The sequence below is a fragment of the Acinonyx jubatus genome, chromosome D1, assembly GCF_027475565.1.
Source record: "Acinonyx jubatus isolate Ajub_Pintada_27869175 chromosome D1, VMU_Ajub_asm_v1.0, whole genome shotgun sequence".
NCBI classification, from domain to species: domain Eukaryota; kingdom Metazoa; phylum Chordata; class Mammalia; order Carnivora; family Felidae; genus Acinonyx; species Acinonyx jubatus.
The window spans coordinates 13,637,707-13,709,795 of record NC_069390.1 but is presented as its reverse complement, the minus strand read 5'-3'; the positions used below and the strand labels follow the sequence as shown (position 1 = coordinate 13,709,795).

The following is a 72,089-nucleotide window of genomic DNA, read 5'->3' as shown; positions in this document are numbered from 1 at the left end:
GTATTTACATCTATATGTATTTTAAATGATGTGAACAAATAAGAAATAAACAGAAGTATTTCATCTAATTATACAATGAAGATAACATCATGCATTTGTGAGATAATAAAGGATTGCTTAAAAATATTAAGATGAAATGGGTTAACATCTCTATGTGCCAAAAAGATACTTGTTTTAGACCTAAAGACATCTGCAGATTGAAAGTGATGGGAAAGAGAAACATTTATCATGGAAATGGACATCAAATAAAGCCAAAGTAGCAACACTTGTATCAGACAAACTAGATTTTAAACCAAAAATGTAACAAGAGATGACGGGTTCTATATTATAAGATTATTATAATATTGTTGTAATATTATTATAATATTATTGTAATATTATAATAAAGGGGACTGTCAAACAAGAAGTTCTAACATTTGTAGATACTTATGCCCCCAGATATATAAAACAATTAGTAACAAACATAACGGAACTCATTAATAATAAAGCAATAACAGCAGGGGATTTTAACACCACACTTACATCAGTGGATAGATTAAGCAGAAAAATCAACAAGGGAGCCATGGCTTTAAATGACACACTGGACCAGATGAACTTAACAGATACATTAAGAACACTTCATCTTAAAGCAGCAGAATAAACATTCTTTTCTTTCTTTTTTTAAATATTTTAAAAATATTTTTAATGTTTATTTAGAGAAAGAGATAGCAGGAGCAAGAGAGGGGCAGAGAGAGAGGAAGACACGAAATCCGAAGCCGGCTCCAGGCTCTGAGCTGTCAGCACAGAGCCCGACGCAAGGCTTGAGCTCACCAGTGGTGAGGTAGTGACCTGAGCCAAAGCTGGATGCTCAAATGACTGAGCCACCCAGGCGCCCCAGAATAAACATTGTTTTCAAGTACACATGAGATATTCTACAACATAGATCACAGATTAGGTCACAAATAGGTCAGGCCTCAGCAAAGACAAAAAGATTGTGATCATACCATGTACATTTTCTGACCCCAACACCATGAACCTTGAAGTCAACCACAAGAAAAAAATCTGGAAGGACCACGAATACATTGAGATTAGACAACATACTACTAATGAATCAATGGGTCAACCAGGAAATTAAAAAAAAAAAACATTAAAAAAAAACATGGAAACTAATAAAACTAAAGACATGACAGTCCAAAATCAGGGGGTGCAGCAAAAGCTGTCATAAGAGGGAAGTATGTAGCATTACAGGCCTATCAAGGAAGGAAAAACATCTCAAATAAACAACCTAGCCTTACACCTAAAGGAGCTAGAAAAATAAAAACAAATAAAGCCTACAGTCAGAAGAAGAAGCTCAATAAAGTTTAAAGCAGAAATAAATGACATATAGGAACTAACAAACAAACAGAAAACAATAGAACAGATCAATGAAGCCAGGGGCTTTCTTTGAAAAAATTAATAAAATTGATAAACCCCCTAGCCAGACCTATAAAAAAGAAAAAAGAAAGGACCCAAATAAATAAAATCACAAATAAGAGAGGAGAAATAGCAACCAACAACCAACACCACAGAAATACAAGCAATTATAAGAGTATATTATGAAAAATTATATGCCAACAAATTGGGCAATCTGGAAGAAATGGATAAATTCCTAGAAAACTACAAACAACTAAAACTGAAACAGGGAGAAATACAAACTGGAACAGACAAATCACAAGCAAAGAAATTGAATCAGTAATCAAAAATCTCCCAACAAACAAAAGTCCAGTGCCAGATGGCCTCTGAGGGGAATTCTACCAAACATTTAAAGCAGTGTTAAATATTATTCTTCTCAAATGATTCCAAAAATAAAAATGGAAGGAAAACTTCCAAACTCATTCCACAAGGCCAGCATTATCCCAATTCCAAAACCAGACAAAAACTCCACGGAAAAGGAGAACTACAGGCCAGTATCCCTGATGAACATGGATGCATATCATAAATATATATATATATATGCAAGATACAAGCAAATCAAATCCAACAGTACATTAAAAGAATCATTCACCACAGTCAAGTGGGATTTATGCCTGAGCTGCAGGGTGGTTCAACATTCACAAATCAATCAGTGTGATAAACCACATTAATAAAAAAAAAAAGGATAAGAACCATATAATCCTATAAATAGATGCAGAAAAAGCATTTGACAAAATACACCATCCATTCATGATAAAATCCCTCAACAAAGTAGGGATGGAGAGAGCATACATCAACATCATCAAGGCCATATTTGAAAAACCCACAGCTGATATCATCCTCAATAGGAAAAAAATAAGAGCTTTTTCACTAAGGTCAGGAACAAGACAGGGATGTCCCCCCTCACCACTGTTATTTAGCATATTACTGGTAGTTCTAGTCTACCAACCAGACCACAAAAAGAAATAAAAGCATACAAATCAGCAAGGAAGAAGTCAAACTTTCACTCTTTGAAGATTGGCATGATACTCTATATAGAAATCTAAAAAGATTCCAGCAAAAATTTTCTAAAACTGATACATGAATTCAGTAAAGTTGCAAGACATAAAATCAATGTACAGATATCTATTGCATTTCTATACACCAATAATGAAGCAGCAGAGAGAGAAATCAATCCGTCCCACTTACAATTGCACCCAAAACAATTAGATACCTAGGAATAAACCTAACCAAAGAGGTAAAATGTCTGTACTCTGAAAACTATAAAACAGTGATGAAAGAAACTGAGGTGATACAAAAATGGGAAAAAATATTCCAGGCTCATAGATTGAAATAACCAATATTGTTCAAATGTCTATTCTACCAAAGGTAATCTACACATTGAATGCAATGTCGGTGAAAACATAACCAGCATTATGCACAAAGCTAGAACAAATTATCTTAAAATTTGTGTGAAACCCCAAAAGATACGCAATAGCCAAAACAATCTTGAAAAAGAAAAGCAAACCTGCAGGGATCACAATCCTAGACTTCAAGTTATATTACAAAACTGTAGTGATGAAAAATAGACACATGGATCAATGGAATAGAACAGAAAAACCAGAAATGAACCCACAACTACATTGGCCAACAATCTTCAACAAAACAGGAAGGAGTATCCAATGGAAAAAAGACAGTCTCTTCAACAAATGATGTTGGGAAAATTGGACAGCAACATAAAGAATGAACCTGGACCACTTTCTTACACCATACACAAAAATAAATTCAAAATGGATGAAAGACCTAAGTGTGAGACAGGAAACCATCAAAATCCTAGCAAGAACACAGGCAGCAACTTCTTTAACCTTGGCCACCGCAACTTGTTACTAGGTATGTCTCCTGAGGCAAAGGAAACGGAAGGAAAAATGAACTATTGGGACTTCATCAAATTAAAAAGCTTCTGCACAGCAAAGGAAACAATCAATGAAACTAAAAGGCAACCTACAGAATGTGAGAAGATATTTGCAAAGGACATATTTCATAAAGGGTTAGTATCCAAAATATCTAAAAACTTATAAAGCCCAGTACCCAAAAACAAATAATCCAGTTAAGAACTAGGAAGAAGACATGAATAGATACTTGTCCAAAGAAGACATCCAGATGGCTAACAGACACATAAGATGCTCCACATCACTCATCATCAGAGAAATACAAGTCCAAAACCACAACGAGATACCACCTCACACCTGTCAGAATGGCTAAAATTAACACCCCAAGAAACAACAGATGTTGGAGAGGATGCAGAGAAAGAGAAACCCTCTTGTACTGTTGGTGGGAATGCAAAGTGGTGCAGGGACTCTGGAAACCAGTATGAAGTAGCCTCAAAAAGTTAAAAATAGAACTACCCTATGATCCAGAAATTGTGCTACCAGGTATTCATTCAAAGAATACAAATACTGATCTGGAAAGATATATGCACCCCAATGTTTGTGGCAGCCTTACCAACATAGCCAAACTATGGAAAGAACCCGAATGCCCATCAACTAATAAATAGATAAAGAAGTTAGTGTGTGTGTGTGTGTGTGCGTGTGTGTGTGTATAATGGCATATTCCTCAGCCATAAAAAGGAATGAAATCTTGCCATTTGCACTGACATGGATGGGATTAGAGAGTATTATGCAAAATGAGATAAGTCAGTTAAAGACAAATACCATATGATTTCACTCATATGTGGAACTTAAGAAATAAACAGATAAACATAGGGGAAAAGAAGAAACAGAAGCAAACCAGAAAACAGGCTATTAATTATGCACAACAAACTGAGGGTTACGGGAGGGGAGGTATGTGGGGAATGGTTTCAATGAAGCATGGGTATTAAGGAGAGTACTTGTGATGAGCACTAGGAGTCGTATGTAAGGGAAGGATCACTAGATTCAACACCTGAAACAAATGTTACACGGTATCTTAACTCAAAGGAATTTTTTAATTAAAAAAAAAAGAGGAAACAGGTTAAAATATGAAGGGAAAGGTTATATAATACCACAGTGTGCAATAAAATTTTATTTAGAAAAATTCAACACATTCCTACAAAATATGGCCAGGAAAAATTAATAACATACAGAGATGCTTGCTTATTTAATTTTAGGTGGCAGAGAGGCCACAAAACAAAATTTAAAAAAATTTTCCCATAAAAATGTAAATATTCTTCATATGAGGAATCATCAGAAATAACATGAACAGCAATCATCAAACTGATGTATGTCTTTTATTACTTAAAAGCATGTTTCAATTATTCTTCTGTTCCAATTAAAACATAGTCCTTTCGTAAGAGTGCAGTTGAGACAACAAAGAAGACAAACAATCTTAAATGATATGCCCTCATATTAATAAAGGCACAGTCAACTGGTTACGCTCAAGCATAACTAGTCATAAGTGCTTATGACTAAGTTGATGACTCCCAGAGAAAAATTTACCCACAGAAAAAAATTAACAAAAAGTTTAAAAAGTAGCAAAAGCCATATTCAGAGCATTAAATGCAGCAATTCCCCATCCTGCAAAAACGATCAAGCATGTTCATGGAGATATGAGTTCATCCTTGCAGTAATAGGATACAATATGACAGAAGCTTGCAAGACAAACTGTATGCAAAGAAGGTGCACCAAATTCATTGTAATAAGAGATTACAAGTACGTTTTGCTTTTTTTTTTTCAAAATTTAATTTGAATTTTGTTCCAAAATTGAAAAACCCTTTAGTATTTTCCAATTTACTTTTCTACAATTCATATGCAATATTCTTGTAACTAATCTCAAGTATGGTCGAATTTTCTGTATAATACTTTAAAAGGGATGTTCACTAAAAATTTTTAGTCTGTATGAAAATACAAACATTATACTATCAAGTGAAAACTTAGTATTCAAACTTGTATAGGGCAAATGATTCCAATTGTGTCTCAGGAATTATAAGAATATGTATGCATATCAAATCATTGAGAAAAATATAATAAAATACAAACAGAAGGGGCGCCTGGGTGGCTCAGTCAGTTAAGCAGCCGACTTTGGCTCAGGTCACGATCTCACGGTTCGTGGGTTCAAGCCCCGCATCAGGCTCTGTGTGGACAGCTCAGAGCCTGGAGGCTGTTTCAGATTCTGGCCCTCCCCCACTCGTGCTCTGTCTCCCTCTGTCCCAAAAATAAATAAACATTAAAGAAAAATTTATAAATAAATAAATAAATAAATAAATAAATAAATAATAAATAAATAGATAAAAAATACAAACAGAAGTTGCCCACTGGAGTAGGAAATGTCACCAATAGATGTCATTGCCTCACATCAGTTTATTTTTTTAATTTATATATGGCAAACATTGTTGAAAGAATCAGCCTCATTCAATCAACTGAGACCTAAGAATGGAGCCTAACTTACTAAAACTGCAAGTCATTTAGCATTGCTCTGGAAAAGCATTTGAATACATTACTGTGAATACAGGAATTGATTTTACATAAGCATTTACTACTGCCATCTTAGTTAATATCCGAGCACACAATATTAGAACACCGACATTTAAGATAATTTTTAGAAAATTTAACTTACATTTCAATACGCAGCCATCAGCTTGACTAATAACATGTAGGTTCATGTGCTAACGTGTTGAATTATGCACCTCTTCATATAACTTCTTTACTATTACTTTTCACGATAGAAATTTTGGAAAATACTGCAACAGCCTTATTCACCAAATAATGAGTCACAGACACTTTTATGAGCCAAAGTAAACATCAGGTATTCTCCTCAGAAAGATAAAGACACACCGCTCATTTGTAGAATGTTTCAGGGCATTCTTAGGTCTACAGAGCCAATTGATAGACTCTATTTATTAAGTCTGAATAAATTGGATCTAAGTCAGAAGTACTAAATGAAATATATATCTAGATTTCTATTATACTATGATTGAACTGGATCCATGATTCTGAAAACTTATAAGCAGGTGTTGAGAGTATTTTTTTCAACATTGAGGAGCATAAACAATATTTATAATAAGACAAAACTTTTTCAGGATATCTGTAATATTGGTTGGGAAAAAATATGGAAAGCTTAAACTTATAGGGGATCCATATATTTAAAATTCCCCCGGGGCGCCTGGGTGGCTCAGTCGGTTGGGCGGCCAACTTCGGCTCAGGTCATGATCTCATGGTCCGTGAGTTCAAGACCCGCGTCGGGCTCTGTGCTGACAGCTCAGAGCCTGGAGCCTGTTTTGGATTCTGTGTCTCCCTCTCCCTGACCCTCCCCCATACATGCTCTGTCTCTCTCTGTCTCAGAAATAAATAAACGTTTAAAAAAAATAATAAAAATAAAATAAAATTCCCCCAATGTAATATAGTGATTACTCAGGCACAAGACCATTGATCTATATCACTCATTGAAGAATAAATTATTTCATAATTCTCTTTTAAAATGTTTAAAACTAACCACTCTATTTTGAACCTCATTATGGCTCTCTAGACCATATAATTCAGAGGAGATGAATCTCCCATGTTCCAATCAAACTGAATTAATTCTAATATTTATCCCCAAGAAAATAAAGACGTTAAAGTGTTTTCGGGAATTATTGGATACTACACAATTTACATTCTGAGATTTTTTTGGTAAGGAAAATACTGTTTCAACATTACAATTTTTATTAAAGCTATTACTTTGTGGAGAAATTTGCTAATGTCATTGAGAGTTTATGTGATATTCTATCATGACTATAGAGTAGTAGGTATGCCCTGTGAAGGGACCCACTATGTTATTACACATCTTGAGCCAAAGCTAGCCCAAACACCCACAAACCCAACTAACACTAGAAAATAAAACAAAACATTTAGTTACTTAAAAAAGTATAGGAGATAGAAATTTAACTTGGCGCTATAGAGAGAGTACCGCAAGGGAAAGATGAAAGATAAAATTAAAAGCACCACAACACTCAGTAATTACAATGAACAGATGCTACATTGCAGTTTTATAAAAGAGATTTCCCTGAATGATTTGCTGCATAGCATGGATCACATGCTTGTTTCTTAAACTGTAGATCACTGGGTTCAACATTGGGCTCAAGAAAGTATAAAAGACTGCAATTATTTTGGACTCCTCCACAGACTTCTCAGATGGGGTCCTTAAGTACATGCAGAAGAGGGTTCCATAAAATAGGGTGACTGTTGTCAAGTGGGAACCACAAGTAGAAAAGGCCTTGTGCCTGCCTTCAGCAGAACGGATCCTCAAGATGGCTGCAATAATGAGAAGGTAGGAAAGGACAATGATGAAGAGAGAGCTTGACAGAGTCAAGCCAGCGACTACCAACATCGCCATCTTTTTGACATAAGTGTCAGAGCACGCCAACATTAACAGAGGAGGATCTGCACAGTAGAAATGATTGATTTCAAGGGAGCCACAGAAGGACAAGTGAAAAGTCAGCAGTGTCTGGGAGAGTCCATTAAGGAAGCCATAAATATAGGGGACCATGACTAGAGAGATACAAACGTTCTTAGACATCCTGGTATTGTAACGTAAAGGGCTACAAATGGCTACATAGCGATCCAATGCCATTGAGGCCAGCATGTAAAGCTCAGTGATCACCAGGGCAATGAAGAGAAGACACTGTGTGAAGCATCCAGCATAGGAGATGGTCTTCTGGTCGGAGAGGAAGTTGTGCAGCATATTTGGAGTGATATTGCAGGAATAGCAAATGTCCACGAAGGAGAGGTGGCTAAGGAAGAAGTACATGGGTGTTTGGAGGTGAGAATTGGTCCTGATCAGCATAATCATGCAGAGATTTCCTGCCAGTGTGATCAGGTAGATCACCAGAAACACCCCAAACAGGATCTTCTCCAGGACAGGGTCGTCTGTGAGTCCCAAGAGAATGAATTCTGTCACTGTAGTGTGGTTTAGGGAAGACATTCTCTTATCCCTTTTAAACTGAGAGTGACAGAGAAAGTGAGAAATTCCATCTGATCCAGAGTCTCCATTTATTCCATCCATTTCATCATTTATTCATTGATATATGCATCTACCAGAAAATTTCTCTTCTAACAATACATCAGAACGTCTACACAAATATTTAGTACATGTCACTGTACTGTCTTTTTCTCCTATATCTCAAATGCCAAACATACACACACTTTCTCTGTCTCCTGTGTATATATATTCATATATGCACATTTCATATTAATTATTATCTACTAATGTATAATATTACGTATTTTATGTATATACATGTTCATGCATTTATGCCTTTCTTCCCAGGGAACTCCATATTTGAATTTGGTCACACTTTGAGAAAAAGAAAACCCGTGGGATGAAATTCAGCAATGAAAAGGTGCAAGAAAGGTTGCCTGGGTGGCTCAATCAGTTAAGCTTCCAACTTTGGCTCAGGTCATGATCTCACAGTTCACAGGTTCAAGCCCACATCAGGCTCTGTGCTGACAGTTTGGAGCCTGGAGCCTGCTTTGAATTCTGTGTCTCCCTCTCTGTCTGCCCTTCCCCCACTTGTGCTCTGTCTCTCTCTCTCAAAAAATAAATAAATAAACTTTAAAAAATTAAAAAGAAAAAAAAGATTAACTCAATTTGGGGGACTTGGCTGGCTCAGTCGGTTAAGCATCTGACTTCGGTTCAGGTCACGATCTCACAGTTCGTGGGTTCAAACCCTGTGTCAGGCTCTGTGCTTACAGCCCAAAGCCTGGAGCCTGCTTTGGATTCTATTTCCCCGCCTGTCTCTGCCCCTCCTGTGCTTGTGCTCTGTCTCTCATCTCTAAAATAAATAGATAGATAGATAGATAGATAGATAGATAGATAGATAGATAAAATAGATTTTTTTTTTAAATAAGAAAAGGTGCAGGTAATTAGCATCATTCAAATGGACAAAAATGAGCTTGCATTTCTAATGTCCCATGAACAATGATACGTTATTGTTTCAGATATAACATGGGAGATAAATCTTTAGTACCATATTTTCTCCTTAAATCTACAGCCGTCTGGCTTGATTTCATTCAGAAACATTTATTTATGAGATTCATCTCTTGCTACTTGGCTAACAGTTTACAGAATAAAGAATTATTTCTGCTCTGTAAATTGACACATTCATTTATTCATTTACACTGTAAAGTCTGATTTGTTTTTTCCGTCCTAGGTTCTGTGGTTATCACAGTGAACAAACACCCCAACCTCATGCTGCATATATTGTAGGAAAATGAACAGATATTAGACACATAGACAAAGAGATATATCATTATGTTAGTTAAAAGCAAGGGTTATGAAGAAAAATAAAGAAATAAAGACGGAATGCATTTAGGTGCATTTTTTCCTCTTTATTGGGATACAAATCTCCACACAAAGAACATAACATATTTTTAGTAAACAATGTAGAACGTGACCTACCTGGAAAAAGCTGATTTACCATGTTTTGTAAAATCAAGGTGGGAAGATTTATAATGTATTTCTTAAGTATATTCCGTAGAGTATTAAAAAATAATTCTAAAAAAGTAATTAAAAGAGTCTTTGTTCCTCACAGGTATAACCTTAAATTGATGCTCTGAGAACTGAATTCTCCTTTGAGGCCAATATCCCTATCTAACATATATATACACTGCTTAGTTCTGTGCATGAGATCTTTAGCACAATTAGCAAAATTAGCCCTCCGTTTTAATACTATTGGAAGAAGGAAGACAAGGGTAGATAGGTTTTGCTTTTTTTAATATGGTAGAGTGGGAATTCCAATTAGAAAGTCTGTTTTTCCCTGTGAACACTAAGGTGACTTCAGCTAGTGAGACTGCAGACTAAGAACGTACTATAGGTGAGTGATTTGAGGAGCACCAAGACCAGGAAAACTGCAGACTAGAAAAAATACTCACCTCAAGTAATTCTGACAAAGGATCTATGTCCAGAATAAGTGCATATCCTCCATAACTAAGGGATGAAAATATAACCAGCCCAGTAAAAAAGAATCTGAAGTGAACAGGCTCTTCATAAAAGATATCTGAACAGCCAATAACTGCAGGGAAAAAAAATGTCGACCACTATAATTGTCAAGAAAAGCAAATTATAACTACATCCGGATGCTTCTTCACACCGATCTCAAGAGCAAGAATTAAAACAGATTGAGAATAAACAGACAAAAATGACAATGCGAAATAACGTAACTCTCCTAATACATCCCTTGAGGGAATATAAAGTCAGTCAGTGACTTTGGAAAATGGGTCTACCTCCTAAAATTTCTCATAGACTTACAGTTTCTTACTAACCTGTGACGAAACAAGTATTAAGTATTTATTCAAGAAAATAGATGACACTTATCCACAAAGAAACTCAAACATATATTAGCAGACACATAGACAAACAATTTGTGGTATGTCCAGATGTGGACACAAAATGAACAAAACTTTTTAAAAATTTGGAAGAGAAAGGAAAAGAGTTTTATTTGAGCTCAAGGTGGGACAGATGCCCAAGATACACAGTCTTCAGAAAGAAGAGAGTGCTCGGGGGGGGGGAACACCATATATATATATATATATATATATATATATATATATATATATATATTACATAAGGAGTTACAAATTACCATGATGAAGGACATTCCAGAAAGTTACAAACCTAATCTTATGTTTTTAGTATGTGCATGGCTGCATGACTTTAATCTTAGGGGAATCAGGAAGGTTTTGCTTTTTGTTTTGTTTTGTTTTGTTTCTTTATGTTTGGGATGCTTCCTCTTGGTGATTTCTTTATTTTTATTTTTTTAATGAAGCAGATAGATGTGTGCTCAGGGGAGAAACAACCCATGCTTTGAGCCTTTGCGGACTCACTTGGACCTTGGTAAATTTTAACTTTTGGTGTTTATTTATTTTTGAGACAGAGAGAGACAGAGTGTGAGTGGGGGAGGAGCAGAGAGAGAGGGAGCCACAAAATCTGAAAAAGGCTCCAGGCTCTGAGCTGTCAGCACAGAGCCCAATGCGGGGCTCGATCTCACTAACCATGAGACCATGACCTGAGCTGAAGTAGGATGCTTACCGACTAAGCCACCCAGGCACCACTGGACCTTGGTAAATTTTAAATAATAACTTTCCTGGTAGCCCAGGAGCAGGGCCCCCAATGTTATTGAAAATCTCCTTTTTTACATATAATGGAAATTTAAAAAAACCTGACTAACGCAACTTAAATAAATCCCAAAAACATACTACAGAAAACGACCAACTTCCTAAAAGCAGGGGAATGGCCTCTCCCAAACCTGTTTGTCTGTAAAATCAATGAGAACACTGGCAGAGTGGTCAAATCAACTTCTTCAGACTTTTGGAAAGTAACCAAAGCCTTGCAATAAACCTAGGATTGCTTATTCAAATAAAAATGGCAGAATCTGGTAAGAAGGTTGACCTCTGTGGTGCTTTTATGTGCCCCGTTCCCATTCCCCATCCTCAGCAGCTTTGAAAACATGCAATTGTGATTGTATGGCTGCACGCACTGCCAAAATACAATCAAAATTTCTATCTTTCATTGTGAGTATATGTACCTCCATAAATTTGATTTAAAGGTCACTTTTATTTCCACAGGGTCAAGCAGATGAAGTTATTCACTAGATGCTTAATACTGACAAAATATTTGTTACTAATAAAGTGTAACAGCAAAGGTATGATGTGATCAGGGCTCTTTCCAGCCTTAAACTAATGCAGTTCAAGAGCAACCATTTCCTTCCCCTCAAAAAATTTTTAAGAAACACTTCAAGGATGGAATCCAGAAAGCTATGTGGATAATCTTTTTTCCCTTCTCTTTTCTTGGTTCCCAGTTCCAGAGACCTTGGTTTTAAAAACATGAGAAGATGAAAGACAAGCAGCTAAGGAGAAGTAGTTAGATGAAGAATTTTAAGTAGGAAATGGGAGTGGTCAAAGGAAATATACGAGAGTTCTCTCCACGAACCTTCATCAGCCTATGCAGTATTGCGTGCTGGGCACCATGGCCTCTGACAGGTACATGGCCATCTGCCATCCCCTACACTACAACAGCAGAATGTCCAGGCCCCTTTGCATCTGCCTTGTCACTGCCCCCTACCTCTGGGTACTATGGTGGGCACAATGCAGGTACTATTGACGTCCTGCTTATCCTTTTATGGACAAAACATCACCAACCATTTCTACTGTGCTGCCCCACCCCTCCTGATGCTGACAGGATCAGACCCTTACAGAAAGCAGACTGCTCTGTTTGTGTGTGGGGATTAACCTCATCATCCCATCCTTATATCCTACTCATCATCCTTATCTCCTACATTTTCGTTTTCACCACCATCATGAGGATCCCTTCCAGCAAAGGCCAATGCAAAGCCTTCTCCACCCGTGGCTCCCACCTGATCGCTGTCGCCATGTTTTTGGGGTCCCTATTCTGCATGTATCTGAGACCAGCCCCTGAGCAGTCTGTTGAACAAGGGAAAATTGTGGCAGTGGTTTGTATCTTTGTGAGTCTCATGCTGAATCTATTTATCTACAGCCTGAGGAACAAATATGTGAAGCAGGCTTTGAGAACAGGGTTTCGGAGGAAATTTGGCACAATGGAGAAAAGGTGTATTTTGACAGTCTCCCAATGAAAAAAACAAAAACGTGCCAAAACAATGAAAAAGCAACCCCTGTTGGTTGTACCTGAATGCAATTCTCTGGAGTAACACTAACATGGATTATATATGCACAGCTTCTGACCAGGTGAGAATCCTAATGGCAGCCATGAAAAGGACAGTTGTTTGGAGATGATGACAGGTGGGAAACACAGCAGCGAAAGTCAGCTGCTTATAATTAAGCAGGGTCCCCTGTTTAGTCTCACTCAAGAACTCCCTTCCCCTTGATCAGTCTGCAGAGAAGTCCTTCCTTTCAGCTCATAGGTCCACAATATTGACCACCACTGAGCTATTCTTATTAGCAAAGTGCAGGGCTTTGCAGTATGTTTCCTGAATATGCAAATATTTACATTCACTTGATATACTACATAGTTTCCTTTAATGAAAGCTGATTATCTTCTCAAAAACGGCTGAAAACTCTAATTCTGCATATTTGTTTCAATACGTTCGTTTTTGGTACATTCTTATGTCTACTTATCCAGAGTAGAAAACCATCTGTGCTTTATTATTTTCACAAAGAATCTGATAGTTGACGTCTTAATTAACCAACACATTTGTTTCAATAGTTTTCCTTAATCAAAGCAGATACCTATAGGAATAGGCGAAACCCATTCTGGATATAGAAATTTCATGGCCTCCATTAAAGGCTTTTATGATTCTGTTCCTACCTTATTGACAATTACTTGCTCTGTGATTCTGCATATTACCTTGCTGTTCCGTTCATGTCCACCCATAAACTATTTTTAAAATAGCAGCTATTCTAAGCGTGGAAATTTGGGTTTAGTATTTTGCAACTAACTTGTAGCACAGCCATATTCCTGATTGCTTGATACTTTTTGAACTTGGGCTTTACTTAAGTGAATTAATATAGCTTACCATTGATATGACACATTTAGTACATCTTTTCCTTTTAATATTTCAGCAGTTTTTATTTTTCTCTCTTTAGGAAAATCTTTCTCCACGTAAGTTTCAGCTTCTGATCGGTTATTACATGAAGATAAGTTTCTACAGTTTTAATCTTACTTCTTTCTTTCTTTCCTTTTGGACGTAGCGACGTGTATCGTCGCCACCACCAAATGGGTGCTCAAGTTTTCCTTTCTCCTCAAAAGCGTTGTGAGTGCTATTTCACTGTGTGTATGTGTGAATACAGTAGATATAAAATCATCACAGAGGACATTGGTGCATCAGATACAATTTATTGGAACCGAAATTTGTTTTACTTCATCTCCATGACACAGTACTTCTAGCTGTTGTGATGATGATGTTACAGCACAAGAAGAATTCTTCATTTGGTGGAACTTTCTTTGGGTTGATAGACTTTTGAGCATCAAAGAAAAAATTGTTTTCCTGATTAAAACTATGCAGACAAAGATACTGATATTTACTTTCCCCAAACCTCACCCCTACAATGTACATAAGCATAGTCTGTTTCCTCAAATTAATTGGAAGCACAGTGTATTTTTTTATTTAGGTACAGTAGGTATTCAATGTTACATTCGTGTCAGGTGTACAACATAGTGATTCGCCATCTGTATATGTCATGTTGTGCTGACCATCGAGGTAGCTACCATCTGTCACCATGCTATGCTAGTACAATATCACTGACGATACTCCCTGTGTTGTGCCTTTTATTCCAAAGACTTATTCATTCCATAACTCAAAGCCTCTATATCCCAGTCCCCTTCATCCATTTTTCCATCTCCCCACCAACAGCTCCTCAGACAACCATGACTGTGTTCTTTCTGTCTACAGGTCTTTTGTTCGTTTGTTTATTCATTTGTTTTATTTTTGAGATGCCACATAAATCTTTCTCAGTCTAAATGACTTCACTTAGCATAATGCCTTCTACCTCATCGATGTTGTCACTAAGAACATGAGCTTTTCCCACTTTATGGCTGCATAGCATTCCATTATGTGTGTGTGTGTGTGTGTGTGTGTGTGTGTGTATACCATATCTTCCTTATCTGTTTGTCTATTGATGGACACTTAGATTTCTGAAACACAGTATTTTTAAGGGGAAAAATAAGAAGAACTTGGATTGAAAGGAATCTGCATTACCATCAACTTCCATTACTATTAGGGAACTGTTTGGAGCCCTTGTTTTTCCCACTTTCCTATTTGAAATCTAACAGTAATAAAGATCTTTCAGTTTATATCTTAAGATCAGGACTGTACTGGTAACATACCTTTTTTTTGCCTTTTTTTTGTACATATACAAGAAATTGTTTCTTTTCAAAAATTAGTATATGCATATAAACAACAAATTTTACTTTTCCTTAATCTTAGCGTTTAACAAAGTTATATTGTAAACATCATTTTACCCTATTTCCTTCTAAAATTCTCTGTAAAATCTTGTGGCCTTTCTTTAATTGGGTCCTTTTGTCATTTTAACGTCTAGAATCTGCCCATGCCTAAGGGTTACAAAAGGCAGGCAATCCTCACCTGGCACAGTGCTGAGGTGACTGTGACTGTTAGGAAGCAGGACACATTTGCATTCTGCATAAGTTTCAGTGAACAGGGTAACCTGCAATGTGAGGGTGGCCTGTATTTCATAAGCCTTTGTTGCCTTTTTCTCAATTCCAAAGCAAACATTCTTATGAAAACACTCCCCTATGTCTTATTATGCCTTCAGCATATTCTTAAATTGGAAGAGTTGAATAACAGTGGACATTTTTCTAAGTTTATTTATTTATTTTGAAAGAGAGAGAGAAAGACGGAGACAGAGAGCATCAGTGGGGGAGGGCTAGCGAGTGGGGGAGAAAGAGAATCCCAAGCATTCTCTGCACCTTCAGAGCAGAGCCCAACGTAGAGCTGGATCTCATGAAGCATGAGATCATGACTGGAGCCAAAATTAAATGTCGGATGTTTAACCAACAGGGGCACCCGGGTGCCCCAAAGTGGACCAACATTTTCTAAGACTCTTAAAAACTTAATGGTAAATTGATTTACAGAAAAAGTGTATATTATTATTTTCCTTGACTCAACAATATGTGAACGTACCAGTCCTTTCGAACTCTTTTCAATATACATACAGAAAAGGGTGTCTTATTTCATGGTTTTATTACCAAGCTTGTCACTCATCCATTTTTAGCATTTTAAATTTTTAGCAAATTTATATTCACAACTTGCAACATTTCTTTACATGTTGGGGATCAGTGCTCCAACTGATTTCTAGGAACTTATCAGACCTTAATGCTTTTGCCACTTTATTGTGTTTGTGGCAAAATCGTTGCTCAATTGTTGAGTGCTGCTTATTTTAAATATTTTATCATCAAAATAGAGTAACTTTTTATCTTGAATTTCTTACACTGCTACTAATCTCAGAGATATTGTCTTCTGCTTGTTGAATTGTCAATATTTATTATAATTGTAATCAACAAGAATTTTTTTCAGTGAATGGCTCACCGTTGAGGAGTAGGTGTGGGCATGTCAGTCGTTGGGGGAACAGTTGTTGGCAAAAGGAAAATTCATCTAAGGATAAGGTTCTGTGTTTATGGATCTGTTGAAAAATATGCAGCATTTTGGACACCGGTACAGTACAAAAATTAAGGTTCATGTAAAAGTGTTAGTTAATGGGGATACCTGGGTAGCTCAGTTGGTTAAATATCTGACTTCAGCTCAGGTCACGATTTCATGGTTGTGGATTCTCGCGCCTCATGGGGCTCTGTGCTGACAGCTGGGAGCCTAGAGCCTGCTTCAGATACTGGGTGGTTCTCTCTCTCTGCTCCCCACCCCTCATGCTCTCTCTTTCTCTCTGTCTCTCTCTCTGTCTTTCAAAAATAAATAAACATTTAAAAGTCATATTAATTAACGCACAGTGTTTATATATAAAACCACATTCTCGCTCCTCATTTATAGGCCACCAGCACCTCTCTGCCTTTCTGGCAAAAAAAACTTAACTCACCTTTTTACACCTCAGCAGACCTCTCTATGCTATAATTCCCTACATCTTCCGATCAGACACGGGGATCAGACTTTAACAAGGCTACTCACACCAACGTGTTTCCACATTATTCAAACAATTTAAAAGGGATATGTATTTATGTATAGCCACATTTGATTTTTATTTATATGTTCTCATATATTTCATAAATTAAACCAGCATATGCATAAATGCTAGGTTAAAAATATTGGCTATCTAGGGGCACCTGGGTGGCTCAGTCGGTTAAGCGCCCAGCTCTTGATTTTGGCTCATGTCATGGTCTCAGAGTTCATGGGATCCAGCACCACATCGGCTCTGCACTGACAGCACTGAGCCTGCTTAGGATGCTCTCTCTCTCTCTCTCTCTCTCTTTGCCCTTCCCTTGCTCGCACTCTATATCTCAAATAAATAAATTATCTTTTAAAATATATATATTGGATAACTAGAAGCATCTGATTTTCATTTCCTGTAATAATTTTTGAAGGGAAAAATAATGAAGATGGAATTTTATTTTATCAGGAATTAAAACATTTTAAACCTACATTAATTGTAAGAAGTTAAAATACATATACAGGTATGTCAAAGAAGAAATAGAAACAGACGCGTCTAATTATATAAGGAAGATAAAATCACAGATTTCCTGGAAAATGAAAGGTTTCTTGGGGCGCCTGGGTGGCTCAGTCGGTTAAGCAACCGACTTCAGCTCAGGTCATGATCTCGCGGTCCATGAGTTCGAGCCCCGCGTCGGGCTCTGTGCTGACCGCTCAGAGCCTGGAGCCTGTTTCAGATTCTGTGTCTCCTTCTCTCTCTGACCCTCCCCCGTTCATGCTCTGTCTCTCTCTGTCTCAAAAAAATAAATAAACGTTAAAAAATAAAAAAAAATTAAAAAAAATGAAGGGTTTCTTATAAGTCTTAAGAGGAAATGGGTTAAAATATGAAGGAAAAGGTTATACAATAGTACAGCATGCAACAAAATTGTATTTAGAATAATTTAAGATATTCCTATAACAAAGGGCCGTGAAATACTATTAATAACACACAAGAGATGCTAACATTTAATATTAGGATGCAAAAAGCCACAAAGCAAAATAAAATTCAAAACTTTTTCTAAATAAAAGGGTCAATGATCTTCATTGAAGGAATCATCAGAAATAACACCCACAGCAATCATTTCCTTTATCATTAGTTAAATGTGTATTTCAATTCTTCTTCTGTTCCAATTAAAACAGATCCTTTCCTAAGAGTTTCAGTTGCAACAATGAAGGAGCGAGGAATTTAAATGATATACTCTAGGATTGTTTGGTGCGTTTCATGCGGCAATTCTCCATTCTAAGAAAAAGTCAGGTATGTTCGTAGAGATATGAGTCAGTCTTAACAATAATAGGATACAACAATATGATGGAATAATGGCTTGCAAAGAAAGCTATACACAGATAAAGTGCACCAAATACATTTTTCGTAAGAGTTTATAAGTAAATTTTGCTTTTATTTCAAAATTGAAGTTGAATTTTATTCCAAAATGGAAAAATCCTTTCGTAGTCTTCAACTTTCTTTTCTACAATTGGTATGTAATGTTTTTGTAACGAAGTTCAAGTATGATAGAATTTCATGATTTATACTGCTTTAAAAGTGATGTTCATTGAGAATCTTCAGTGTATATGAAAACACAAACGTTATACTAGCAAGTGAAAATCAGTGTTCAAACTTGTATGTGGAATTATAAGAACATGTATGAATATCAATTCATTGAGAAAAATATAACAAAATACAAACAGATGTCACCCATTGGCTTAGGACATCTCACCAATAAACGTTGCTCCCTAATAATCTGTCTATATTGTTTTTTATGTACAGCAACCATGTTTGATAATACCAGCCTTATTCACTCCAATGAGATGGAAGAAATGTAGTCTAACTTACTAAAACTGCAGGTCATTTAAATATGGTTCTGGAAAACCATTTGAGTACATTACCGTAAATACAGCAATTGTTTTATATAAATGTTTAGTGCGGTGGTCTTAGTTAAAACGAGAGTGCACAATATTAGAATACCAAACATTTAAGACAATTAATAACGCATACGTTCATGTGTTAATCTGGATGAATTAGGTACCTCTTCATATAATCTCCTTTACTATTAATTTCACAAGAGAAATTTTGAGAACCAGTGTAAAGAGCCTTCTCTGCCAAATAATCGGTCACAGACACTTTTACGAAGCAAAGTAAACATCAAGTGTTTTCCTCCAGAAATATATAGACATGCCACTCATCTTTAGACTGTTCCAAGGCATTCTCAGGTCTATAAAAGCCAATTGATAGATTCTATTAGCTCTGAATAAATTATACCTAAGTCAGAATTACTACATGAAAAAATATACCTACATTGCTATTATACTATGATAGATTTGGATCCATAATTATGGAAACTTACAGGCAAGTATTCACAGTTTATTTTCAAGATTAAGGAGCATAAACAGTATTTACAATAAGACAAAAAGTTTATCAGGATGTCTACAAAATTGGTTAGGAAAAATACATAGAAAGCATAATACAATGAAGGATCCATATATTTAAAATTTCCCCAAGGTCAGTCCAGTGATTCCTCAGGCCTCAGAACCATTGCTCTATATCACTCATTGAAGAATAGATTATTTCACATTTTTTATTTTATTATTTATTTATTTATTTAAGAGAGAGCTAGAACAAGAGTAGTGGAGGGACAGGGGAGAGAGGGAGAGAGAGAATCTTAAGCAGGTTCCACACCCAGCACAGAGCTAGATGCAGGTCTCAGCCTCACAACCATGAGATCATGACCTGGCCCAAATTCAAGAGTCAGACATTTAACGGACTGAGCCACCCAGACACCTCTCATATTCTTTTTAAGTATAAACCTAAACACTCCAGTTTGAACCTTACTATGCCTCTGTAGACCATATGATCAAAGAAGATGGATTTCCAGTGTTCCTATCAGACTGAATTAATTCTAATACTTACCCTAAAATAAGTAAAGACATTGAAATATTTTATGTAATTATTGGAATAACACCAAATTATATTCTGATATTTTTTGCTAAGGAAAATGGTGTTTAATTTCAACATTACAGTTTCTATGAAAACAATTTGTCCTGAAGCTATTAATTTTGAGGAGAAATTTGCTAATGCGTTTGAGAGTTTATGAAGCTACATTATGACTGTAGAGTAGTAGGTTTGTCCTGTGAAGGGACCACTATGTTATTATAGACACTCAGTAATTATAATGAAGAGATGCTACATTGCAGTTTTATGAAAGAGATTTCCCTGAATGATTTGCTGCATAGCATGAATCACATCCTTGTTCCGTAGACTATAAATCAATGGGTTCAACATTGGGCTCAAGAAAGTATAAAAGACTGCAATTATTTTGGACTCCTCCACAGACTTCTCAGATGGGGTCCTTAAGTACATACAGAAGAGGGTTCCATAAAATAGGGTGACTGTTGTCAAGTGGGAACCACAAGTAGAAAAAGCCTTGTACCTGCCTTCAGCAGAACGGATCCTCAAGATGGCTGCAATAATGAGAAGGTAGGAAAGGACAATGATGAAGAGAGAGCTTGACAGAGTCAAGCCAGCGACTACCAACATCGCCATCTTTTTGACATAAGTGTCAGAGCACGCCAACATTAACAGAGGAGGATCTGCACAGTAGAAATGATTGATTTCAAGGGAGCCACAGAAGGACAAGTGAAAAGTCAGCAGTGTCTGGGAGAGTCCATTAAGGAAACCACAAGTATAAGACACCATGACTAGAGAGATACAAACGTTCTTAGACATTCTGGTACTGTAATGTAGAGGGCTACAAATGGCTACATAGCGATCCAATGCCATCGAGGCAAGCATGTAAAGCTCAGTGATCACCAGGGCAATGAAGAGAAGACACTGTGTGAAGCATCCAGCATAGGAGATGGTCTTCTGGTCGGAGAGGAAGTTGTGCAGCATATTTGGAGTGATGTTGGAGGAATAGCCAATGTCTACAAAGGAGAGGTGGCTAAGGAAGAAGTACATGGGTGTTTGGAGGTGAGAATTGGTCCTGATCAGCATAATCATGCAGAGATTGCCTGCCAGCGTGATCAGGTAGATCACCAGAAACACCCCAAACAGGATCTTCTCCAGGACAGGGTCGTCTGTGAGTCCCAAGAGAATGAATTCTGTCACTGTAGTGTGGTTTAGGGAAGACATTTTCTTCTCCCTTGAAAACTGATAGTCTTAGAGAAAGTGAGGAGTTCCATCTGATCCAGATTCTGCATTTATTCCACCCATTTTATCATTTAGGCATTGGTATATTCATCTGCTTGGAATTTTCCCTATTTAAAAAATACATTACATTATCTACATAAATATTTTTATTCTGTGTCTCTTGTTATCTCTTTGTCTTTGTAACTCAAACACACATGTACACACACACACTGTCACCTTTGTTTGTGTGTGTGTGTATATGTATATTCATATTTTATACTAATTAATACATAATAATTTAATAATATTACATATTTTATTTATATACATATTCATAAATTTATACCCGTTTTCTTGAGGAACTGCATATTTGATTTTTACAAACTAAGAAAAAAACCCAAAGGAATGAAATTCAGATGTGAAAAGCCACAGGCAATTGACATCATTCTAATGGACAAAAAGGGAATTTGGATATGTAGAGTTCCCACCAACTCTCATACACTATTGTTTCAGATATATTCTAGAAGATAAATCTTTAGTACAGCACTTTACTTGAAAGTCGTTGCTATCTAGCTTAATTCCATTCAGAAAATTTATTGAGTGAAATAAATATTGTGTATTGATATTTAGCTAAGAGTTGGCAGAATAAAGAATGCTTCTTGCTGCTTTGAAAATTCACACATTCATTTATTCATTTACACTGTAAAAACTGTTTTTTTTTCTTTCTGTTCTAGGTTCTGGGATTATAGCAGTGACCAAACATCCCAACCTCATGGAGCATATATAGTAAGAGAATGGAAAGATTTAAATACATAGACAAAGATATCTATCATTATGTTAGTTACAACCAAATGCTATGAAGAAAAATGAATATGGAATGTGTGTAGATGCAATTTTTTCCATATTGTTGGGATACTAGTATCCATACAAAAGGACATAACATATTTTTAGTAAACAATGTATAAAACGATTTACCTGTAACAAGCTGATTTGCCACGTTTTGTAAAACAAGGTGGGAAGATTTATAATATATTTCTTAAGTATATTCTGTAGAGTATTTAAAAAATAATTCCAAAAAGCCAATTAAAAGAGTCTTTGTTCCTCATGGGCATAACCTTAATTTAATGCTCTGGGAACTGAATTCTCCTTTGGGGTTAATATCCCTACATAACATATACATACACTGCTTAGTTCTGTGCATGAGATCTTTAGCACAATTAGAAAAATTAGCTACCTGTTTTAATACTATGGAAGGTATAAAATAAGGGTAGGTTAGTTTTGCTTTTTTAATATAGTAAAGTGAGAATTCCTATTAGAAAGCCTGTTTTCCCCTGTAAACACTGAGGTGTTACACATGAGGCATCATCTAACGAGAGTGAGGAAGAGGACGTTACGATATATGAGAGATTTGAGGAGCACAAAGACCAGGGAAACCACAGACTAGGAAAAATGTTCACATCGAGTAATCCTGACAAATGACCTACATTCAGAACACATACACATCCTCTACAACTCAGGGAGAAAATATAACCGGCCCCATTTTCAAAAAAATCCTGAAGTGAATAGGCACATCATGGAAGATACATGAATGGCCAATAATGACAGAAAAAGAATGTCAACATCTATAATTGTCAAGACAATGCAAGTTAATACTATAGCTGGATACCACTTCCCAGCCACCTCAATGGCAGGAATTAAAAAGATGACAGTGACTCTCTGGAAAGACAGTGCATAGTAGGGTCCTAGGCTCTCCTCAACCCATGATACACCTAGATTATAGCCTCATCAGTGAAATAACCCAGAAAATGACCCAAAGACTGGCAGAATAAACTCTCCACAGCCAAATGTAGAGAAGAAGCCACATCAGAGAGGATAGGAAGGGTGGAAAATACAGTCCAGAGTCAAATGGACCAGTGGGACTGTCCACAGGATGGAGGGATGTGGCAGAAAGGGAGAGGTGAGAGGAACAGACCCCCCACACCAGACCCCTCAGACATGGGAAATCCACATGAGGAAGATGAATCCCCATAATATTTGGCTTTGAAAATCTAAAGGGCCTCACTTAGTGAGTTCTTATAATCAGGGGTGCTTAACATCTACAACTTTAAAAATCAGGGGACTCAGCTCTGGGGGGGCGGTTGGAGGGAAGGAAAAAACTGAGTTTCTGCCTTTAAAAAGATATCATAACACACATCCTTACTGAGAGACAGCATAGAAGCCGCAATCTGAAAAATGCATGGGGTATAAGGGAAGATTTATCTACTGATCTCAGCATGTGTTGGAGGAACAGCGATATTTGGGAGACTGCTCCAAAAACATAAGAGCTGGTGGAGATCACTGCCCTCCCCCCTCCCCCAACCCGAGTCTAGATACATGGGCACCTGTGGGAACCAGTACAGCAGGAACACTCGCCACCCAGCTTGCTAACAGTGTTCCACCCCCATGCTCTGCCACAGATGAGCACCTCCATTCTGGCCTGGGAAGAAGTTTTCCCAGATGGCTTCAGGTCCCCTCCTGCAGTGGACTGGCTCAGATGTTGCTGGCTCCGGGCACCCTGCTCCCATGAACCTGCCCATTTCCAAAAAAAAATTTTTAATGCTTTATTTTTGAGATAGAGACAGAGCATGAGCAGGGGAGGGGCAGAGAGAGAGCGAGACACAGAATCCGAAGCAGGCTCCAGGCTCTGAGCTGTCAGCACAGAGCCCGACGCAGGCTCAAACTCACAAACAGTGAGATCACGACCTGAGCAGAAGAAGGGGGCTTAACCGACTGAGCCACCCAGGAGCCCCTGAAGTGCCCACTTCAGTATGCTCTTGGCCACAGTCCATCCAAAGCAGTGCCACAAGTCTAATAGTGTGCACGCAGCCTGATGGGAACCAGCCCCACACCAAAGTGACTCCTCCCCTGGGGAGAGGTCAAGATAAGCACACAGACCAGTCTTACTGCAGCCCCAGCAGTGAGCTGGGGGGCAGATACTGGGTCTAACCATAGGCCCTGCCTACCAGCCAAAGCTTTTCAGGGAACAACATAGAAAAAGTGCTGAGCAATTCGGTGCTACCCAAATACATAAAGCAGCTAATAACAAACATAAAGAAAGTATCAATAGTAATACAATAATAGCAGAGGACCTTAACACCCCACTTACGTCAATGGATAGATCATCCAAAGAGAAAATCAGCAGGGAAATGGCTTTGAATGACAGATGGATTTAACAGGTACACTCAGAACATTCCACCCCAGAACAGCAGAATACACATTCTTTCCAAGTGCACATGGAAAATTCTCCAGAATAGACCACATGTTAGGCCACAAAAGAAGCTTCAATTCAAAATTCAAAAATATTGAAGTTATACCACGCATATTTTCTGGTCACAACTCTATGAAGCTAGACATCAATCACAAGAAAAAATCTAGAGAAAACACAAACACGTGAAGATTAAATAACATGCTACTAAACAGTGAACGGACCAACCAAGAAATAGGAGAGGAAATAAAAATGACAATAAATAAATAAATAAATAAATAGATAAATAAATAAATAAATAAAACAAATCACAGTGAGAACACGACAGTCCAGGGGTGCCTGAGTAGCTCAGTCAGTTGAACATCCAACTCTTGGTTTTGGCTCAGGTCATGATCTCACAGTCCGTGAGTTCGAGCCCTGCGTTGGCCTCTGTGCTGACAGTGTGGAGTCTGCTTAGAATTCTTTCTCTCCCTCTCTCTCTCTCTGCCCCTCCCGCATTCACTCTCTCTGTCAAAATAACTAAATAAACTTAAAAAAAAAAAAAACCACAACAGTCCAAAATCTCTGAGATGCGACAAATGTTGTTCTAAGGGAATTTTACAGTGATACAGGCATATTGCAAGAAGCAAGAAAAATCTCAAATAAACAACCTAACCTTACACTTAAAGAAGCTAGAAAAAGAAGAACAAACAAAACCCAAAAACAGAGTTAGGAAGGAAATAATAAGGATTAAAGCAAAAATAAATGAAATAGAACCTAAAACAACAACAAAACAATAGAACAGATCACAATGAAACCAGGAGCTGATTCTTTGAAAAGATCAACAAAATTGAAAAACCTTTATTCAAACTCATCAAAAAAAAAAAAAAAAGCAGGAGGAATTTCAAATAAACAAAATCATAAATGAAAGAGGAAAATAACAACTAATACTACAGAAATACAAAGGATTTTTAGAGAATATTATGAAAAACTATATGCCAGTAAATTGGACATCTAGAAGAAATGGCTAAATTCCTAGAAACATGTAATCTCCCAAAACTGAATCAGGAGATAGAAAATTTGAAAAGATCAATTACTAGCAATGATTTTGAGTTGATAATCAGAAACTCCCAACAAACAAAAGTCCAGGACAAGATGGTTTCACAGATGAGTTCTACTAAACAATTAAAGAAGAGTTTATACCTATTCTTTACAAACTATTCCAAAACATAGAAGAGGAAGGAAAGCTTCCAAATTCATTCTATGAAGTTAGCATTACTTTGATACCAAAACCTGATAAAGACACTGCAAAAAAAGACAGAACTACAGAATATCTCTGATAAACATAGATGCAAAAATACAACAATACGTTAAAAAATTATTCACAGTGGTCATGTGGGATTTATTTCTGGATGCAAAGATTGTTCAATATTTGCAAATCAACCAATGTAATATATCACATCAGCAAGAGAAAGGATAAAAACCATATAATCATGTCAATACATGCAGAAAAAGCATTTAACAAAGTACAACATCCATTCATAATAAAAATCCTGAACAAAAAGGTTTAGAGGGAATACACATCAACATAATAAAGGCCATATATGAAAAACGCATAGCTAATATCATATTTAATGCTGAAAAATTGAGAGCTTTCCCCCTGAGATCAGGAATAAGACAAGGATGTCCACTCTCAGCACTGTTATTCAACATAATATTGGAAGTCTTAACCACAGCAATCAGACATGCAAAAGAAATAAAAGACATCCAAATTGGTAAGGAAGAACTGTCACCATTTGACAATGACATGATAGTGTATGTAGAAAACCCTAACGACTCCACCAAAAACTATTGGAACTGACAAATGAATTCAGTAAGGTCACAAGATACAAAATCAATATGCAGAAATCCATTGCATTTCTATGTACTAAGAATAAAGTAGCAGAAAGGGACTAAGTGAGTTCTAACGGAAACAACACCCATTTCCTGATTTAGAATTTTTATTGCTTACATAAGACACTTTTATCATTTTGTCCCTTCATTATTGACAGCAATTTGTTCTATAATTCTACATATTACCTTTCGGCTCTTGTCTACCCACAAACTACTGTAAAATAACAGCTACCCTAATAAGCATGGTTTTAGTATTTTACAACTAAATTGTAGCATAGGATTATTCCAGATTGATACTCTGAAATTGGTCTTTACTGAAGTGCATAATGTAGCTTGATACTAGTGTGACACATTTAATATCTCTTCCTTTTAATATTTTGGCAGTTTGTATTCTTCCTCTTACAGAAAGTTATTAGGGTAGAATTTCAGTTTTATTCCGACTTTTTTTTCCTTTTCTTTTAGATGTCTTGATGTGTACGGTAACTCTCAGCAAATGGGTACCCAAGTTTTCCTTCATCCCCAATAGCATTGGGAGTGTTCATTTCATTGTCTGTGTGTAAAAATATAGTAGGTATAAAAACATCAGAAAACACTGATCCATCAGTTACAATTTATTGGAACAGAAATGTGTTTCACTTAATCTCAATGTCACAGTATGTTATGATGATAACGTTACAGCTCAAGAAGAAAAAAAAATCCTTTATTTCAAGAAATAGTCTTTTAAGAAGTAAACTTCAGAATTAAACACAAACTTTGTTTTGTTTCCACATTAAAACACTGTAGACAGAGATTGATATTGACTTGCTTGCACCCCACTCCTAACAAATCAGCCTGGTTCTATTTACCCCTGAAGAATCTCAATATATTCAAAAGCACAATATTTTTAAGGAGAAAAATAATAAAATTTGAATTAAAAAGAACCTAGATGAACTTCCAATTCAATAAGTGATAGAACAGTCCGACTTTTCTTACTTTTCCAGTACTTTTCCTTTTATTTCCAAATTCTGACACTAATAAATACAGGTCTTTTAATCTTATAAACTGAGATCTGAATCATACTGGAAATATGTAGTTTTTTTTGTTTGCTTGTTTTCTTATAAAAAAGATAGTTGTTCATCAAGGAAAACTGGTACATAGATACAAGGAACAAGATTTACTTTTCCTTAATTCTATGATAAAAAAGTCATCATAATGTATATATTATGCACCCTTCTTTTTTCATAAAAAGCTGTAAAAATCATTTTCCCGGTCCTTAACTAGTAATTTCTTTATTTTAATGTCTGTAGAACATTATAATTTAAAAATCAGTCACATGATATTCAAATTCTCCTTTATGATATAGCCAACACTCATGGAGGCCCTGGTTACTTACAGACAGTTTTCTCTCTGGCAACTGCTTATGCCTAACTGTTACAAAATGCAGGGCAGCTGTGATAACAGATTTTTTGAGAACTGTGCAAAGCAGGTCGCATTTGAATTCAGCACAAGTTTTAGTTCACACAGTGCCACACAAAGTGAGGGCTGCCTGTATTTAATAAGCCATTCATTTCTTTTTCCTCAATTATAAAACAAACATTACAATCAAATTCTCCACCCAAGTGTTTTAGTATGCTTTTTGCACATTCCTAAAATTGGAATCGCTGAGTAAATTTATACATTTTTAAGACTCCTGAAAACATAATGTTCAATTGATTTTCAGAAAAACTGTATTATTGTTTTCTTGACACCCATAATGTAGAACGTGCCAGTCGTTTTTGAAATCAAAGATAAATCCACAAAAGTATCTTATTTCAATTATTTTGTTTGAAATTATCATCATTTCTTTATTGATGATTGATTAGTGCCTTAGGTTTATCTATAGACACAGTTAGGACCATGATCCCTTAAGCTACAAACTACATAAGATTAATCTGATAAATACTGAAAGCATAACCATTGGTATAATGATAAGGTGGGGGGTGGGGAGTCCTGATCGGTGGCATTAGCCAATTTTTTCATTGTTGTAAATACTCCCACTCCCCTGCCAATTTCAAGAGGATCCATTTAACAACTGGCTTTCAAATCTGAATATTTAAGAATTGGCTCTCTGGGGTCAGCTCCAACTCATCTGTAAAGAAAACCCCGTCTAAACTAAACTGATAAGTTCTCCAGTTCTGACATGTGATTTGAATGGGGGTGTGGGAGTTCCCACCAACGAAGGTGAACCCCAGTTCCAATATCTTAACATATTATTGTATTTTGGGTTTGAAGTTGGCAAACTGGCACTGGAGCATTTGTTTCATATTTTTAGTTACTAGTATTTTTACTCATTAATTTTTTAGCCTTTTTTTATTTTTATCTCTTTTCTGCATATAGCCTTCAACATTTATTTATATGATGGTGTTTTAGTACTTTGGATCATGTGTTAATACCTTTATTACCACTTTATCTTATTTCGGGCAAATACTTCCCGAAATATAATATGCCTCTTGATTTTAGATAGTTCTACGGTCTTCCATTGTGAATTTCTCCCCTGCAATTTACCTCAGAAATGTTTTCTTCTGATTATTTAAAAGCTTAATGTTTATTTTTTTAAGGTTATTTATTTTAAGAGAGAGAGCAGGCGGGGAGGGGCAGAGAGAAAGGGAGAGAGGATTCTAAGCAGGTTCCATGCTGTCAGCACAGAGCTCAAGGCAGAGCTTGAACTCATACTGTGAGATCATGACCTGACCTGAAGCTTGATGCTTCACTGACTGAGCCACCCAGGTTTCCCTAATACTTTAATTCAAATCAACGTAGGCTTTTTTTTTCCGCCGTGTTTGAAATGATGCACTGTTGAGAAGTATGTGTGGGCACATCAGTCTTTCAGGGGACAGTTACTGACAAAGGACAACCTAATTGTGAATAAGATTCTGTGTTTAGATATCTTTAGTGAAAAATAATGTTGTATTATGGACACTGGTATGGTACAAAAATAAACGTTTGTGTAAAAATGTTAACAAATACACAATATTAATATGCCAAAGTTAAATGTTTTGCTTTTCATTTATAATCTCTTTGCTTTTCTGGCAAAAACAAAACAAAACAAAACAAAACAACAATCTTAACCCATCAGTAACCTTTCATCCCAAAGTAGACCTCTCTACTGCTGAGATTCCAGACATTTCCCCATCAGATGTGGGGACCAAACTATAACAATACTATGAAGACTAAAATATTTTTCCATGTTTTCCAATAATTTACAAGGAATATGTGTTGCATATATCACTATATTTGAAATCATGTGTGTGGGTGCACCTGCTATCCAGATTGAGCCATCATATGCATAATTTCTTGGTTACAAAATGTTAGATAGGTAGAAGCATTTGATTTGCACTATACTACCATGAATTCAAAAGACATGCATATAATGAAGATGAAATTTGTCTACCAGAAATTAACACTTAACTTAAATCTACATTAATTATATGAATTTAGTTCAAAATGTATGTACCAATTGATCAAAGGAATAGAATAGGCCAGAAACAGATTCACTTAGTGTGCAATAAAGGTGGTGTCACAAATCAATGGAAAAACAAAGGCTGCTTAATAGCTAGTAGGAGGAAATGGTTTTAAAATGTGAGGAAAAGAGGTACATGTGATATTACAACATACAACAGAATTGTATCAAGAATAATTCAATATAGTCCTATAAAATATGGCAACGAAAAATATAATAGAGATATAACCTTATTTAAATTTAGGGTGGAGAACAGTACAAAGCAAAAATATATATTTTTTTCCAAATAATAATGTAAATATTCTTCACATGAGGAATCATCAGAAGTAAAAGGGGAGCATCAAACTGATGTAGTCTCTTCATTTGTTAAATATATACTTTACATTGAAGAGGGTACTTGCTGGACTGAGCACCGGGTGTTGTAGATAAGTGATGAATCACTGAATTCTACCCCTGAAACGAACACTGCACTATATATTAACTAACATGAATTTAAATTAAAAAAAAAAAAAGAACGGGAAAGAAAAAATAAAAATAATAAATGCATGCATTTATGTACTAAATTTATACTTATAGGACATAATTTGATAAAATTTTAATCATTTGGATTTTTTTCCAAAGTCCTAAAATGACATTATAGCAAGTTATAAGATTACCTGCCTATAAACATGCTGTGTGTAGATAACTCCAGAACTCAACCAATGCTATCATTTTGATGTATTTCTATATGGAGCTAGGTTTTATAGACTTAGCCCATCTCAGAAATCTGCATTTATTCCATCACTCAGAAAGATTATTCATGGATGTGATAATAGTTGTGTCTATAGTATTTATGTTTTAGAGAAATGAAGGTAAAAGTAAAGTAGTCAGAATGTTTGGAAATATATATATATATAATATTCTGTTAAAATAAAATCAGACTTCCTTCCCAAGAATTGCTATGGAGACAACAAAGAAGTAAATACCCTCAGAGGATATTCCCTAATATTAATATCAACATAGTGAAATATTTACTCTCAAACATGACTACTCATAAGTATAAATGGTTGATGCTTTCTGGAGGGAAATCTACACATCAAAAAATTTAGCAAGAGCTTGAAAACTGTTCAAAACATGTAATTCAACAATCATACATCTAAGACCGATCCTAAAGAAACAATCAGAGACATATGTACATAGAGATATGAGTCAGTCTTAAAAACAAAAAGATGCATAGATATGAAATAATGGTTTGTAAGTTAATCCAAATGGAAGAAAACACACCAGAATGTTGAAAGCAGCTGTCTTAGGTAAGAGATCAAAGGTAAATTTTGCTTTTGTTCCTTAGATGTTTCCATATTTTTCCATTTGCTTTTCTAGAATCAATGTGTTATGTTTGTAATTAAGTTCAAGTATAATTTAATTATGGAGTATTAAGCTACATTAAAAACTGTATTCACTTGGGGTGCTTGTGGGGCTTCTTCAGTTGATTTCAGCCCATATCATAATTTCATGGTTTGCAAGTTAAGCCCCACATTGTTGGGCTCAGCACTGACAGCAAGGACCCTGCTCCAGATTCTCTCTCCATTTCTCTCTGCCCCTCCCCCACTCATCAGTGTCTCTTTTTCTCTCTCTCTCTCTCTTTCTCTCTCTCACTCAAAATAAATAATTAAACTTAAAAAAAAATGGGGGGTGGGGGCACCTGGGTGGCTCAAAGCCTTTGACTTCAGCTCAGGTCATGACGTCACAGTTTATGAATTTGAGCCCAGTGTCAAGGCTCTGTGCTGACAACTATAAGCCAGGAGCCTGCTTCAGTTTCTGTGTCTCCCTCTCTCTGCCCCTCCACTGCTTATGCTCTTTGTCTCTCTCCCTCCCACCAAAATAAATAAACACTAAAAAAATGCTTTTTAAATGGTATTCATCAAAAATATTTAGTCTGCAGGAAATGCAAACTTTACATTATCAAGTGAAAGTCAACATTCAAATTTGTATTTGGAATAGGATTCCAATTTTGTCTTATAAATTATCATAATATATATGCATCTAAAATTGCTGAGAAGAAACATGGAAAAACAGAAACCAGAAACACAAATTATCCATTGGTTTAGACATATCACTGATAAAAGTTATTTATTCACATCTGTCTTTATTTTATAGTTATTTATAATGAACATGTGTGCTTTTATAATCTGGAAAACATATTCATAAAATATAGTCTAAATAGATCTACCATATATCAAAACTGCCTGATTTCCATGAAACACTAAGACAATTCTATTTTGATTGCACACAAATTATCATGTTTACCTGAATGTGAGAGGAATTGCATGTTAGCTATTATTAGCTATTACACCCTCATGATAATAACCATGACTTCATGTGGTGCAGTAACCTCATCCTTTTATTATCCCCAACATTCCCCCCAGCACTACAGCTTGCTGAATTTAACCACAATGAGAATAGGAAAGAGAGAATATTTGGAATCAAGGGGTTTGCCTTTCTGCTATTTAGTGGCTGAATGACTGTAGAAAGCCATTTAATCTCTCTGTGCCTAAGACTCCAAATGGTATAAATGGAGAGCATAATTTTCTCACAGATTTGTTATCTGAAATTTAAAATAAATAGTGATATATAAATGCACAGTAAAGTACAGCTGTATGACACATATGATTATTTTTGTGCATGTTGATTTTGTTGTATCCTATTTCTAAAGAACTTCTGAAGTGGCCTTCACCCAAGGAGTTAAACAATGAAAAAAATAAATCACAAATAGAAGTAAATAAATAGCACATAAAGAAAGACTAGAGAGGTCAACCATTTGGTTTAAGAGATTTGCCAAGACTGAGTTTACAAATTGGTTCCTGAAATTTACACATTGGTTCCTGGAAGCAATAGTGGTTCTCAGAACTAAAAAATAAAAGGAGGGGTGCCTGAGTTGCTCAGTAGGTTGAGTGTCTAACTTTGGCTCAGGTCATGATCTCCAGGTTCTTGTGTTCCAGCCCCATGTTGGGCTCTGTGCTGACAGCTGAGAGCCTGGAGCCTGCCTTGGATTCTTTGTCTCCCTTTCTCTCTGTCCCTCCCCCACTCATGCTTCTTTCTCTCTCTTAAAAATAAATAAACATTAAAAAAATTAGAAACAAAAAAAAAAGACTAGCTCAATTTGGGGGTACTTGGGTGGCTCAGTCAGTTAAGCATCTGACTTCGGCTCAGGTCATGATCTCATGGTTCGTGGGTTCGAGCCCCACATCAGACTCCGTGCTGACAGCTCAGAGCCTGAAATCTGCTTTGGATTCTCTCTCTCCCTCTCTCTCTGCCCTTCCCCAATCTAGTTCTGTCCCTCTCTCTCTCTTTCTCTCTCTCAAAATAATAAATAAACATTAAAAAAAATTTAAAAGGAAGCATACAATTATTTAGACAAAATAGAGAGTACTTTTGCAGTGATTCTCAAATACACTTTTTCAATTAGGATTCTAAATCTGGATATCAGCAACATTCTGATTCCTAGGAATGGGAACATAAGTCCTTGCTTAAGAAAAAAGAGAGTTTGTTTTAAGTTAACCAAGTGTTCCACAGACTAAATGATGTTGGTCCTCAAAAAGAATTTGGAATGGGGACTCTATCACAGGAAGAACCCCTCTGTTACTCATTTCTAATCCCCATATTATCACAGACACTTATTTCAAATGAACAGATAACCAAATTTCAATTTTATGAAAGAGATTTCCCTGAATGATTTGCTGCATAGCATGAATCACATCCTTGTTCCGTAGACTATAAATCAATGGGTTCAACATTGGGCTCAAGAAAGTATAAAAGACTGCAATTATTTTGGACTCCTCCACAGACTTCTCAGATGGGGTCCTTAAGTACATGCAGAAGAGGGTTCCATAAAATAGGGTGACTGTTGTCAAGTGGGAACCACAAGTAGAAAAGGCCTTGTGCCTGCCTTCAGCAGAACGGATCCTCAAGATGGCTGCAATAATGAGAAGGTAGGAAAGGACAATGATGAAGAGAGAGCTTGACAGAGTCAAGCCAGCGACTACAAACATCGCCATCTTTTTGACATAAGCGTCAGAGCAGGCCAACAGTATAAGAGGAGGATCTGCACAGTAGAAATGATTGATTTCAAGGGAGCCACAGAAGGACAAGTGAAAAGTCAGCAGTGTCTGGGAGAGTCCATTAAGGAAACCACAAGTATAAGACACCATGACTAGAGAGATACAAACGTTCTTAGACATTCTGGTACTGTAATGTAGAGGGCTACAAATGGCTACATAGCGATCCAATGCCATCGAAGCAAGGATATAAAACTCAGTGATCACCAGGGCAATGAAGAGAAGACACTGTGTGAAGCATCCAGCATAGGAGATGGTCTTCTGGTCGGAGAGGAAGTTGTGCAGCATATTTGGAGTGATGTTGGAGGAATAGCCAATGTCTACAAAGGAGAGGTGGCTAAGGAAGAAGTACATGGGTGTTTGGAGGTGAGAATTGGTCCTGATCAGCATAATCATGCAGAGATTGCCTGCCAGCGTGATCAGGTAGATCACCAGAAACACCCCAAACAGGATCTTCTCCAGGACAGGGTCGTCTGTGAGTCCCAAGAGAATGAATTCTGTCACTGTAGTGTGGTTTGGGGAAGACATTTTCTTCTCCCTTGAAAACTGATAGTCTTAGAGAAAGTGAGGAGTTCCATCTGATCCAGATTCTGCATTTATTCCACCCATTTTATCATTTACTCATTGATATATTCATCTACTGGGAAATTTCTCTTCTCTTTTAACAAACACATCAGAACATCTACAGAAATATTTTTGTCCTGTATCTCTCGTGTGATCTCTTTCACTTCTTCTCTCTCTCTCACTTTTGCTCTTGCTCTCACTTGTATGTGTGAAATTACATTTACACTTGCCTTCTCGCAAGAGACAATTCCATATTGGGTATTTTTTTTTTTCAAATTTTATAAAAAGAAAAATACAAGAATTAAAAACAGACATTAAAAACAGCCATTTATATCATTCAAATGGAAAATATAAAGGAAGTTGGGATTCTAGGGTCTCCCCTGATCTGATAACCTATATTTTAGATACAAAATAGAAGAAATATTTAGTACACCATTTTCACCTGAAACCCATTGTGGTCTGTCTTCATTTTATTCAGAAAGCATTGAATTAGTAGGTTTATCTCTTGGTATATGGCAAGTCATGTCCTGAATGAAGAATCATTCCCTCTGCTTAATAAAGTTGCTCACTCATTTACATATACATGCACATGACTGAAAATATATTTTTTTTCTGTCTAAATTCTGGGTTTACAACATTGAACAAATTCCCCATCCTCATGAGGCCCATGTTGTAGGGGAAGGAACAGATATTAAACATATAGACAAGCCTATAGAATGTGATTCCAGTTAGAAGCCAGGAGTATAAAGAAATATGAAGATGGGATGCTTTTAGATAAACACTCAGAGAAGTCTCTTCCGAGAAAGTAGAATTTAAACAGTAAATAAAAACCCCAAGTATATGGAGAAGAATGTGGGATTTCTCTGCTTGTTTGTTTGTTTACATTTTTTGAGCGACAAACACATATATGAACATATTTGTTTTGGAAAGCACAAATGATGTTTAAATGTGGCTTTCGCTTCCAGCTGTGGCCATTATATCTCAATGTTTTACAAAAATAAGGTATGACTGGAAAACAATGTGCCTCAAAAGCTGTTCCCTAAAACTATTTTTATCTATTCAATAAAATAATTGATTTTTTAGGGGTGCCTGGGTGGCTCAGTCGGTTGAACATCCACCTTCGGCTCAGGTCATGATCTCACAGCTCGTGAGTTTGAGCCCCACATCAGGCTCTGTGCTGACAGCTCAGAGCCTGGAGCCTGCTTCAGATTCTGTGCCTCCCTCTCTCTCCGCCCCAACTCACTCGCATTCTGTCTCTGTCTCTCTCAAAAATAAATAAACATTAAAAAAATTTAAAACAAAAAAAAAATAATAATTGAATTTTTAGACATACTACAAAATATTAGCATATGAATAGAAATATCAAGTACAATTGAGGAAATTAATTTTTTTGGTCCACACTGGCACTCATCTCCACACACAAGAACAAACATATTTTTACTGAAGAAATGTAGAAAATGACCTACCCGTAAAAGCTGACTTTCTGTATTTTGTAAAAACAAGGTGGAAACATTTATAATGTATATCTCAGGTACATTCTCTAGAGTATTTCAGAAATAATTCTGAAGAACTAATTAAAATAGTTTTGTTCCTCAGGAGCACAGCCTTAATTTGGTGCTTTGAGATCCTACTTTCTCCTTTGAGGCCAAAATCTCTGCCTAACATCTATGTCCATCTTGGTACTGAGTACTGAGATCTTTAGCAGTGATGATGAAATCAGCCATCACCTTTAATACCATAGAAGAAGGAAAATATGAGTCTATGAGTTTTGTATTCTTTGTAAAGATGAGAGGACTCTCATCAGAAGACGTCAGTGTCTATAGACACTGAGTTTAAGTCATCTAATGGGAGCAAAGGGAAGGAAGGCAGAGTCAGTGAGAGAGATGAGAAGCAGAAAGAATATACAAGGCAGAAGAGTAACATAACCGGGGACAGGAAGTAGAAGCATCATTCAGGAGTGAGGGCCCTTTAAAGGGAAGACACCATGGATTCATACAGGAACCAATCTGCCCCATTGAGTTAACTTCATCAACATGGTAAATATGAAAGATGGGTCTGAGAGCCAGGATCATTCATAAAATTGATGATTCGTAAAACTGGTGATTATACGAGGAGGGTTGAAAGTAGAATAAAGAATATTTGAACATCGGCACTGCATTTGTTAGAGAATAAAAGAATCTAGAGATGTTTTCACTAGCCTGTATCTTGCAGTGCACTTAGTTCCAGATCAACACAATCCAAGAAATCAAAGTCAACACAATCCAGGGAATCAAAGTGTAGGCTGTCCAAAGACAGGAGAGGCAGCTCTGATCTTCAGATGTCAGATGTCCAAACCCTGGTGTGAATCTTAAAAATAGACATTGCCAGTTACTTTAGTAGCAAAAGGTGGGTTTATTCGGGAAACAAAGAGAATTGCAATCTGGGACAAGCAAACTGGCAAAATTTCAGCCAAGTCCAGCCCAGTCTCTGTCCCTTCCTGCTTGTGCTCTCTCTCTGTCTCAAAAATAAATAATAAACATTATTTAAAAAAAAAAAAAGGAGAAAAAATAAAACCACATAGATACAAAAGTGCTACAATAGTCAGATGGTTGAAAACATCCTGCTGACATTATAAATTTGTTACTTGTGTTTTTGTGATTATTCCATTGGCTATCTTTGGAAAAGTTATAGCAGATCCAACATTACGCTGGAAGTTTTAAATTTAATGTAATCAAGTTATACAGATTGGAAAGGAAAAAATGAAATTGTGCTAGTCTCAGATCACATGACAGTTTGCATTGAATCTCCATTCAAAAGGTGCAAAATAAATGTTAACTAGATTTATCGTGGTGATTGCTTGGCAATATATATTAATATTGAATCTTATGTTGTACGTCTGAACTAAATATATATGTATTTTGTACATATAAAGTCATATAAGTATGTTTTATGTATATTCAAAAACAGTTAAGAGTGTATTTGGGAAAGTCACTTGATTACAAGATCAATATACATAATCATTTATATTATGATGCGAAATCCAATTGTCACCAAAGTAACATGAATTACAGATAGAGATTACATCAGATGACATTCTCACACACACACAAAAAAACTATTTACCTCACATAAGGAGATCACGGAGACTCTGTGAGCAGGGTGAGTGGGTTCTTTTTAATTAGGGTTTAGGATGACTATTCAAAAAGGGGAACTTGTCATTGTGTTACAGGACAGTGGTGAGACGCAAGGCTTTGACAGGGTCAAAGAACGAATCTCAGGGGCCACAGAAAATGAGCAAAGCTACAGAGTTTATTGAGAGAAAAGCATAAAATTCTCAAGAGTGAGAGGGGTCCGACTGGGTTGCCGCAAGGACTTTTGTCCCCGACTTTTTATTGGGACCTTATCAGAAAGTTTGTGAGGCTCCACGCATGGCACCTAGCTCAGGTGGGTCAGGAATATCTTTATCCTGTTTGTTTGTTTGTTTGTTTGTTTGTTTCCCCCAAACCCCTGCTGCCCCTTCAGCCTCCAGCTTGCAGGTGCACACTGCCTCCCTGTGGGTCCCTTATCTCTCCCTGCCTAATACTAACTCTTTCCCCACTCAATTGCATGTGAAAGCAGCCATAAACTTGCACAGGGGTATTTAGAAAACATGCCTAGACACATTGAATGCTGTGTTCGCGATGCTTGTGCTCCTCCTAGAGAAGAGATTTAACATTACGATGAAGCAGAGGCCAGGGTCTGACCAGGGTTAAGGGGCTACTCGCTGCTCTGAGAGCTGGTATAAACTGGATGGGCTTGTTATTTCAGCTAAGAAATGCAGCGTCCTGCTTGTTCATTGACTGGAACAGAAACTGCTACGGAAACATATAGATGGGGGCACTTGGGTGGCTCGGTTCGTTAAGCGTCAGACATCAGCTCAGGTTGATCTCACAGTTCCTGAGTTTGAGCCCCACATTAGGCTGTCTGCTGTCAGCACAGAGCCCGCTTTGGATTTTCTGTCCCCCTCTCTCTCTGCCCTTCGCCACTTGCACTCTCTCTCTCTCTCTCTCTCTAAAATATAAACATTTTTTTTTATCTTAAAAGCAACATAAAGATGGAAAGATGGACAGACACATTTGGACTTCAGCAAGGCTTGGTTTTAAACTTTTCCCTTCCTCATTCTTGAAGCTTTGCCCTCCCCTTCACTTGCTTTTTTGTACAATCTTTTGTTCCAGGAACTGGGTATGGATATTGCCACCTCGCTGGCGTCAATGTATACTTAGTAATAAGACTCAAGTGGCCTGTGTTTTCCTATAAAACCCTTTAGCCTTTAGCGCCCAGTGGGCTTGCAGTCCTGGAGGCATTAGCCTGCTGCAGCCCCTGTGCCTGGCAAAATAAAAAATTATCTTCCTTCTTTATCTCCAAACTGTCTTCGTGTTACATACTTTGGCTCTGGAGCACAGAGGGCAGTTTTTGACAACAGAACCAAATCAATTCCCTGAGAAAACAAGCTTTAAATTTTCTGCTACCTTTGGGGCGCCTGGGTGGCTTAGTCGGTTAAGCGTCCGACTTCAGCTCAGATCATGATCTCACGGTTGATGGGTTCGAACCCGGCGTTGGGCTCTGTGCTGACAGCTCGAGCCTGGAGACTGCTTCAGATTGTGTCTCCTCTATTCCTTCACCACTCGCACTCTGTCTCTCTCTCAAAAGTGAAGATTAAAAAAAAAAAATTAAATTTTCTGCTAGTTTCAACCTCATTAACCCTATGGGGCATGGTTTCAGTCCTGCAGAAAAAAACTCAAGAATGTACTTCAGTTAGGGCGCCTGGGTGGCTCAGTGGGTTAAGCATCTGAAATGGGCTCAGGTCATGATCTTACAGTTCATGAGTTCTAGCCTCACAGGTGAACATGAGCTCCACTTCCACATCTGGTGAGTCCTGCTTCTCTTTCTCCCTCCGCCCCTTAGGGGATTCTCTCTCTCTACCCCTCACTCACTTGTGCACTAGCGCGTCGTGCTTTCTCTCTCTCTCTCTCTCTCTCTCTCTTTCTCTCTCTGTAAACAGCAACAACAACGACAAAATGCACTTTATGTCTATCTGTACCTTTGAAACAGCACTGGGATTTTACCACGGATTTGCAGTGTCTCCTGTGGCCAGGCTATTTCCTGGCCTGGTAGAGACTATTAGTTTCTGCATTCCCTTTCTTCCCTTAAAATCCTTAACTACTGGGGTTTTTGCATTTCTTTGTTATTCTATCACCTCCTTGGATATTCTAACAGAAGTATGCTTGGGTAAGTAGAGTTTGTAGGGCACAGATCATGGACCTAAAATGACTTCTCTTGTGTCAGGAAAGTTTTCTTTTTCTGGGGACCCCTAACTCTCTGTTAACACAACCACAACTGAAAAACTTAAAAATAAATAAATAAATATTACCTATAATAACATCAGAAGCATACACTACTTAGAACTGAATATAATAAAAACTACACAAGAGATTTAATCTGAAAATCACAAAACACTGCAAAGGGAATAAAGACTTAAATAATGGAATGATATATATCACTTGTGGATTGGACAATTTGATGTTGTTAAGTTGTCAGTTTTTCCTGAATTGATCAATAGTTTGTTGTTGTTGTTGTTGTTAACATTTTTTAAATTTATTTTTTAGATAGAGAGAGACAGAGCATGAACAGGGGAGGGTCAGAGAGAGAGGGAGACACAGAATCTGAAACAGGCTCCAGACTCTGAGCCATCAGCACAGAGCCTGATGCGATGCGGGGCTCAAACTCAAGGACTGTGAGATCATGACCTGAGCTGAAGTCAGAGGCTCAAACGACAAGGCTCATGCGCCCCTTGATCAATAGTTTTAATGCAAGTCTAGTCAACCTTGCAGCAAGCTTATCTTTTTGAAAATTGATTCCAAAATATTTAGAGAGATAACTATAAAAAAATAGTTAGATGAACCGAAGCTATTTTGAGAGTGAAGAAAAATTATCGAATGATCTAGCCTAACCAATCTTAAGACTTAATAAAAACTTACTGTACTGACAACAATGTGTAGATCTAAAGATAACAAACAGATTAATTGTACAGAACAAAGGATCCAGAAATGTATCTGGTGAGAGAGCGTAAGGCAGGCTGAGGGCAAAATACAAGCTACACCACTCCCACCAGGAATAGGTTTGCTGCTGACTGACAAAGGAAAAGACAAAAAACAACTGATTAAACCCATAAGAGTCTCTCCTGGTTTACAAGAAAAAAGCAATCCCATCAATGGTCTAAAGTCCAGGAACTCCCTTCTGTCTTAATGTTAATGCTCTGCTAGAGGGAAAAACAACCTTGGCTTGACAATAGCTAAGCCTTCGGTAATCTTTGAGTCTCTAGCATATGAAAGTCTCTGTGGAAATTCCTCTTGACTTTATCTCCCAGGACTCCATAAAACAGTCAACCCCCACGTATGCTGTGCAGCTCTTCCTGCCCAAGGGTCCTGTCCCTTGCTTTGATAAAATCTTTTTGCACCAAAGATGTCAGTTAAGAATTCTTTCTTGGCCATTGGCTCCAGACCCCACGAACCCCACCATCACCCCAAAATTTCATCATATCCACTCATATATAGTCAGTGGGTTTTTGAACAAAGGTATGAAGGTGTTTCAGTGGAAAATGCCACTGGAAAAATTAATCTGTAGAAAAATTTAACTTCAATTCCTGTATCACATTATACTCCAATACTTCAATATTAATTTGTTACGGATCATAGAACCAAATGTAAACACCAAATCTACAAGTTCCCAGGAACAAAAATAAAAGAATGTCTTCATGATCTTAAAGGTTACCAAAGTTTTCTTAGGAAGGACAGAAAAATCACTAATTGTGAAACAAATATATAAATTTTATGCCATCCAATTTCAAAGTATGCACTCTTCAAAAATAATGTTAAGATAATGAAAAGGTAAGCCACAAGCTAGAAAAAAATATTCATATGAAATATTTTTGACAAGGACTTGTATTTAGAACACAAAAATATCCTCCACAACTCACTGATCAAAATAAACAACAAAATGTAGCAGCCACACTTCATAAATGAAAACACGTGAATAGTCAAAAACCACGAGAAAATAATTTCAGTTACCTATCATCTTCAAATAAATGCAGATTATAACTACACCTGGATAGTTGCCACCTCCACGGTAAGAACTAAAACGATTGAGTGTGACAAAAGGAAGCAACTAGAACTCTCATGATATGCCACTTGATGGAATGCAAAATAATTTCACTACATTAGAAAACTGGTTATTTCTCATAAAATTCACTGAGGAACTTATACCTTCTTACAAAACTGACCCAGCAATTCTACTCTGAAGTATTTATCCAAGAGAAAAGAAGACACATACCCTCAAAGAAACTCAAGTGTATACTGGCAGATGCATAGATAAACAAAGGGTCGTATGTCCATACAATGGAATGCTGCACAGAAGTAAAAATGAACACATTGTGCATACACTGTAAATGAATCTCAAAAATACAGAGAGAGGGATCAACTGCCTGAAAGATAGAGCAATGAACTACCCAACCCTGCTCCTCTGCAAACGAAACAAGAACACTGGCAAAAGATATCCAAATCAACATTGACAGAACTCTGGGACTTAACCAAAGGCTTGCAGCAATCCCGGGAGTGTTTGTTCCAGAAAAATGGCAGGGGATCTTGATGAGAAGGATGAGCTCCCCAGTTGTACAGTAGCCTTGAAAACCGGAATTGCAACTTTCTGGCTGCACTCATTGGTCAGACTGCCTTGAACCTTCACTGCAAATTTCTACATTTCCTGGGGAATAAACTTTTTAAAAATATGACTGAGCAATCAACTTGGCTTTCAAATCGAGCAGATCAAATTATCCATGTTTAATACCAGAGTATGATGTTATGAGATCCAGCTTATACTATAGATTATAAACATGCAGAGCAAAAAGCTTTAGTACTGAAAGCTAAGATTTTCCTCAAACCCATTCTCTACTAGAAATTTGTTTAACAATTACATCAACGAACCCAGGAGCTCCTGGGTGGCTGATGTGGTTAAGAATCCCACTCTTGGTTTCAGCTTAGGTCATGATCTCATGGTTCCCAGGTTCAAGCCCAGCATTGGGCTCTGAGTTGGCAGTGCAAAGCTTTCTTGGGATTCCCTCTTTCTCCTTCTCTCTCTGCCCCTCTCCTGCTCTCTCTCTATCGCTTTCGCTCTCTTTCTCAAAATAAATAAATAAACTTAAAAAAAAAAAAAGATGGAGCCCATTAAACTATCTGATTTATCTCTTAGCTCTTCTCTTGTCTTTGTTTCTGTGGTCACTGAAGCCTGGGAGGAACAAGGGGAGGAAAAAAAGACAGAGAGAAGGAGGAGAAAGAGAAAGAAGAAGAGGAAGATGGGAAGTAGTTAAATAGAGAGTTCTCAGTAGCGAATAGGAGCTGTCAAGGCAACTATTTATTGGCTTTCTCTCTGGAACAGGGGCCCAAAGAGTTTTTACCCAGCCGGATAGGATAGGACCATTTACTTTTCAAATTCCTATCATCACAAATTGCATATTCTTAGAGGATCGGGTACACTGAACCGAACAGGATAATAAAAGACGATGTTGTTTATGTTAGGCCATCTGACAAAAACAGAAGGAAGAAAACACATAAAACCCTCAAATCTAGGAACTATAGAAAAACAAAAGGAACAAGAGCAGCATCTTACAAGTTTTAGCCTAAGAGTCATGCTTCTGTACTGCCTTGTGGCCAGATTTTTTTCTTGATCCTGTACCCCCTAAGGAAGGTCTGCCTGCTATTTTACTCCAAACATTTATTTGTAACTATCACAAACATACCAAGAAGCTTCTGGCTTCTGGTTTTGTTTTTCAGTATATTAGAGTAAGTAGCCAAAATGTAGTCACTTTAACATTGTTAGTTGGAGGGGGCCCTGATCATTTGAAATGTTTAATTTCAAACAAGACAACTTGTTTTAAAAAGAATAAAACGTCATCCAACAGATCATCCAACCAGATATAAGAGAATAACTTTTCTTTTTTTTTAAGTTTTATTTATTTATTGAGAGAGAGAGAGAGAGAGAGAGACAGCATGCATAAGCGGGGGAGGGGCAGGGAGAGAAGAAGAGAGAGGACCCCAATCAGCCTCCATGCTGTCAGGGCAGAGCCCAAAGTGGAGTTCAATCTCACAACCGTGAGATCATGACGTGAGCCGAAACCAAGAGTCAGACACTTAACCGACCGAGCCACCCAGGTGCCCCATTAGTTTTCTTTTTTTGAGGAGGCTCTCAATCTACATATGTGACATCATATTTTTATGATGTCATATTTTTATGATTTTTCCCAGTTCACTGGGGATAAAATGCAGTCTCTAAGCCCTCTTCGAGTCCTCTGGACAAATTCTGGCTCAGCCTACCCCTTATCACCTGTCCTCTGGAAGTTACATAAGTCACCATTCAATCATGGAGCTGTGGAGTAGGAAAAAAAGAGTCATTCCTTCTGCTATTCAGTCTTTATCTCATTTACTTTTACACTGGGTTTTATGTCTCTGAACAGGGAGTTGTATTGTGATAGCTGATTAGTTTCAAGCATAAAGGCTCTGTGGAGTTAGTGGGATTCATATAGAGGTTTAACCATATTCTCCAGGATGTCGAGACATTCGGCCCAACTCTACTATCAAAAACAGCAACAACAAAACTCATTGCAGAATGAAATGGAACCAGGATGAATGGAGGTGGATTTAGTCATTTCTACATTCCTTCAGAGTTCTAAAATCTCACACTTTGTTGATTCTAAGTACAGAAGAATAGGTTGTTTTAAAAATTTTACCTAAGGAAGCTTTGGCGTCCTTAGTTCTCAGACTCTAGATGAAAGGATTTAACATGAGAATGATCACTGTATAAAACACAGATACCACTTTGTCATGGTCCCTTGAGTAGCAGGAGCTGGAGCGCAGATACGTGAACAGAATAGTGCCAAAGAAAATGGTGATCACCATCAAGCAGGAAGCGCAGGTAGAGAAAGCCTTGTGCCTCCCTTCAGCAGAATGGATCCTCAAGGCGGCAATGGGGATGTACAGATAAGAACTGAGAATAATTGGGAGGCAGCTCAGTTCATTAAAACTGGCAAAAGCAAAAATGACAACTTCATTGACACGTGTATCAGAACAAGAGAGTTTCAGGAGGGGTGGAGTGTCACAGAAAAAGTGGTTGATGACATTCAAGTGGCGGAAAGACAGCTGAAAGGTGAAGCCTGTGTGAATGGCAGCCTTCAGAAAGCCTGCAAGATATGCAGCCAATACCAGAAGGACATTAAGATGCAGGGACATGGTGACTGTGTAAAGAAGAGGATTGCAGATGACCACGTAACGGTCATAGGTCATCACAGCCAACAGAAAGCCCTCAATTCCAGCAAAGGAACCAAAAAAGAACTGCATGGCACATGCACTAAATGAAATGACTGGGTTCTCCACCCAGAAATTCATTAGCATATTAGGGGCAATGACAGAAGAATAACAGAAGTCAACAAGGGATAAATTACCGAAGAAAAAGCACATTGGGGTATGGAGATGTGAGTCACTCTTGATTAATAGGATCATGCCAAGATTTCCAAACACAGTTATCATATAGATGACTAGAATCACCATAAAAAGAAGAAACTGTAGTTCTGGATGATCCCTGAATCCCATGAGAATAAATTCAGCCACTGTTGTATGGTTGCTCATATCTTTGTCTCAGAATGGATGATTCGTTTGCTAAGATAAGAAAGAAACCAAGAAAATAAATTGCACAAAGAAAAAAAAATACCAGGAAAATAAAATAGTTCATTCTCTGCTATAATTAAGATTAGTTCTTAAATGCCCAGAAGACCTATGTATTAAACCTCTTTATTTGCTTATTGCAGTGAAGAAAACTTCCTTAAGTAAACTCAGTAACCTATTTTCTTAAAAGTAAAGTGTGTGTGTGTGTGTGTGTGTGTGTGTGTGTGTGTGTGAAGTCTTTGATGATTGACCCTATTTATACATAGCCTACGCTAACTTCCAACTTTCTCTCCTCCCCACTTGCCCCTACTGCCTTCACTTCCTAGGATCCAATTCCTTTGCATCGGCCTTGGCAATTAAACATACGATACAGTTGAATATCCTTGCTGTGTGCAAGACTGCATTTCCTGTTTTCTCTTAAGCCCATTCTGATTGGGCTTGCACCCTATCACTCCACAGAAACACTTCTTGCCAAAGACGTCAGGGATGTTTACATTGTCAAACCCCATGGTCAATTCTCATTCCTCATCTTTTTGATCTATCAATAACATTTGAGTGAGCTGATTTCTTACTACTCCTCAGAAGACTTTTTTCTCTCATCTGCTAGGACACCAGACTCTGAGTTTTCCTCCTACCAAATGGATTGTTCCTTCTCAGTGTCTGCTTATTCCTCCTCTCCTTTCTTAGTCTTAAGGTTGGAGGAGCTCAGTCCTCAATCTTTCTCTCTTTCCAATTTACACTCTACCAGGGTGATTATTCAATTTTGCCAACGTAATTACCTTCTATATACTTAAAACTCCTGAATTTGTGTCTCCAGCCCTGACCTCTTTTCCAAACTCCAGACTTGTAGTTCAACTGCTTGCCTACATCTCCACATTAATATCAAAGAGCAGCTCAACATAACCCAAAGCTGAATTTCTCAGGCCCTTCCCTAAGTTGCTCCAAACATAGCATTCCTTATCTCAAATTAATGACAACTCTATACTTTCATTTGCTCAGATGCAATTAAATAAATATTGAAGAAATTGATCTCTTCTCTCTCTCTCATGTTATATAACCAGTCCATCAGATAATTATGTTGGGTCTACCTTCAAAATATTTGTATTAACTACCTCCTACCACCTGCATTCCTACCAAGACCTCAGTCAACATTATCTTTCACCTGGATTATTACAACAGTCTTTTAACAGGTCTATCTCTATATTCAGATGAAATCCTACCCTGTAAAATAACCAATTGAAAAATTTTGTAAAGCTCTACTTTATGCCTATATGTATATATACAAGCATAATATGGCATTCTTGCTATAAAAATTAATTTTCTCTGTTTTACACATACACAAGTATGTATAGACATGGATATACATGTATATATACATCCATATATGTATGTGTCTGTATATACTGAAAATTCTATAAAATTCTGATTTGTTATTAGTGATCCTAAATCCCTGCCTTCTTCTAAAAACAAAATCCAGGGGGCACCTGGGTGGCTCAGTCGGTTAAGTGTCCAACTTTGGCTCAGGTCATGCTCTCATGGTTTGTGAGTTTGAGCCCCGCATCGGGTTCTGTGCTCATAGCTCAGAGCCTGAAGGCTGCTTCAGATTCTGCCTCTCTCTCTCTCTCTCTCTGCCCCTCCCCTGTTTGCTCTTTCTCTCTCTCTCTCAAAAATAAATAACATTAAAGACATTAACAGGGGCGCCTGGGTGGCTCAGTCAGTTGAGCATTCGACTTCGGCTCAGGTCATGATCTCATGGTTTGTGAGTTCGAGCCCCGCGTCGGGCTCTGTGCTGACAGCTCAGAGCCTGGAGCCTGCTTCGGATTCTGTGTCTCCCTCTCTCTCTGCCCCTCCCCTGCTCATGCTCTGTCTCTGTTTGTCTCAAAAATAAATAAAACATTTTTAAAAAATTTAAAAACATTAACAAAGAAATAAATCGAAATAAAAACAAAATCCAAATTTGTTTAGTTGAAACATTAAATTTAGTGTTTCAGACATATCATAATTGAGATGGTTAATTACTTGAATGCTTTTTGAGTTGTCTCAGAACGTTTCGATATCCGAACACTTTCAGATAAATTAAACCGTCTTACCTTTGGCCTTAAGAGATCTTCACTAGAAGTAATTGTTTTTACTTTTAGTTTTGTTTTCTTGCTTTGGGAGGAATGCCAGTTTTCTCTCTCACAGTGTGAAATTTGTAGCTGGGATGAAAATGCAAGTGGTGGAAGAGATCCAGCTATGACAGAATTAAGACACGGTTAATTCAAAGAAGAGTAGAAAATGCTGCTTTTGAATCTGAAAGCAGACGGTCTACCTCATCAAGTCTGTGATGATTCTCTTGAGAGTTAGTCTCTGCAAAACACTAAAAATCGAAAGCTTGAAAGGTGCCAATCCAAAATTAAGACACACATTTGCTCTTCACTGAAGTAATTAAACTACTTTCTCCCCAGTGAACAACTTATACCCTGGAGAGTAACTTAGGCACATAGAGAAGTACAGAAGCTATTGCATGGTCCTGAGACTCCATGGAGCATAACACTAAATTAAACGGTACGAAATGGACCAGATCCAGCCTCCACATCTCAGAATTCCACTTAAAATGTTATCGCTCTTCATTTCTACTAGAATATGTCTCTCTCGGTGCATTAATTAACTAATTAATTAAACAAATATCTACCAGTATCCTTGATACTGAGAGAGTAGCCAATAAAACCTATCTTGTTCAATCTTTCATGCAGCTTGCAGTCTGGAATCGGGGTGTGGACAGTTATCACAGGGTGATCAGAAAAAGTGAAGTCCAAAGACACTTGGTGAACTACTGGGCTTGTTTGATCAATCACTTCTTCTCAAACACCTTCCTCATTGCATGTCTTTTCCTCCTTTCATTTGTTCACACTGGTCCACACATATGTGTCTCCTGCTATTCCTTTGGCAAACCGAGGAGAATTTTGCCTCGGGGCCTTTATACTTACTGTAAGTATACCTGAAATGCTTTTCCACAGACATTCAGATGATATTACCTTTATTCGAGCCTTGATCAAATGTTATTTCCACAGAGAACTCTTCTCTGACACCACCATTCCCTACTCTAATACCTGGTTTACTATTCTTCAAAATACCACTCATACCCATGTCAAACACGTGCACATGTACACACACACACACACACACACACACACACCTATGCACACATACATGCACATTTGGCATAGAAAATAAAGTCTTCCTCACTGGAATTTAAGTTTGGGAATTTAGAACCTTTAATTTTTTACCTGCTATATATATCTCCAGTACGTGTTACATGCTATTTTTTCCATTAATAGCTTTTTGACTGTTTTATTGAAGTATACATGTGCCCAGACGCAACAAATTATATACATTAAATGTGGGCAGAGTTTTCTATATCTATGAATAATTTTTAATGGATTATGGCTAAAGATATAAAGGTGTGTATTTCTTTTTTCTAAGCACAAACTATGGACAAGTAGCAGGAAACACAATTTATACCTTAATGTGGAAAAGGATATTTTAAGCTCAAAGATACATAGGTGTGAAGCTAAGATATAGACCTTCCTAGTAGTACAAAAGCTGTAATCTCCTGAAATACCAAGTAAACATAAGACAGAAGAACAATGTTTAGAGACAGTAATGTGAAGCTCTTATGTGTCCTTGACAAGACTGGGTTCAATGGAGAGGCAGTACAGAAATACAAGTGGAACATGCAGTGGGATTTGAGAAAGTAGAGACGAGGGGTACAGGTGGTTATTTTGAAAACATTCATTGTAAAGAGAGCAGAGAAACAAGTTGGTGACTGGATAAGACTTTCAGCCAAAGAAATTATTAAGAAGGGTGATACTAGAAGATGCTTACAAACAAATGAGAACATTCCAGTAGAGTGTTTTGAAGTAAAATTTACGGAAAGCTCCAAATGTGTGCCAGAACTGGGTTTAGGGACAAGCAAGGGATACAATATCCATTTGACAAGTGGGAATAAGAGTATATGTAAAAAGATTAGAGACGGCAAGATGGGGATGATCTTGTCTAAATGTTTTTGTTTTGAAGAAAGAAGTATGACACAAGATCGGCAGCAGAGAATGGCATGCTGAGAGGTGTTCTCTAATTGTACTAAGCAGCTTCAAGGGAGGACAGAACAAAGAAACAATTTAGTTTCACTAAGTTGGGATTTAGTCAGATGTGCAGAATGGAGAGAAAGTAGAGTATGGAATTGAGGGTGATTGAGGATGAGTTGTTGTTTGAGGGACCATGGAATTTCAGCTGGGCACTGAGAGTAGCGATGAATATTGATCAAGGGCAACTCGTCTCAGGTTGGTGAATAAGAAGCAACGGAAGGACAGATATTATAGCATATGAGTCAGAATAAAAGGGAACAGGAAGGAGGATACCAAGCATGATACAGTTTTGAATATCTTTGAGAGAAACGTTGATTAACACTTGAAAGTGGAAGTTATAGGGGGATGGAACTATTCAGAGTGGACATGGTGAATTAACACATTCTTTGTGGTCTCTAACCAATTTGGGGGGTGGGGAGTGAGGTGATCTTACTTGGAGCATGAGAAGTACTGGTATGCTCCCTCAAGGTCTCGAAGGGATAGTGAGATGGAGAGAAATAGGGAGTAGACATTTACCTGATTCCAAATCATCGGCCTCCTTTGACATGCCATCTCATGGAAGAAGGCAGTTCCCCCATTGTTCCTACATTGACAGTGCCCTGCCCCACTACCATGAACAAAAGATAGGTAATTTACTTTCAATACACATTTATTGAAAACTATACGAAACTCTGGGAGAAGTGAACGTTAAAAGTTAAAGTACGTTGAATCATTACCCTCAAAATGTTCCAGTTAATTTACAAAATCAGGAAAATACTACTCTGTTATTGCAGTTGTACCCATATTATAGATATCAGATCAAGAAAAGCTAAATATTGACATTGGATCGTAAGCCCAAGTCAGCCAAATCTAAGTATTTTGATACTTTACCAAGCACCAACCTCCCCCCACTGTGTTTATTCATCCTATAGGCCCATGAATACACATTTAAAAAACCAGAAGATTTAGAAGTATACCCCCATTTTAAACAATCAACTTTAATATACACAAACACACAAAGCTTAAGCAACCAGACAATAAAATTAATGTGAAAACGTATTTTCTTCTGTATAACAGGATGATATATAACATGGCTTTACAGTATGTGTTTCTGTAAGATCTTCTTTAGGGCCCCTTTCACATCCTTATTTTTCAAACTGTAGATGAGGGGTTTAACATAGGAATCACTACTGTATAAAAGACAGAGACAATCTTGTCCTGTTCCATTGAATAGCTAGATGTAGGGCGCAAGTACATGAAGAGAATTGTCCCAAAAAATATGGTGACAGCCATGAGGTGGGAGGCACAGGTGGAGAAGGCTTTGTGCCTGCCCTCTAAAGAGGGAATCCTCAAGATGGCAATGAGGATACACAGGTAAGAAATGAGAACAACCATAACACAAGTGATGACATTAAAACTGGAGAAAACCATGATCACAATGCCATTGATGCGAGTGTCAGAGCAAGACAGCTTGAGCAGGGGTGGGGTGTCACAGTAGAAGTGGTTGATCCTGTTAGAGCCACAAAAGGACAATCTGAAAGTCATTCCTGTGTGTATGGCTGCATTCCCAAAGCCTGCTAGGAAAGACATAGCTACTAGCAAGAAACAAATTCTCCCAGACATGAGAACTGAGTACAGCAGAGGGTTCCAAATGGCTGCATAGCGATCATATGCCATCATAGCCAACAGAAAGCATTCAGTCCCCAAAAAGGAGCCAAAGAAGTAGAACTGGGCAGCGCATCCATTAAAAGATATGGCTTTGTTCTCAGCCACAAGGTTCACCAGCATCTTAGGAGTGACAGAAGAAGAGTAAGAGGCATCAACAAAAGAGAGGCTGCTGAGAAAGAGGTACATTGGCGTGTGGAGACAAGGATCCATCTTAATTAACACCATCATCCCTAAATTACCCACCATGGTTGCCATATAGATTAACAGAAACAATCCAAAGAGGACACTCTGTAGATCTGAGTTGTCTGAGAGTCCTAAGAGGATAAATTCTGTCACTTCTGTTTGATTTCGTCCTTGGACCTCTTTCATATATCTTCTCATTTCAGCTGCAAGAAGATGAAGCATGGCGTTTGGTCAGATATAAACATGAAAGAGCCATAAACATCTTTTTATTGACATGTATATACAGAAATTCCAAAAATGTGTTGGACTTGATGTCAGGTCAAAAGACATCAAAAGACTCTGCTAAGTTCTAGGTGTACTGCCTACTAACTAATGACCTTGAGATGAGTGACTTAATATATACGTTAACCTAGCTCACGTCTAGCATTAACTGTTTATTGGATAATTATACGAACTTAACCTTAAGATGTATCTCTTTTCATTATTTATGATAAATAAATTAATTGATATATTAACACATAGTCTCTGGACACAACTTCTGGAGAAAGATGGCAAAATGAACTCAGACCACTTCCTACTTCTCAGTATTAATGGAATGAATTAAAAACAGTGAAAGCTAGTAAAATTAGTTAAAAGTACCAAATAAAAAGAAAAGAGTTGAATCTCCTGGGGATGGGAGAAACTTTAAAAATTGATAGCTAAGGGGGAAAAAAGAGGAAATCCCCATGCAACTAGCATGTTTGCAAACCTACTGGAATTTTCCAGTATCAGTATCTACAGAGGGGAAAAAAAAGTATTTTCTAAGTACTGAGAACTTTGAATAATTCCCTCCAATATTTAGAGAATCAGACTGCAAGAATTAATAGACATCCCAGATGAAAGTAATAGAGCAAGCCACAGCAGTGAGACCCTCTACCTAACATTCAGATTCCCAGGATCACACCAGAACTGGAAAGCATGAGAAGCAGCAACACATGGAATGTTCCAGCTACAGTGTTGTATTGAGGGAATCATACACTGCCAGATAATTGAACTGGAAATAAGATTCGCTCCTGGAAAAGTGTAAAAAAGCCAAATACAGGGCAAAAGAAATAAAGAAGGTAAGAAGGAAGGAAAAAGGAAAGGAAGGAGGAAAGGAAGGAAGAAAAGAAGGAAGGGAGGAAGGAGGGGAGAAAGAAAAGAGGAGAAAGAAAGAAAGAAAGAAAGAAAGAGAGGAAGGAAGGGAGAAAGAAAGAAGGAAAGAGAAAGAAAGAAAGAAAGAAAGAAAGAAAGAAAGAAAGAAAGAAAGAAAGAGAAAGAAAGAAGAAGGAAAGGAAGGAAGGAAGGAAAGAAGGAAGGGAGGAAGGAGGGGAGAAAGAAAGGAGGAGAAAGAAAGGAGAAGAAAGAAAGAAAGAAAGAAAGAAAGAAAGGGAGGGAGGAAGGAGGGGAGAAAGAAAGGAGGAAAGAGAAAGAAAGGAGGAGAAAGAAAGAAAGAAAGAAAGAAAGAAAGAAAGAAAGAAAGAAAGAAAAGAAGGAAGGGAGGAAGGAGGGGAGAAAGAAAGGAGGAAAGAGAAAGAAAGAAAGAAAGAAAGAAAGAAAGAAAGAAAGAAAGAAAGAAAGGGAGAAAGGGAAAAGAGAAGGAAAAAGAAAACCCAGCCTGGAGATTCCAAGTAAAAGTTTACGTAACAAACAGCTCCAGTGGAATTCTTCCCCACTCCCAGTCCAATCCTCTACCCCTTCCATGACCTCAGAGTATTAAACAATAGATAAAACTGTGCTGGGCTGGCTGTAAAATCATAGTTCAAAGTGTTAAATCATTTCTCACTCACAGCAGGAAGTTATTTGATACTGTCTAAAATTAAAACATGGGGCGAAAGTAACCCAGTATCTCTGCTAACACTGGAGATAATGGATCTCTTGAGCACAGTTGGGGAGAAGAGAGCACAGGAGCTGGTCCCATTCTCACAGATAGTGCGACACTCAGAAGTGCCTATCCATGCTCTGCTCCAGCTAGTTTCCATTGGAATAGGAATAGGGGTTCAATGATAAACCTGGCATTGTCTGTCACAGTATTGTAATAGTTTCTAACTGTGATTGTACCCATTATCTTATCCTTGCATCACTACAAATCAGTGGAGATAAGCAGATATTACCCTAAGAGTGTTAATAAGATTATCTTTTGTTGGATGAGGTAATGAACTCAGCTAACTGGTGGTGAATTTGGAGCTTAGAATGACCCTGGGTTGATGCCAAATTACTTGCTGTTTCTCAACACTGCGTTGCCCCCTCCCTATTTCATGGTACAGATGTCTAGCCCTGGTCCTCTTCCTTGAAATACTCTTACTATTTAAACTTCAAAGAATAGCATCTCCAGAAGGAATTAAAAAGGAGGAATGGGGGGCGCCTGGGTGGCTCAGTCGGTTGAGCGTCCGACTTTGGCTCAGGTCGTGATCTCGCAGTCCTTGAGTTCGAACCCGCATCGGGCTCTGTGCTGACAGCTCAGAGCCTGGAGCCTGTTTCAGGTTCTGTGTCTTCCTCTCTCTCTCTGACCCTCCCCCGTTCATGCTCTGTCTCTCTCTGTCTCAAAAATAAATAAACGTTAAAAAAAATTTTAAAAAAAGGAGGAATGGATCTTTTTCTCTTATCGCAATCAAAAAATTTCCCTGAGAGGATTATTATATCAGAAACAGTAAAAATAAGTAAATAAAATGTTATAGACATTGTGTGTGCATGCACATAGCAGAGACACAAAGAAAGGTAATGACGAGCAAAGTACTAAAATACTAAAATGTGTTGAGCATTCCCTATGCTTTACAGGCACTGTGTTAAGTATTTTTCCTGAAATATTTTATTTAAACCCTATGAGGAAGGCAGTATTATAATCTTCAGTTTACATGAGAAATGGGAGGTGCAAAAGATCTGTGACTCTCCCAGAGTCACAGATTTAAACCAATGGAGTCTAATTTATACCCAGCTAATGCAACTCTCATTCTCCTAATGTTTGAGATCATTGAGAATGACCTCCTCAATAACAGATGTGAGCATTAATACACAGAGGAATTGATATTGTAATTATCAGAGCTTCAGTAATATGCTAGAATATGTTTAGTTACATATAGAAAAAAAGTCTGTGTATCTCCTGAAGAGAAAATATAATTGCCAAAAATATAGTTGCTAAAAATTGTCTTTCTTAGAATTTACATTCATTAATTTGCTTTATTGATTAGCAAAATACCATTTGAACAGAGAATTAATTTAGCATACCTTCTTAGCTTCTCAGTGCTCCTGGAGATTTGGGTATATGGTTAATTGGGGAAATGTACAAAGTTGTGGATTTTTCTTCAGGTCAGTAAGTTAAACAGGCAGAACCCTTTGTATCTTTTCCTGACCTTTGTGGACTGCTTGACTTCTATTTGGTCCTTTTACTTGTTTCTAATGATTAAATTCTCCAAAAACAAAACAAAACAAAAACAAAAACAAAAAAATAAACACACATCAAACCTTCTCAGAGAAGATATTCATCAATGCTCCCAGGTTAAGCAGTAGGCACAGTTAGAATAGACTTTCGGCATCATTCATTACAGAGATAAGAAAAAAGCCCTTTATAACCTTCCCTGTCAAAAGAGAGTTACTTTGCATTCTTTCCTACTTTCCCTTAACAACAAGTACTGCAATTTGTTATATCAAGGTAAAATACATTTTAAAATATAAAATATATTGCTGCACCGAGGCTGTAATATTGTTTGCAATTATTTCCAATTGTAGAGTCTCTGGCTAATACTGGAGTAAGCATTCTGAATTATTTTCAATAGGATATATTTCTTGTTCTTCAGTCTCTGGGGACTGCATCCCTTGTGTCGTGTCATCTCATGTTAATCTACTTGTTTTTCCCTCTGAATCTAAGGAAATCATAGGTTCTCTTCACAGTTCTTTCCTTTGCCCTAGGGATACCTAAGCCTAGTGGAGAATGAATTTCCAGTTCTGCATTTCTAACCCCCACTAAACATTCTTCTTCTGTCTCCCCCTACAGCTTGTGGTCTGATACCCTTAGGAGCATTGAAAGAATCCACAAAATAGTAGGTTAGCTCTACCTCTGCCTTCTGGAAGGACTTTGTGTACTTACAAGAATTTATGCTAGCTGGATCATGGTGAGGGGCTGATTGGAGGAAACACACAGAGGTAACTATGGAGCAGGAAATCTCAAAGAGCTTCAGAATAAGAACAGAACTCATTTCTAATCCTCACTTGACTGTCATTCAAGGAGGTACCAGATGATGCTCTATCTCTCTTCCACCATGATGGGGACCATCAGAAATTAGGCTGCAAAGTGATCTCCATGGAGCACTCAGATTATTCTAACACTGGATACTGGAATGTGAAGTTGGTGCCATAAAAGATACCCATTGATAAGGTTGCAATGAACTTTTTATGAAGAACCATGGGACTCTAAAGCCTAGTAAGCAGGCAACAAACATTTATTGATCAACTAACAGAGACCATACTAACCTGTAAAGATGTGACCTCCCCTTTAAAGGAGCTTACATATTAATATGGATTATGAACCAGCTGGTCATCTCCTGGGTCATAATCAGAAGACAGTAGAGCCAAGCAATAATAGCAACTAATATTAACTGAGTGTGTATTATTTGCCAAGGGTCCTGCTAAACATATGCATTTTTTTATTTCTATTAAGCACCCCCATCACAGATGAGTAAACTGGGGCCTTGAGAAGTGACTTGTCCAAATAGTTAATACACACCAGAACTGGGACTCAAACATGTTTTTTTATTACTCCAGAATGAGCATTGCTAACCATTTTGTGTCATCGCAGACCAAAAGTAGCAAAGAGTTTGTGAAAAATATCCTTCTGTGATAAATGTAAATAACATATAAACTACAATAATGACGATTGACCTATTTGATGTCTTCTGGACAAGATCGACTAATCGGGAATAACGCATATGGTACTTCTGATGGCTAATTTGACGAGCCAACTTGACAGAGCTAAGGGATGCCCAAAGCTGATAAAACATTATTTCTGGATGTGTCTGTGGGGGGGTCTTGGGAAGAGATTAGCATGGGAATCAGTAGAGTGAGTAAGGAAGATCACTCTCGCCATTGTGGGTGGGCATCATCTGATCCTTTGAGGGCCTGAACAGAACAAAAATGCAGAGGAGGAGGGAGTTTGTCCTCTCTGCTTGAGCTGAGACATCCATCTTCTCCTGCTGGAACATCAGCACTCCTGAATCTCAGGCTTTCAAACTCAGACCAGAACCTTCAGCTTACCCCACACCCCCATACCATTTTCAAGCTTTGGGCCTCAGACTGAATTACGCCACTGGCTTTCCTGGTTCTTCAGCTTGCAGACAACAGATTGTGGGACTTCTCAGCCTTCATATCCACATGAGCCTATTCCTACACTAAATCTCCTTTTATCTAGATTTACATATCCATCTCCTATTGGGTCTGCTTCTCTGGGGAACTCTGACCAGCACAGTAGTCTTGGTGGTGTTGTTTGCCAAAAGAAAGAATGCATCAGTTATTAGGGGAAGAGTGGAAAGCTAGATGTCTAATGTAGTAAACTATATCACCCCTTAATTGAGAATTATTATTTAATATCAGATGCTTGGAATCAAGAAGGTCTCAATGGAGGTGGTGTTTTTCCTCTGGGGACATTATGGGAATTTATGGTTGTCACATGAAGGGGATAGAATCTAGTAGGTAAGGGGCAAAAATGCTAAAAGCCTGCAAAGTGCAAAACAGTCCCTAACAACAAAGAACTCTCCATGTCCCAGGGTATTCAAGTTTATTTCAGGTATAAGATACTCAATACATAAATAAATACATGGTGAAATAAATGCTAAATTTTTTATTGTAAATTGAAAATTCTCTTCTTTTTATTTCTCCTCTTTAAATTATGTGTGTAGGTAAATTATTTATGAATGTCATTTCAGGAACATAGAGGGGGCAACATAAGCTACTTGCTATAAAAATATGTCATTGGGGTCTGAGAGAATATATATATCCATTGTTCCAGAGGATACCTACATACTACTCACAAGCCACCAAAAGTTTCATCTAAATAGATCTTATATCATCTGGCAAAACCAAGAAGAATTCTCTTGTTAAGCTTTGGAGGCTCATTTCATTTTAACTAAATCTTTATTAGGACAGTGTTAGATGTAGCCACATTCTACCACACCATACACAAAAACTACTACTTCTACTCCTACTATCATATTATCAATTAAAAAAAAAAAAAAACAGAGAGAGATAAAACTTTATCTCTGGGATAAAAAACCTGGGAAAAAAAAAACAAAAGAAAACAAGTGGAGGTGGGACTAGATTTGCTGTTGTAAAATATATAAGGGAGTGTATAATTTAAAAAGGAATTATTGAAGAATGATTTGTATAGAATGGTGAAGAAACAAGGGAATAGAACAGAAAAATACAAATATAGACTCTATGAAATGAAAATTCAATTCAAAAAATTGGGAAAAGATAATTTTTAAAATAAATGTTGGGGCACCTGGGTGGCTCCGTCAGTTGAGTGACAGAGTTCTGATTCCAGCTTAGGTCATGATCTCACAACTGTGAGATCTAACCCCACATCAGCCTCCACACTGATCATGGGGTCTGCTTGGGATTCTCTCTATGTCTCTCTCTCTCTCCCTCTGGCCCTCTTCCCTGCTTGTGCTCTTTCACTTTCAAAATAAATAAATAAACATTTCAAAAATAAAATAAAATAAGACAAAATGAAATGAAGCAAAAGAAAAGAAAAGAAAAGAAAAGAAAAGAAAAGAAACGTTATTGAGACAACTGGATATGCCCAAGGATATTGATTGCTGCATTTTTTTTCTTCTAATAGTAAAAGATCAGAACCAATTCAAATGTCCTTCAACAGGATACTTTAAATAAGCAATGTTACATCCATATAATGGATTATTATGAGTTGGAGAAATGAGAGAATATTTATTTCAAATCAAGCTTTGACTTATCAATAAATCTTATAAAAAAGTGAACATGTCAATGTTATTAGGAATTAAATTTTAATCATAAAATGAGATTTAAGAATACAGGTACAAAGCTGGATAAAACAACAATAACAACAACAAAAACAACAAAAACAAACCACACACACACACACACACACACACACACACACACACAACATCCACCATCTCCTGGCTATAAGACCTCACTTCAGGTTTAAGGACATATATGGGCTGAAAGTCAAAAAATGGAAAAAGATATTACAAAGGGTTTTTTTAATTCTTTTAAAAATGTTATTCTTGAATCTCTTCTTTTAGGATGAAACTTTATCTCAAGTCAAATAGCATTTCCAAATAAAGCAGATTTTTTGAAAATATCAGGTAGGCAGTGAGAATCTTATAACTGTTCATTTTCTTTTTCTTTATATAAATGGGAAACTGAAACAATTTGTGTGTGAACTCTCATATGCATCTTATGTACTTGTATGCCACCCTTATGCCAGACTGTCTTCATGTCCAGTTTAAAGATGGCCCATCCATATCACACGGAAGCTCTATCATCCTCTGTGAAAAGACTTCTAGGCATCAACAAACAGACCTAAGTTAGCATCAAAATCATACCCAGTAGGCAGCTTTGGGCTGGAAAAATAGTGCATGCATTTCTGCTTGAATCAGTCACCACACTGGAGTGGCAGAAAAGAAGTCCCTTGTGTTTCCTTCTTTTTATCATTACGATGGAAAGAGGAAGGAGTGAAATTCCTTAGGGGTGACGTTCCTCAGACCTTCCAGTCTCCTGTGAGTGCAGAAATCATGTCAGCTCTTTTCCTCTGAGGATAGTATGTGACTCTGAAACTTGATAAAACCTCCTGCACACAGGAGCAAAGGTGGCTGAGCTAGAAGTTCAGGGACCGCTGCCAGCGTGAGTCACCACCTTTGGATTCTTTTCAGAATATTTGCTCATTGTACCCATCAAATGAAGAGGAGACATTATCCCCAACTGGTAGAAAACAAATCAGGGCACAGGTCAGTATGGGGACAGATGGCCAAAAGACATGACCATTAGGGATGGGGCATGACCCTGCCCGTGCTCCTCTGAGCATGGCTTTACTTGGCATTGGGGCCATGCCATTTTAAATGTTCAAAAGTAGACATAAACTATGGCTTTGGCTTTTAGATACTTCACAATAAGTACGCACTCAGAAAATACTAGAGTAGAAAAGTCATGTAGAGTTTGGATTCTTCACCCTATTCCTTTCACAGATAAGGAAGCTGCATCTAATGCAACAATTCATCAAGTTTGAACACCTAATTAGTGGAAAAAACAGGATAACAACCAGGATCCCAGACTCTTATTCTAGAATTCTTTTCATGTGAACATGCAAAAGGAGATGATACGTAGAAATCTAAAATATATTTGACCTGTATTAGCTTGCATAAGACAATACTTTTGCTGGTCTTTTTTGTTAATGGAGTTTAACTATGGAATATTCGTATTTATTCAATATTCCACCATTTCTTCAAGAGTCAGATCAGTTGAAGTTTAGCTACATGAGACTACATGAGACTATATATATACCAGTCTCACGTAGGCTATATATATATATATATATAGAGAGAGAGAGAGAGAGAGAGAGAGACTGGTATATATATAGTCTCACGTATTCTCATGAGAGTATACATATATACATATGTGTATATATATATATATATATATGTATGTATGAATATATAAAATTCAAAATCAGAGTAAAGATCAAAGAAAACCATTATGGTTTTCTTTGATCTTTACTCTGATTTTGAATTTTATAGCCTCATCTGTCTCTGCTTGGTTTAGCACTTAATGGAAGTGTTGTGGAAAAATCACTCCTTCACTAAAAGTTAAAGCAGTCCATGGTACATCACCTGTGTGGATAAGGATTGGAACTCTTTTTCTGGGAGTTGTGAGCACAAAATCATCTACTGAATTAAATCCTCTTACACAATTAACTTAATTAACACTGACATAATTGCCAAATGCATTGTGTGTAGCATATGACAGATAGTGATCTTAGCACTAGATAGGTGATAGATAGGTAAGTAGGTAGGTAGGTAGATGGATGATAGATGATAGATAGATAGATAGATAGATAGATAGATGATATAGATGATAGAGAGAGAGAGAATTGATAGATGATGGATAGATAATAGAATATACATACACTCTAACTGATGTGTTTTTCTTGCAGAAAGTTAGCATTAATAAGATATTAATATGGCATTAATCTCATCAATAAATGAAAAACTGAGACTCTAAAAAAGATACGTAATGTGTTAGAAATTTAAAAAAAAATGCAGGTAGCAAAGGCTGGACTTGTCTGTCCACTATAAGCAAGAACAGGCAGAGCACTTTATGATTGGTGAAACCCCTTCCCATACACTTCTCTTTTAACTGGAACCTTGACTCCGTAAGGGAGCACAGAATGATTTTCTAATCCCATTCTTCAAGTGAGTGAAATGAATTGGTCTCCACATGCCCAACTGAAGATCAGCCAGCCCTGCCCCATGTGCTGTGTTCTGAGCGGGCATCCCTCACCCCTGTAACTCCTGGTAACGTCCTGCACTTTCAAGCTTGATTTGCATCTGTTTCCTCTCTAAAATTATGAGGTTAGACTGAATGAGTCATCCCAGTATCAATAATAGGAATATTTTCCCTTTTGCCAAAGTAAAAGAATACACTGAGAAATGGGAGCACTCAGAGACCTCTTATATTCTTTTCCGGATGGGTTATTTTCACCTTCCAGTGTGAAGCAGAGAGGGAAAAAATGAACATGGCACTGTGTATGAAATTGGCAGTCCTAGACTCAATTGCCAGTTCTGCACCTAACTCACTGTGTGACTGCAGGTCCCTTCTGCCTGTTTTTGTTTCCTCATTAACAGAACCTGCGAAGTGACATACACATCCGCAGGTAATGAGAATGAGTATAATTGAGGTAAGGACAAGTACCTTTTTTTTAACAGCTTTATTGAGCGATAGCTGGCATACGATGAATTGAATATATTTAAAGCCGAAATTTTAATGTTTTAGTATATGTATATATGCCATGAAACATCATCGTAATCAACATAGTCAACTAATCTGTCACGCCAAAACGTTTCCTTATGCCCCTTGGTAATCCTTCCCTCTTGTATCTCCCCACGCACACCTGTACCCAGGCAACCATTGATTGGCTGTCATTATCGATTAGCTGGCAGTCTCTAGACTTTTAGAAGTGGAATCATATAAGGTATATTCTTTTATCAAGTATGTTCTCTCACCCTAGTTCTTTTGAGATTCATCCATCATGTTTAATGTATCAATAGTTTGTTTCTTTTAATTGTTGAGTAGTGTTCTCTTATGGACATACTAAAATGTGCTTATCCTTATTTCTTATTACTTATGGATGGGGCTTTGGGTTGCTCCCACATGTTTTTTGGTTTTGTTTTCTTTTGTTTTGCAGGGGGAGGATGGCTGGATCATACAATAGATATGTGTATATTTAATTTTGTACTGCCATAGTGTTTTCCAAAGTGGTTGTACTATTTTTTGTTGTTGTTGTACTATTTTACCTTCCTACTAACAGTAATGAAATTTCCAGTTCCTCTACTTTCTTGTTTACACTTCATATGGTTCATCTTCTTAAATTTTAACCATTCTAATAGATATGTAGAAATATCTTATTGTGGTTTTAATTTGTGTATCCTTAATACAAGTGATTTGAGCATGTTCCATGCATTTATTTGCCCACCATGTATCTTGCTTGGTGAAGTGTCTATTCAAGTGTTTGGCCCATTACTTTTGGGTTGTTTGTTTTCTCATTAGTGAATTTTAAGTTTCCTTTTATATTATGGGAACAAGTTTGTTTTTAAGTTTATTTATTTATTTTGAGAGAAAGAGAGAGAGCACATGCATGAGTTGGGGGGGGGGGTGCAGAGAGAGAGAGAAAGAGAGAGAGAGAATCCCAAGCAGGTTCCGGGCTGTCAACATAGAGTCCAACGTGGGGCTCCATCTCAGGAACCATAAGATGCTGACCTGAGCCAAAATCAAGATTTGGATGCTTAACTGACTGAGCCACCCAGGTGACTTCTTAGGAAAAAGAAATTCTTTGTGAAAATATATTTTTCAAATAATTTCTTCAAGATTTATCTTTTCATTTTGTTTCCTAATTGGTTTAATGTGTGAAACAATGCACACATTCAACAACATATTAAGAATGAATCAAAAAGTACTTTATAAACTGTACACTTTTAGGAAAATATATGGTATTGATTATTCATTATTAGACCCCTTCTTTATTGTGCCTGATTATATTCTATGCAGAAACTGAAAGGTGGAGGCATTACTTCCACCACCCTAGGATTTAAGATAACCTGTTCTGAATTTCCATGTTCCAATGAAAGACATTATACTATTCTGCTCTTGTCTTTCTTAAGCAGTAAACCAACCAACTATTGACTAAAGTCAATACACTCTGACTTCTCTCTCACATTTAGTAGAGAATCCTACTTATTTCTAAATTACCTCATGTTTTGGCTTGATTTGGTTTGGATTGGTATGGTTTTGCTCACTTCCTTCTCAGAATTCTTCAACGGGTCAGATATAAATCCAACTACATACATGCACAAAAAGTTCATACGTGCAGCTTTCTGACCACAGAGTTGGATAATGTTTTCTCCATTCCCCCTTAGTGAAGGATCCTTGAATCTTAACTCTGAACTGAGCTATGCAACAACCCGTTCATTAGTCAATAGAACTGTCCAAAGACACAGCTGTGTTTTCATCCTGATTACTCCCATGCCAAATCTCTGGATGCTTCTAAATATTAGGGAGACTAAAGGACTAATTCTGTGTCTGTGCATGGTATGCAAGGCAGGAAAAAGAAATGCAGGTGCAAAAATAAAGAGATGTGACTTCATCATATCACATTATATCACATGTTCACAATAAAGTGAAGTGAACCCCAGAGTCAGACAGACCCAGCTCTGCTACTTACTGGCTGCTGACTTTGCTGAAGTTCCTTAATATATAGCCTCATTCTTTTCAGGTATAAGATAGAGATGACAGAGGTACCTACTTCACAGAGCTGTTGTGAGAATGAACTTTTGTAATGTGTGGAAACACTCAACGTTCTGGCATATAGTTAACACTCAGTAACTCCTGGCTTTTTAAAAAATATTATCCACTGCTTTTTTTTAATATTGCTAACCTTCTGCTCCAAGTATTTTACTCTCTCTCTCTCTCTCTCTGTGTATGTGTGTGTGTGTGTGTCTGTGTGTATGTGTGTGTGATATGTTATACTTTGAGATCCCTCAGTTGTTCAGTCTGTTTTTGTGCCTATTTGTAATGAGTGTTAATGTTTATTCATTATCTGTGTCCATATTTGCTTTGTTTTAGGAAGAAGGAAGGGACGTTCAAGACTTTTCTTCTTTACTAATTAATAACGCAGATAACTGAACAGATTAGGTCAAACATTTGGTAGCATGTGATAAATGACCTCAGAACACCAAGGTCTTTGGAGAAGCAGAATTTTCCATCTTCTATTTTCACTGGGTACCTGGAGAGAGCACATATCCATCACTTTCATTAAAGTCATTTGAGTTACCCTATGGGTCATAGAACCTGATTACTGGGAAGATTTCTAAAAATCACTTCAAACAGTAAAGCAAATCCAGGCACACATAAAATATAAAAGATGGATAAAGAAAACCACTCAATGGTGACTGAGTTTATCTTTATGGGCATCACTCAAGACCCTCAGCTGCAGACCATCTTTTTTGTGGTCTTCCTCCTGATCTACCTGGTCAATGTCGTGGGGAACATTGGTATGATTATCTTGATCATAACAGACACTCAGCTTCACACCCCCATGTACTTTTTCCTGTGTAACCTCTCTTTCGTTGACCTGGGATACTCTTCAGCCATCGCCCCCAGGATGCTGGCTGACTTCTTAACAAAGCACAAAGTTATCTCCTTCTCCAGCTGTGCCACCCAGTTTGCTTTCTTCGTAGGTTTCGTGGATGCCGAGTGCTATGTCCTGGCCGCCATGGCCTACGACCGTTTCGTGGCCATCTGTCGACCCCTCCACTATAGCACTCTCATGTCCAAGAGAGTTTGTGTGGCTCTCATGCTGGGCTCTTACCTGGCTGGCTTGGTGAGTTTAGTAGCCCACACTTCCCTCACCTTCAGTCTGAGTTACTGTGGTTCCAATATTATCAACCACTTCTTCTGTGAAATCCCACCTCTCTTAGCCCTCTCTTGCTCAGACACTTACATCAGCGAGATCTTGCTCTTTAGTCTGTGTGGCTTCATTGAATTCAGCACCATCCTCATCATCTTCATCTCTTATGCCTTCGTCCTCGTAGCAATCATCAGAATGCGCTCAGCTGAAGGCCGCCATAAGGCTTTCTCCACCTGTGGGTCTCACCTCACTGGCGTCACCCTTTTTTATGGCACAGTCATGTTTATGTACCTGAGGCCAACATCCAGCTACTCCCTGGACCAAGACAAGTGGGCCTCTGTGTTCTACACTATTATCATCCCCATGCTGAATCCCTTGATCTACAGTTTACGGAACAAGGACGTGAAAGCTGCTTTCAAAAAACTAACTGGAAGGAAACCTCAGTAGTGACAAAACATGGAAAGTTGTTATTACCACAGGTAAATGGCAGTAGTAAAAGGGTGGCGACAGTAGATAGAAAATGCAAATGCCATTCCAACAGACTCCACTCAAGCTATCATCCACTCGCTGCATCAATCTTGAATTCTGTAGGGTTATCTGTAACCTTTAACGCTCTGATATGAAGGAAATATAAATTAATATTTTTTAAAAGCGTGCTGAGCAAGATGTCTTTGTTTTTTATTTAAAATTGTCTCACATGTTGCTTGGAAAGGGAGACGAAACTTGAAAGGGGAAATAAAGAGCCAATTGCACCAAAGCATATTTTTTTCAAGGTCATGAGGAATTGCAGGTCCAAATGTTGCAAGCTTCTCTACTCTGAAGACAAGTCAGAGAAAATGTAGTTAAACATATAGGGAATGGGACTGGTATAAGGGATGACTTAACTCAGCCTGGGATCCATCCCTTCATATATTCAGCAAAAACTTGTAAGTGCTAGATGTATGCCAGGTTCTGGAGGACACAAATATAAGACAGGCATCTGCCAATGAGGAGTGCATCATACATCCAGTTACTATATTATCTCTCTGAAACTGCCGCCACCAATAACCAAATCAAGAGCGATGCAAAGCCCGAGAATAAGAGCTGTAGACCTAGGCTCTGCTGCTAACAGGGTATGTGAGTTTTGACAAGACCCTTCTCTTCAGTGTCCTCAGTTTGAAGACAATTTCCCCCCTTGTATACTTTCACTAAAACCAGTCCAATGCTTCCAAGGCCACTAGCCCACCTAGAAAACACTGTTTTATGTCACAAATCAATCATCACTTCTGTAGGTTTTTCCTGGACTCACTTTTTCCTCATCTGCAAAATGGTGCCAATAATGTATCGGGTTGCAGTGAGAATTAAGAAGGATAGTGTTACGGGTGATGGGCATTAAGGAGGGCACTTGTTGGGATGAGCACTGGCTGTAATACGTAAGAGCTGAATCACTAAATTCTTCCCGGAAATCATTATTACCCTATATGTTAACCGACTTAGATTTCAATTTAAAAATATTTCAAAAAACAAACAAACGAACGAACGAACAAAAGAATAGCGTTCCTGTGGCCAGTTGTCCCTCTGGCACAAGGCAGTTTTGTTTTTATCTTGGAGTAAGTATCAATACGGTTACTTCTCACTCTTAAAAATGCCCTTGTTCAGATATTAAAATATAAGAAAAATCTAAGTAGGGTATTTAAGCACTTTGGGGCTTAATAAATGATAGCTTTCCTCCGTGCTAGTGTGGTACTGTGTACATAGTCCTTTAATATAAAGGCTTCCTAGGGAGCCTGTGAAACTTTAAGGTAGTCTCATTTTTTGTCCTCAAACACTGGAAGGTAATAAGTAAGTAACACATGCTCACTGAACAAATGAATGACCACGCCCTCCCGGACTAGAGAAATGCCAAAACTGAGCCCCAACTCTGGGTCTCAGGAAACCTACTGAAACTATCTATAAGATCTTGAAATTCACAGGACTACTTTACTGACCTCATATTTTAAGATGATGAAACTGGAGTTATAAACGTTTAAATGGAATGCCGATATGCTCCTAGCTAGTAAGTAGTGGCTGAGATTGGAATTTTTTTTTTTTTATTCTTAGTCCAGGGTTTTATAAAATAGAGAAGCGTACAGCTCTGTAGAAAGTGACAGGCATAATTAGAAGCAGAGAACCGGTATAAAGCTCTGGTTTTTGGTTACATGCAGTCTGATGAGTTGGTGAGATTGATTAGTTGGGATGTAGACAGGATTGTATTATGAAGCATTTGTTGAAAGACTCACATTTGCCTACGACCCCAGTGAGCTGAATCTTCACGAGGTCAGATGGGCCGGAGGAGTCGCTGTATCACGAATAAGCAAAGGAAAGAGGCAAAATAGGAAATGGTGTCAAAGAAATAGTTTAGCTTTCGGATGACACTGAGAGAATGGTATTAAGGAGGAATAATCAGGTTCACTGTGACTTTCTTCCCTTCCAGTGTTTCCCTTCCAGCCCTTTACCAACCAGAACACTAAATTAATGTTTTTCACTTTAAGAGAAAAGATACTCATTAAGAAAGCTGATAACATGACGTAGGACAACAGGGTTTATTATATCCTCTGTTTTACCATGATGACCTTAAGTCTTTCAACATTACATTATTATCCTTAAAACAAATCAACCAAATCCAAAAAATGCAAATATAATGTCATCGCAGTACAGATTCTGATAGGTTTATTATACATAAATTTGATGATAAATTTAGAATACATCTATTCCAGAGAGAAAGAGGTAGCTAGCTATAAGACGTGATTGATGGATACTTAAAGATGATCCAATCCCACAACAACCTCATTTGGTAAATGAAGGAAATGAGGCTCACAGCCATGGAATAGCTTGTTCGTATTAACGTAGCTAAATTAAAACTGTGCGATTGTAATTTCATTATTCTCGTTCCAAGTGTAGTCCCTTATAATACACAATAGTACCTTAAGCACTGATTAACCAAGTACTGAGAGACTGTAGCTCATGATAACAGTACATTCTCTGATTATTTTGTTTACTCTAGGCTTTAATTTTATTTACATATGAACAAAGTGCTAGTTAGTATGTTTCTTAGCTATGCTGTCATCATGTTACCATCATGCCAAACAAATGTAGGGAGGAAGTAATTCAATGGGACATTTGATGTTGTGAAGGACCAATAATTGGGTTCATGATTATTTGTGTTACTCTTTTTTTTTAATTTTTTAAACGTTTATTTGTTTTTGAGAGAGAGCCAGCACAAGCAGGGGAGGGGCAGAGAGAGATGAGACAGAATCGGAAGCAGGATCCAGACTCTGAGCTGTCGGCACAGAGCCCCACACGGGGGTCGAATTCATGAGCCGTGAGATCACGACCTGAGCCCAAGTCAGGTGTTTAACCTACTGAGCCATCCAGGCGCCCCTATTTGCGTTAATCTTAAAATAAATTGTTGTTTGTTCTAGCAATGAGGTAACCTATTGTACATAGAATTATCAGTTAAATGTCTTTAAGTGTTACAGTTTCCTTTTCTGTCAAAAGAAGCAAACATAGGAAAGGAAGAAAGTTGTCTTGAAAAGGTCTGGATGGGAACTAAATTAGGCGTGGGCTGTGTGAACTGTTTACCACCCTTTGTCCGCCCAACTCCAAGCTACTGATCAAAACAAACTAACCAGAACACGTTGATTAGATCTAAACAATTGGTCTAAAAACAATTTTAGGAAAACTACACAAAAATACTCACTTCCATTTGTTTACATGTTTCAGCTATGTGTTCCTTTGTGAGAATGGTTTTGCAAATGTTTCCTGCGTTTTTAACTTTGCCACTCATTTATGGAGCCGAAGAGTAAAATGGATGGGTAATTTTTGTGAAGCAAAAAATAAGCTTTCCATTTGATGTACCTTTGGGCATTTCGTGTTCCTTTATCAAAACGAATTTAATATTGTTTCTAACTCATAAATAGCCAACCAAGTATGTTGTTACATTTCTTATTTGGTAATATTTGAGAGAATTTCGAATTTTACTTTTGTTCAGAAGAAAGTTGATTAGAAGTAGATGTTTCTAATCCTTATTCATGTCTCAAGCAAACATATAAAGTTATAAATTAAGGCACATATAACACAAAAAAAGCACCCTGCTTGTAATGAATTTGACTAGTTGGTTACTGATTTTGCCTTTTATTTTTTGAATCAATGTTAAACCAGTCCATCAAGAATGCTTCATTTACTGATTTTATATGACCTTCATATCTAGGTAGACGAAATGGTTGCATTTTAGTTGTTGAATATCTGAGAGTGGAATTACACTTTTATTTTCTTCTAAATTGTAAAAAAAATAAGTGAGGAAATTTTTGAAATAGAGTAGCTAATTTAACGGCATGTTAATCAAAGGCCATATATACGGTTATTAAGCATAATAATGCTAAATTATATTCTATTTCTTAATTCAAAGAATAATTATTTTAAAAAACAATTCTTTTTAGAGCTTCAAAATACAGGAAACATTTATTTCCACAAATGTGTGTGTGTGTGTGTGTGTGTGTCACATTTTACTAAGAATAAATCATTACTCCTTATTAGTCATCTCAGCCCTGCATGATCTGGCTGCCTCATGAACTTTAAATGAAGCAATATTTTGATATATTTGTTACAAAGCAAGCCTGTATGTATGTAAAGGAGTCAAAATTGGTCTAAACCACAAAGTAGATGCAAAGTCTTGTTTCCTTGTTCACTACCAAATTAACACAGATGTGAAATGTTGTGTCCAAAATCCCTTATCTGAATTTCTCCACCTGAGTTAAAAATTCAGGATTTTTCTCTATATGAATATGCTTTAGATCCTCCAGCAGTAATAAGATGTTTCATCTTACTGTTATAACGTCAAGCAATTAATTTCAGATAGTCTATGATTTTAGAGAACTAAAATTTCATAATGAGTAAGCAAATAATCACCCAATGAAAGAAGTTACTTTGGCACATTAAAGCTGCAATTTGCCCTTGGAGAATATGTGTTCCTGCTGAGTTTGCAGCTGGCTTTATGTGTTCTTTATGAATGGCAGGACAAACATTGACGGTTCAAGGTCTTATTTATTGTCTTACTTCATATCCAGAAGTCAGCCATCTTAGATTAACAGTTAACTTTATGTCCCATTAAGACCCCTCCTGTCTTCTGTTTTGCAATAGCTCTCCTTAAAGCTCCTTTCACATCTTGGTTCCTTAAGCTATAGATCAAGGGGTTGAGCATAGGTGTGATCACAGTGTAGAACACTGCAATGATCTTGCCCCCAGCCCTGGAGGACTTCGACTGGGGTCTCATGTACATGAAGATGGCAGTTCCATAGAACAAGACCACCACTGTCAGATGGGAGGCACAGGTGGACAGTGCCTTGTGCCTTCCAGAGGCTGACCGTATCCTGAGGACTGATAGAAGGATTCGGGCATAGGAAACAACAATCAGGAGAAAAGGAATGAAGACGATGATAATACTGAAGATGAAAACAACCAGCTCAGTAAATGAGGTGTCAGTGCAAGCCAACCTCAGGACAGAAGGGACCTCACAGAAAAAGTGATTCAGGACATTGGGCCCACAGTAGGGCAAACTCAAGGTGAGGACATTGATAACCATGGAGCTCAGGAAGCTAATGGACCAAGAAATGGTTGCCAATTGGACACAGACACTTTGGTTCATAATGACAGTATAATGAAGAGGGTGACAAATGGCTACATATCTGTCATAAGCCATGACCCCAAGGAGAACACATTCAATCATTCCAAAGGAGAGGGAGAAGTACATCTGAGTAGCACAGCTAGAGAATGGGATGGTCTTTTTCCCCACCATGTTGGACAGCATTTGTGGGACATTGGTGGATGTATAGCAGATATCTAGAAAGGATAAATTAGTGAGGAAGAAGTACATGGGGGTTTGGAGACGAGGTTCTATCTGAATAACAGTGATAATTGTAATATTCCCCACTACTGTTAATAAATAGAAAAACAAGAACATAATAAAAAGAATGAGCTGCATCTTTGGCTGAGATGAGAGGCCCAGGAACACAAATTCAGTCACAGTGAAGTTTGTTTTTATCATATCCATTTTTCAAACCACCCCCTTTTTACAGAAGCATCCACTTGAAGACAAACATCAAATGTCCTATATCTAAGTGTTGGAAATTTAAGACATAAATAGGAAAGCAAAGAAAAGTCTTGATCTGGAATCATATCTTGAGTATCTGAGTTGTACTACAAATGGAAATCTTTTCTTCTACTTTTGGAGGCCATATTCTCTTGATGAGGTTAAGATTTCCAAACTCAATGACTCTTTTAAGTTAAGCAGATATACTTGAATTTTCTCCAAGAATATGCTCTTTGGTTGGTTTATAATCTGTTCAAAACCTAATCATTCTTCAAAGACTTCCTCATGCCCTACCTTTTTAAAAAGATCTAATTATGTCCTTGCTCCACACCCAACAACAGAGCAGCATGACGTAGAACTTAAGTAAAACTCAAGGAAGGGCATAGCTTCCTGTGCTAACCTAAAAGTAATGGCAGGAACAGATTGGCAGATACATTCTTCTGTATCACTCTGAGACAACCTTCTCCTGCTTAGACACCTGGACACCCAAAGAACGAAGACTGCACACACCAACAAAACCAGTCATGGATCACACTAATGGCCAATTCTACCAGCCTCACCACCTCCATATTGTGGGGTCTTGGATAGTTTCATTAGGTAAAAAAAATGGGAGAAGTGATTTTTTGCAGATTAAATTAAATGATGTGTATAAAGAATTTAAGACCATATCTACATGCGAGAGCCAATCCACAAATAACATCCAGTATTAATTGTTCTACTAATGTACAGTCATGCTACATTTATCTAGAATTCACTTCTGTAATAAAAACTGTTTCAGAGAAGTCATATGAATGAAAAAGATCCAGACAAGTTAAAGTTACCAGGTCTACTCATTGAGAGCTCCTCATCTCCCACCCTGTGCCTACTTACTCTAAATTTATTTATGCACTAAGTTAGCGTGTTTGGCTAACTGACTTGCAGCCATGAACAGATCAAAAGCAGTGACTTAAGGCAGATACATAGGGTAAGAAAGAGTCCCAGAGGCAGGCGCAGTTATAGCAGCCAGAAGAACTGACAATCATTCATTCACTCATTTGTTCATTCATTTTTGTCTTTCCTTTTTTTTTCGTTCTTTTTTTTTCAAAAATGCCTTTATAATAATCTAGAATGTACCAGATGCTGGACATACACTGGTAAACCCAATAGACATTTTCAACAGTCTCAGAGCTCAGAGTCGAGTGGCAAGTTGTGATGAAGAAAACAGCCCCATCCCTGAGAGCATGGGGAATCTTACCAGGAAGACCTTTAAGAACCAAGTAGTTGTGGGTCATGAAAAAGACCACTTTATGCAATACATCCTTTCTCAAATAGTATCGAGTCACATGTAATGTCTTTTAAAGGGCTTTCTTATATTTTGATTTGAATCAGGGCTTTTCAAATCAAATAATTCAGTGAACTGATACACTAAATTATCTAAAATCTGAAGTCTAAGGATACAGGAGGGGCGGACCTGGAAAGAGGAGGGAGAATCAGGTCACAGTCCTGTGTTCACCTGGAGCAGCAGGAAACGGAGTGAGCAGGAGTTTGAGAGCTTCCTCCCAGGCCCTTCAAACAGCACTAAGAAAGTTCTGTTGCAAGGAAGAAACGTTTTGGTGATTCTAGAAGTGACTATGACAGTAAATGACATCCACAGTGAGTTTCTCTGTTGACAAAGTGACACACACTCAGGAGATCGCACCGTTAGTAGTGAGGTGGATGGAGTGTGCCACTGGAGA

At 37.5% G+C, this 72,089-nt stretch overlaps 7 protein-coding genes and 1 pseudogene across 8 annotated transcripts; 2 read left to right on the top strand and 6 right to left on the bottom strand.

The window, feature by feature from the left end:
• Positions 1–7,395: 7,395 nt before the first annotated feature.
• Positions 7,396–8,451, bottom strand: LOC106986248 (olfactory receptor 5M10-like). Its single transcript, XM_015084420.3, has one exon. It carries the CDS (start codon positions 8,422–8,424, stop codon positions 7,396–7,398), a length of 1,029 nt encoding a protein of 342 aa, XP_014939906.2. The 5' UTR covers positions 8,425–8,451.
• Positions 8,452–12,211: 3,760 nt separating this feature from the next.
• LOC128311773 (olfactory receptor 1030-like) lies at positions 12,212–13,147 on the top strand (annotated as a pseudogene).
• Positions 13,148–20,222: 7,075 nt separating this feature from the next.
• Positions 20,223–21,170, bottom strand: LOC106986242 (olfactory receptor 5M10-like). The gene has a single exon (XM_015084415.3). It carries the CDS (start codon positions 21,168–21,170, stop codon positions 20,223–20,225), a length of 948 nt encoding a protein of 315 aa, XP_014939901.3.
• A 12,244-nt stretch (positions 21,171–33,414) lies between these two features.
• LOC106986164 (olfactory receptor 5M10) lies at positions 33,415–34,583 on the bottom strand. The gene has a single exon (XM_015084345.2). It carries the CDS (start codon positions 34,381–34,383, stop codon positions 33,415–33,417), a length of 969 nt encoding a protein of 322 aa, XP_014939831.2. The 5' UTR covers positions 34,384–34,583.
• A 9,666-nt stretch (positions 34,584–44,249) lies between these two features.
• On the bottom strand, positions 44,250–45,110 carry LOC106986271 (olfactory receptor 1020-like). The gene has a single exon (XM_015084439.2). The coding sequence runs from the start codon at positions 45,108–45,110 to the stop codon at positions 44,250–44,252; it is 861 nt and encodes a 286-aa protein (XP_014939925.2).
• A 5,294-nt stretch (positions 45,111–50,404) lies between these two features.
• On the bottom strand, positions 50,405–51,301 carry LOC106986269 (olfactory receptor 5AP2). The gene has a single exon (XM_015084438.2). It carries the CDS (start codon positions 51,299–51,301, stop codon positions 50,405–50,407), a length of 897 nt encoding a protein of 298 aa, XP_014939924.2.
• Positions 51,302–56,816: 5,515 nt separating this feature from the next.
• LOC106986259 (olfactory receptor 1019) lies at positions 56,817–64,715 on the top strand. Of its 2 annotated transcripts, XM_053203162.1 has the most exons (2): positions 56,817–56,844; positions 63,793–64,715. In XM_053203162.1, exons 1-2 carry the CDS (start codon positions 56,817–56,819, stop codon positions 64,713–64,715), a joined length of 951 nt encoding a protein of 316 aa, XP_053059137.1. The 2 variants fall into 2 exon arrangements, with proteins under 2 accessions (XP_053059137.1, XP_014939917.1); XM_015084431.2 differs by lacking the exon at positions 56,817–56,844 and having other exon boundaries at positions 63,736–64,715.
• Positions 64,716–69,369: 4,654 nt separating this feature from the next.
• Positions 69,370–70,335, bottom strand: LOC106986163 (olfactory receptor 2G3-like). The gene has a single exon (XM_015084344.1). The coding sequence runs from the start codon at positions 70,333–70,335 to the stop codon at positions 69,370–69,372; it is 966 nt and encodes a 321-aa protein (XP_014939830.1).
• Between the last annotated feature and the right edge of the window lie 1,754 nt (positions 70,336–72,089).

Excerpts from the sequence above, each read along its gene's own strand:
- LOC106986269 (XM_015084438.2), bottom strand. The coding sequence starts at position 51,301 with ATGAGAAGATATATGAAAGAGGTCCAAGGACGAAATCAAACAGAAGTG.
- LOC106986242 (XM_015084415.3), bottom strand. The coding sequence starts at position 21,170 with ATGTCTTCCCTAAACCACACTACAGTGACAGAATTCATTCTCTTGGGA.
- LOC106986259 (XM_053203162.1), top strand. The coding sequence starts at position 56,817 with ATGCTAAAAGCCTGCAAAGTGCAAAACA. Across the intron at positions 56,845-63,792 it reads AGCCTGCAAAGTGCAAAACA|AAAACCACTCAATGGTGACT; the intron begins GTCCCTAACAAC and ends AGATGGATAAAG.
- LOC106986163 (XM_015084344.1), bottom strand. The coding sequence starts at position 70,335 with ATGGATATGATAAAAACAAACTTCACTGTGACTGAATTTGTGTTCCTG.
- LOC106986271 (XM_015084439.2), bottom strand. The coding sequence starts at position 45,110 with ATGAGCAACCATACAACAGTGGCTGAATTTATTCTCATGGGATTCAGG.
- LOC106986164 (XM_015084345.2), bottom strand. The coding sequence starts at position 34,383 with ATGTCTTCCCCAAACCACACTACAGTGACAGAATTCATTCTCTTGGGA.
- LOC106986248 (XM_015084420.3), bottom strand. The coding sequence starts at position 8,424 with ATGGATGGAATAAATGGAGACTCTGGATCAGATGGAATTTCTCACTTT.